Source organism: Tachypleus tridentatus, unplaced genomic scaffold, assembly GCF_004210375.1.
Source record: "Tachypleus tridentatus isolate NWPU-2018 unplaced genomic scaffold, ASM421037v1 Hic_cluster_2, whole genome shotgun sequence".
NCBI lineage: Eukaryota > Metazoa > Arthropoda > Merostomata > Xiphosura > Limulidae > Tachypleus > Tachypleus tridentatus.
In genome coordinates, this window is record NW_027467782.1 from 62,702,090 (window position 1) to 62,774,178 (window position 72,089).

Below are 72,089 nucleotides of genomic sequence, written 5' to 3' on the forward strand. Positions count from 1 at the left end.
CTCCATAAAATCTCCTTATGTTACGTAACGAAACACATTGGCTTTACATCACGTCCATCAAACCTCCTTATGTAACGTAACGAAACACGCTGGCTTTACAACACGCCCATCAAACCTCCTTATGTAACGTAACGAAACACGCTGGCTTTACAACACCCCCATCAAACCTCCTTATGTAACGTAACGAAACACACTGGCTTTACATCACCCCCATCAAACCTCCTTATGTAACGTAACGAAACACGCTGGCTTTACAACACCCCCATCAAACCTCCTTATGTAACGTAACGAAACACACTGGCTTTACAACACTCCCTATCAAACCTCCTTATGTAACGTAACGAAACACGCTGGCTTTACAACACCCCCATCAAACCTCCTTATGTAACGTAACGAAACACATTTGCTTTACGACACCCCCATCAAACCTCCTTATGTAACCTAACGAAACACACTGGTTTTTACATCACCCCTATCAAACCTCTCTTATGTAACGTAACGAAACACACTGGTTTTACAACACGCCCATCAAACCTCCTATGTAACGTAACGAAACACGCTGGTTTTATAACACCCCTATCAAACCTCCTTATGTAACGTAACGAAACACGCTGGTTTTACAACACCTCTATCAAACCTCCTTATGTAACGTAACGAAACACGCTGGCTTTTTACAACACTCCCTATCAAACCTCCTTATGTAACGTAACGAAACACGCTGGCTTTACAACACCCCCATCAAACCTCCTTATGTAACGTAACGAAACACATTTGCTTTACGACACCCCCATCAAACCTCCTTATGTAACCTAACGAAACACACTGGCTTTACAACACGCCCATCAAACCTCCTTATGTAACGTAAGGAAACACGCTGGCTTTACAACACCCCCATCAAACCTCCTTATGTAACGTAACGAAACACGCTGGTTTTACAACGCCCCTATCAAACCTCTATGTAACGTAACGAAACACGCTGGCTTTACAACACCCCCATCAAACCTCCTTATGTTACGTAACGAAACACACTGGCTTTACACCACGCCCATCAAACCTCCTTATGTAACGTAACAAAACACGCTGGCTTTACAACACCCCCATCAAACCTCCTTATGTAACGTAACGAAACACGCTGGCTTTACAACACCCCATCAAACCTCCTTATGTTACGTAACGAAACACACTGGCTTTACACCACGCCCATCAAACCTCCTTATGTAACGTAACGAAACACGCTGGCTTTACAACACCTCCATCAAACCTCCTTATGTAACGTAACGAAACACACACACACACATATAAAACCTTTATTACTTTATGCTTATTTAAGCTCTGGTCCTAGAGCGTTTATATTTTTGTCTTCAAGTAACATTTTGAATCTACGTATTTTTCTGAGACCATGTGACGGTTTGGTAACCAAGTGATATCACTACGAAACGTGTTTGAATAATCGAGCATTTAAACGTTTGTTCAATGATAAAATAATGATCGTTCCTTCTTCATATATTTACTGTTTGTTTGTTAATAACTATGAAAGATCGGAAGTACCATCTAACTATTAAAAAAATATGTGCGGTTTAGAATGTACTTCAAATAACCAAACAGCAAGAGTATGGATATTATGATGTTTGTGATGGGATGGAACATTCCAACATTCTTAAAACAACTTGTCAATAAACAGGCAAAAAAGAATCATCCAGTACCTAACACTTAGATAGAAATTAAATTTAAAAAATGTTTAAAAACATTCAATCGGTTATGTTCGCCTGTCTAAGATTTGATTTATAAACGTAGATAATAAACAGCTTGGTCATAAGGTCAAAGACTTTATTTCTGGAATACATCATTAAAACAACAACAAAACTTGGTAATGAATGAAAACATTAAAATAATTTATTGAAAATCACATTTTTAAAAAATATTTTCTTGTAGCCTATAATACAAACTATTATACTGAACATAAATATCACTGGTCTTAACTAAAAGTAAAATATGTATATGATTAGGATATATATGACTCAACTGTATATTTAGTAATTACGTAACGAGTTCTTAAAACCAGGTAGTTTTACTCTCGAATCAAGAAGTCTCACTGGGCTGCAAGGCGACGTCTAGTTAATGTTAAACACTTCATCAAAAACTGGAGGCTTCACATCTACGTTAAAGAAAATATAAACAAAAGAAAATATTAAATATATTGTAAGCTTCATTAAAACAGGCTTACACTGTTACAGCAGTTTCAAGTATAAAGGTTCTTAAAACGAATTATTTTAGTTTTACAAATCCTTTAGAAGTTCGAACGAGCTGTAGAAACATATCTTTAGCGTATTCGTAATACTGATAAACGTGGAAATAACAACCGTCCATTCAATGTATTCAATATATATGTATCTCTGTAAACATACACATACATTATTGTTATTACGTAAGCATACACATACATTATTGTTATTCATGTGCTGATTCGCACTACACTAATATATAATAATAAAACGATGTGTCTGTGTTTGTCAGCCACAAGTCAAAGAGGGAAGAACATAGAAAACTAAACAATACTAAGTAAACCCTGAGGGTATGCACCCGGACATTATTACTTATTTTGTAATTTTTTCCAGAAATATTTCCAAATTGCATTTAAAAAACACGAAGCACTCGTATAAAACTGTGGAAAATTTTTCTTCGTAAGTAAAATCAACAAAAATAAAGACTTTATAATATATTACGCAAACTGGGACATTCTTCTAAGAAAACCACGTTATTCTTTCTTATTCTAACGTATTAAAATACATAAAATCATTTAAAATGTAACTATATAATTGTAATAACAATGTCCAGAGGCTCGCGCGTTAAGCTTCTAGTTTATTCTACCTAAAAATATAAAATTACAGGTATAGACATAATCTCTAAATCACAATTGGCAATCACTAACACAAACTTCGAAAGTAAAAAATTATTGCATAGCCATGGATGTAACTATAATAAATAGCTTCAAAATTACAATTGAGGAATCTACTGTCCACCCAGTAGATTACTAGACACAAAACAGTTAAGTATTATAGTAAACTGTAACAACACCTACATTGTGATAGGGGATCTCAATTCTAAACACACAAATTTCAGATGTCGGAGGACAATAGCAAATGAATCTCGCTTACAATAATTCTTAAATAATAGAAACTCAGTACTTTAAAGTGACTTATCGCCAACTTACTGGTGCATAAATTTAGGGGAAATATTAGATGTATGTATCGCCTCTTCTGTTTTAAATTTGAAATGTTTAGAATTTCATGTTGGACAAGATATATTCCTGTCCATAACGACCATATTCCTGTCCATAACGACTATATTCCTGTCCATAACGACCATATTCCTGTTTGGAGTAACTTCCATCTCGTCCCCCACCAAAACCTCAAACACAATTTAACCACAATAAAGTAGACTGCGAACGATACGTAACAAAATTAGATGAATTATTACCAGCTTGAAAGATAACAAGTACCTCGTGTCCACAAGACATAGATAATTATTGTCAAGTAATAACTGGATTATTACCAGCTGGAGAGATAACAAGTACCTCGTGTCTACAAGACATAGATAATTATTGTCAAGTAATAACTGGATTATTACCAGCTTGAAAGATAACAAGTACCTCGTGTCTACAAGACATAGATAATTATTGTCAAGTAATAACTGGATTATTACCAGCTTGAAAGATAACAAGTACCTCGTGTCCACAAGACATAGATAATTATTGTCAAGTAATAACTGGATTATTACCAGCTTTAAAGATAACAAGTACCTCGTGTCTACAAGACATAGATAATTATTGTCAAGTAATAACTGGATTATTACCAGCTTGAAAGATAACAAGTACCTCGTGTCCACAAGACATAGATAATTATTGTCAAGTAATAACTGGATTATTACCAGCTTGAAAGATAACAAGTACCTCGTGTCCACAAGACATAGATAATTATTGTCAAGTAATAACTGGATTATTACCAGCTTGAAAGATAACAAGTACCTCGTGTCCACAAGACATAGATAATTATTGTCAAGTAATAACTGGATTATTACCAGCTTGAAAGATAACAAGTACCTCGTGTCCACAAGACATAGATAATTATTGTCAAGTAATAACTGGATTATTACCAGCTTTAAAGATAACAAGTACCTCGTGTCTACAAGACATAGATAATTATTGTCAAGTAATAACTGGATTATTACCAGCTTGAAAGATAACAAGTACCTCGTGTCCACAAGACATAGATAATTATTGTCAAGTAATAACTGGATTATTACCAGCTTTAAAGATAACAAGTACCTCGTGTCTACAAGACATAGATAATTATTGTCAAGTAATAACTGGATTATTACCAGCTTGAAAGATAACAAGTACCTCGTGTCCACAAGACATAGATAATTATTGTCAAGTAATAACTGGATTATTACCAGCTGGAAAGATAACAAGTACCTCGTGTCTACAAGACATAGATAATTATTGTCAAGTAATAACTGGATTATTACCAGCTTGAAAGATAACAAGTACCTCGTGTCTACAAGACATAGATAATTATTGTCAAGTAATAACTGGATTATTACCAGCTTGAAAGATAACAAGTACCTCGTGTCTACAAGACATAGATAATTATTGTCAAGTAATAACTGGATTATTACCAGCTGGAAAGATAACAAGTACCTCGTGTCTACAAGACATAGATAATTATTGTCAAGTAATAACTGGATTATTACCAGCTTGAAAGATAACAAGTACCTCGTGTCTACAAGACATAGATAATTATTGTCAAGTAATAACTGGATTATTACCAGCTGGAAAGATAACAAGTACCTCGTGTCTACAAGACATAGATAATTATTGTCAAGTAATAACTGGATTATTACCAGCTTGAAAGATAACAAGTACCTCGTGTCTACAAGACATAGATAATTATTGTCAAGTAATAACTGGATTATTACCAGCTTGAAAGATAACAAGTACCTCGTGTCTACAAGACATAGATAATTATTGTCAAGTAATAACTGGATTATTACCAGCTTGAAAGATAACAAGTACCTCGTGTCCACAAGACATAGATAATTATTGTCAAGTAATAACTGGATTATTACCAGCTTGAAAGATAACAAGTACCTCGTGTCTACAAGACATAGATAATTATTGTCAAGTAATAACTGGATTATTACCAGCTTGAAAGATAACAAGTACCTCGTGTCCACAAGACATAGATAATTATTGTCAAGTAATAACTGGATTATTACCAGCTTGAAAGATAACAAGTACCTCGTGTCCACAAGACATAGATAATTATTGTCAAGTAATAACTGGATTATTACCAGCTTGAAAGATAACAAGTACCTCGTGTCTACAAGACATAGATAATTATTGTCAAGTAATAACTGGATTATTACCAGCTTGAAAGATAACAAGTACCTCGTGTCCACAAGACATAGATAATTATTGTCAAGTAATAACTGGATTATTACCAGCTGGAAAGATAACAAGTACCTCGTGTCTACAAGACATAGATAACTATTGTCAAGTAATAACTGGATTATTACCAGCTTGAAAGATAACAAGTACCTCGTGTCTACAAGACATAGATAATTATTGTCAAGTAATAACTGGATTATTACCAGCTTGAAAGATAACAAGTACCTCGTGTCTACAAGACATAGATAATTATTGTCAAGTAATAACTGGATTATTACCAGCTGGAAAGATAACAAGTACCTCGTGTCGTGTACAAGACATAGATAATTATTGTCAAGTAATAACTGGATTATTACCAGCTTGAAAGATAACAAGTACCTCGTGTCTACAAGACATAGATAATTATTGTCAAGTAATAACTGGATTATTACCAGCTTGAAAGATAACAAGTACCTCGTGTCTACAAGACATAGATAATTATTGTCAAGTAATAACTGGATTATTACCAGCTTGAAAGATAACAAGTACCTCGTGTCTACAAGACATAGATAATTATTGTCAAGTAATAACTGGATTATTACCAGCTTGAAAGATAAAAGTACCTCGTGTCTACAAGACATAGATAATTATTGTCAAGTAATAACTGGATTATTACCAGCTTGAAAGATAACAAGTACCTCGTGTCTACAAGACATAGATAATTATTGTCAAGTAATAACTGGATTATTACCAGCTTGAAAGATAACAAGTACCTCGTGTCTACAAGACATAGATAATTATTGTCAAGTAATAACTGGATTATTACCAGCTTGAAAGATAACAAGTACCTCGTGTCCACAAGACATAGATAATTATTGTCAAGTAATAACTGGATTATTACCAGCTTGAAAGATAACAAGTACCTCGTGTCTACAAGACATAGATAATTATTGTCAAGTAATAACTGGATTATTACCAGCTTGAAAGATAACAAGTACCTCGTGTCTACAAGACATAGATAATTATTGTCAAGTAATAACTGGATTATTACCAGCTTGAAAGATAACAAGTACCTCGTGTCTACAAGACATAGATAATTATTGTCAAGTAATAACTGGATTATTACCAGCTTGAAAGATAACAAGTACCTCGTGTCCTACAAGACATAGATAATTATTGTCAAGTAATAACTGGATTATTACCAGCTGGAAAGATAACAAGTACCTCGTGTCTACAAGACATAGATAATTATTGTCAAGTAATAACTGGATTATTACCAGCTTGAAAGATAACAAGTACCTCGTGTCTACAAGACATAGATAATTATTGTCAAGTAATAACTGGATTATTACCAGCTTGAAAGATAACAAGTACCTCGTGTCCACAAGACATAGATAATTATTGTCAAGTAATAACTGGATTATTACCAGCTTGAAAGATAACAAGTACCTCGTGTCCACAAGACATAGATAATTATTGTCAAGTAATAACTGGATTATTACCAGCTTGAAAGATAACAAGTACCTCGTGTCTACAAGACATAGATAAATATTGTCAAGTAATAACTGGATTATTACCAGCTTGAAAGAAAACAAGTACCTCGTGTCCACAAGACATAGATAATTATTGTCAAGTAATAACTGGATTATTACCAGCTTGAAAGATAACAAGTACCTCGTGTCCACAAGACATAGATAATTATTGTCAAGTAATAACTGGATTATTACCAGCTTGAAAGATAACAAGTACCTCGTGTCCACAAGACATAGATAATTATTGTCAAGTAATAACTGGATTATTACCAGCTTGAAAGATAACAAGTACCTCGTGTCCACAAGACATAGATAATTATTGTCAAGTAATAACTGGATTATTACCAGCTTGAAAGATAACAAGTACCTCGTGTCCACAAGACATAGATAATTATTGTCAAGTAATAACTGGATTATTACCAGCTGGAAAGATAACAAGTACCTCGTGTCCACAAGACATAGATAATTATTGTCAAGTAATAACTGGATTATTACCAGCTTGAAAGATAACAAGTACCTCGTGTCCACAAGACATAGATAATTATTGTCAAGTAATAACTGGATTATTACCAGCTTGAAAGATAACAAGTACCTCGTGTCCACAAGACATAGATAATTATTGTCAAGTAATAACTGGATTATTACCAGCTTGAAAGATAACAAGTACCTCGTGTCTACAAGACATAGATAATTATTGTCAAGTAATAACTGGATTATTACCAGCTGGAAAGATAACAAGTACCTCGTGTCTACAAGACATAGATAATTATTGTCAAGTAATAACTGGATTATTACCAGCTTGAAAGATAACAAGTACCTCGTGTCCACAAGACATAGATAATTATTGTCAAGTAATAACTGGATTATTACCAGCTGGAAAGATAACAAGTACCTCGTGTCTACAAGACATAGATAATTATTGTCAAGTAATAACTGGATTATTACCAGCTTGAAAGATAACAAGTACCTCGTGTCTACAAGACATAGATAATTATTGTCAAGTAATAACTGGATTATTACCAGCTGGAAAGATAACAAGTACCTCGTGTCTACAAGACATAGATAATTATTGTCAAGTAATAACTGGATTATTACCAGCTGGAAAGATAACAAGTACCTCGTGTCTACAAGACATAGATAATTATTGTCAAGTAATAACTGGATTATTACCAGCTTGAAAGATAACAAGTACCTCGTGTCCACAAGACATAGATAATTATTGTCAAGTAATAACTGGATTATTACCAGCTTGAAAGATAACAAGTACCTCGTGTCTACAAGACATAGATAATTATTGTCAAGTAATAACTGGATTATTACCAGCTGGAAAGATAACAAGTACCTCGTGTCTACAAGACATAGATAATTGTTGTCAAGTAATAACTGGATTATTACCAGCTGGAAAGATAAGAAGTACCTCGTGTCTACAAGACATAGATAATTATTGTCAAGTAATAACTGGATTATTACCAGCTTGAAAGATAACAAGTACCTCGTGTCTACAAGACATAGATAATTATTGTCAAGTAATAACTGGATTATTACCAGCTTGAAAGATAACAAGTACCTCGTGTCTACAAGACATAGATAATTATTGTCAAGTAATAACTGGATTATTACCAGCTTGAAAGATAACAAGTACCTCGTGTCTACAAGACATAGATAATTATTGTCAAGTAATAACTGGATTATTACCAGCTTGAAAGATAACAAGTACCTCGTGTCTACAAGACATAGATAATTATTGTCAAGTAATAACTGAATTATTACCAGCTTGAAAGATAACAAGTACCTCGTGTCCACAAGACATAGATAATTATTGTCAAGTAATAACTGGATTATTACCAGCTTGAAAGATAACAAGTACCTCGTGTCCACAAGACATAGATAATCATTGTCAAGTAATAACTGAATGTGTCACTAAAGCAGCAGAAATACCTTTCTCAAAACAACAAAATACACATGGAAACCACAACAAACACAACAGATGTGATAAAAGAAAAAGGCAGATTAAAAACACTTTACTTACACACTGGAGATCTAACTTTAAACTAACAGATAAAGGTACTACGAATGATAATTATAAACGAAATAAAATCACTAAAAAAGAAACTGGGATACTTATTGTAATACCTTAAACGAAGAACATAACTCACAAAAATTCTGGAATCATTTAAAAAGATTCACAAAAAAAAACATAATCAAAAACTAGACCATGGTAACAAAACAACGTATAGTAACAAACCAAATAAAAACAAAACTGAGGTACTTAAAGAACGCCTACAGGGTATTTTTCAAACACAAAATGAACCAGATGTGAATAATTATTACGGAAACCAAGTGAACAACAAAACTCAACAAAACAAAGATATCTTTACAACACTCTTATCAGTTTCACAGCCACCAGAAACAACAATAGAACTCGTGTAAGAATACATGACAAGTGAAATAACAATAACACACATCTATATAACTGTAAAACACACTACAAATAAAGCACTAGGTACAAACAACTTACAAATAACATTACTCAAGAATGGAGATCAGTTATTGCTTGAACATCTCAAGGCACTTATTAACGTGTCCCTCAAAACAAGGTATGTCCCTGTCTCTTGGAAGCAGGCGGATGTTCTCATGTTTCTCAAGGAAGGGAAACCAGCAAACAAGTCACAAAGATACTGACCAATCAGCCTGACCAGTTGTGTAGGAAAAATTTTAGAAATAATAAAAAGTGAAAGATTAAATCTTTACTCAGAATAAATTTTTAAATCTCCGGAAGTACAAAACAGTTTCAGAGAATTTCGGCAAACAATAGATAGTTTAGTTAGACTGATGGTTAATTTTGACAAATTAACTCTCTTTTGACAAAAGAGAGTGTACGGTGATTTGTTTGCATGATTAAGATAAGGCTTTCGATAAAATCTGTCACTTAGGTATAAGGTTAGAGATGTCAGAAATGGAACTACCGCGAGGAGGTATTCGCTATTTAGCAAACTTTCTAAAAAATACAAAATGTTGAGGACACCTACTAGGAGTGTTTTACTCCTGCGGCAGGGGTACTTCAAGAAGGGGTAGTTAGCCCTATACTCTTAGTCATGTATGTAAGCGACAAGTCATTACACAATCAAAATTACTGTTTCACTTCACGATGCAGCTATTTGGTTTGTTTGTTTATTTTTTGAATTTCGCGCAAAGTTACTCGAGGGCTATCTGCGCTAGCCGTCCCTAGCTTAGCAGTGTAAGACTAGAGGGAAGGCAGCTAGTCATCACCACCCACCGCCACCTCTTGGGTGGTGATTCTTTTTACCAACGAATAGTGGGATTGACCGTAACATTATGACGCCCCCCACGGCTAAAAGGGTGAGCATGTTTGGTGCGACTGGGATTCGAACCCGCGACCCTCGGATTACGAGTCGAACGCCTTAGCAGCTATTTGGAAGAATTCTGAATCACCAACAACAGCGGTCAAGACTTTACAGCCTTCTGTTCTAAGAAACTAATAAAATTCATATACCAAAAACGTTATTCCTAGTTCTAGCAAAACTAATTAAAATGAACCCCAAACCCTGTATTAACAGAACACTTCTCCAAACTGTTATATTACCAAATTTTCATTGTTTTACCGATGACACAAAATTAACATGACAAAAATATATAAATGAAATCTCAAGCAACATCTGGCAAAGAATAAGTCGAACTAGAAGTTTCTCAGGAAATAATACAGAAACAACCTCAACTAACGTATTAACAATATACAACTAATCATAGAATACATTTGTCGAACCTGGATCTAGAAACTTAAAATAAAACCACAAAAATAACAAAATGCAATAATCGCGAGCTTCTACAAAGTTTCCCGCTCACAAATTCTATATTCCCACATACACAAACATACAACGACTCCATGACAGACTTCTGAGCAGATCATATACGTACTGTAAGTAAAACTTAACATAAAAAAAACGAAATGTTATGTGCATTAGATCTGATAATAAACTAAGTTGTTTGTCATAATATCTAGACACTCTAATAATAAACTAAGTTGTTTGTCATAAACTCTAGACCCTCTGATAATAAACTAAGTTGTTTGTCATAATCGCCAGACACTCTGATAATAAACTAAGTTGTTTGTCATAAACTCTAAACACCCTGATAATAAACTAAGTTGTTTGTCATAATATCTAAACACCCTGATAATAAACTAAGTTGTTTGTCATAAACTCTATACCCTCTGATAATAAACTAAATTGTTTGTCATAAACTCTAAACACCCTGATAATAAACTAAGTTGTTTGTCATAATATCTAAACACCCTGATAATAAACTAAGTTGTTTGTCATAAACTCTAGACCCTCTGATAATAAACTAAGTTGTCTGATAATAATTGTTGTGGAAAGTTAAAGTATTCAGTTAAAAGTGGTTAAGGATCGTTAATAAAATCATTAAAAGGAAGAAATTAACAAACATTCTTAGTCTGAACTTTGTGAACATTCACATTGTAATTTGTCATTGCATTTTTGGTGAGTGAACGTCTCTATGACTGGAGTTCTTTTTGAGACTCAGAACAGAGTAAGTTAAAGATGTTGACTAGGTTAGTTCTTTTCCCGTAATGTTCATTCCACATCCGTTTCACCACCAGAACTTCACGTGTCAACATCATTTGTCCCTGTTTCTCTGATAAATTGTTCCAGAAATTCTTTGTTATTTTTAATGTAACCTTCTAAACTTCGCTTTTCATACTTTAATTTCTACTCTAAATATTCGCTGTCTTCATGCAAGTGTCCTACCTGCAAGTCCGTGTGTTAAAATAGAGTCCAGTTGAACACTCAGAGTAGTTCCTACATTTGCACTCGCAGACGTCAGAGTCCCAGATTTGGTCCTTATGACAACTGCCAGACATGTGATGATTTTTACACACGCAACGACATTCATCTTCATTATAATTCTGTTGGTTGTTACAGTCTGTAGCTTTCACTCTACATTTAAACGAACATTTCTCGTGCTCTTCCATCTTAATTGTTTCCTGCTTCATGAAACTAAACTTTCCACTCGCTGCTTCAGAATATTTAGCCTTGACTACCTGTTGATGGAGTAAATCAGGGTGTGAAAGGTCATAGAAATAACGATCGTTCTAATTAGTTAAACATGAAAAGGTCAGAGGAAACGAATATTTAAAATCATTTGATTACATGAAAAACTGTTTCTCAAACAACACTCGTCGTTGCACATTAACAGTTGGTCCCTAAATCTATTGGTGGCTTTAACAGTTGATCCCTAAATCTATTGGTGGTTTTAACAGTTGGTCCCTAAATCTATTGGTGGTTTTAACAGTTGATCCCTAAATCTATTGGTAGTTTTAACAGTTGATCCCTAAATCTATTGGTGGTTTTAACAGTTGATCCCTAAATCTATTGGTGGTTTTAACAGTTGGTCCCTAAATCTATTGGTGGTTTTAACAGTTGATCCCTAAATCTATTGGTGGTTTTAACAGTTGGTCCCTAAATCTATTGGTGGTTTTAACAGTTGATCCCTAAATCTATTGGTGGTTTTAACAGTTGATCCCTAAATCTATTGGTGGTTTTAACAGTTGATCCCTAAATCTATTGGTGGTTTTAACAGTTGATCCCTAAATCTATTGGTGGTTTTAACAGTTGGTCCCTAAATCTATTGGTGGTTTTAACAGTTGATCCCTAAATCTATTGGTGGTTTTAACAGTTGATCCCTAAATCTATTGGTGGTTTTAACAGTTGATCCCTAAATCTATTGGTAGTTTTAACAGTTGATCCCTAAATCTATTGGTGGTTTTAACAGTTGATCCCTAAATCTATTGGTGGTTTTAACAGTTGGTCCCTAAATCTATTGGTGGTTTTAACAGTTGGTCCCTAAATCTATTGGTGGTTTTAACAGTTGATCCCTAAATCTATTGGTGGTTTTAACAGTTGATCCCTAAATCTATTGGTGGTTTTAACAGTTGATCCCTAAATCTATTGGTGGTTTTAACAGTTGATCCCTAAATCTATTGGTGGTTTTAACAGTTGATCCCTAAATCTATTGGTGGTTTTAACAGTTGATCCCTAAATCTATTGGTGGTTTTAACAGTTGGTCCCTAAATCTATTTGTGGTTTTAACAGTTGATCCCTAAATCTATTGGTGGTTTTAACAGTTGATCCCTAAATCTATTGGTGGTTTTAACAGTTGATCCCTAAATCTATTGGTGGTTTTAACAGTTGATCCCTAAATCTATTGGTGGTTTTAACAGTTGATCCCTAAATCTATTGGTGGTTTTAACAGTTGGTCCCTAAATCTATTGGTGGTTTAACAGTTGGTCCCTAAATCTATTGGTGGTTTTAACAGTTGATCCCTAAATCTATTGGTGGTTTTAACAGTTGATCCCTAAATCTATTGGTGGTTTTAACAGTTGGTCCCTAAATCTATTGGTGGTTTTAACAGTTGATCCCTAAATCTATTGGTGGTTTTAACAGTTGATCCCTAAATCTATTGGTGGTTTTAACAGTTGATCCCTAAATCTATTGGTGGTTTTAACAGTTGATCCCTAAATCTATTGGTGGTTTTAACAGTTGGTCCCTAAATCTATTGGTGGTTTTAACAGTTGATCCCTAAATCTATTGGTGGTTTTAACAGTTGATCCCTAAATCTATTGGTGATTTTAACAGTTGATCCCTATATCTATTGGTGGTTTTAACAGTTGATCCCTAAATCTATTGGTGGTTTTAACAGTTGATACCTAAATCTATTGGTGGTTTTAACAGTTGATCCCTAAATGTATTGGTGGTTTTAACAGTTGATCCCTAAATCTATTTGTGGTTTTAACAGTTGATCCCTAAATGTATTGGTGGTTTTAACAGTTGATCCCTAAATCTATTGGTGGTTTTAGCAATTGATCCCTAAATCTATTGGTGGTTTTAGCAATTGATCCCTAAATCTATTGGTGGTTTTAACAGTTGATCCCTAAATCTATTGGTGGTTTTAGCAATTGATCCCTAAATCTATTGGTGGTTTTAGCAATTGATCCCTAAATCTATTGGTGGTTTTAACAGTTGATCCCTAAATCTATTGGTGGTTTTATTGACACTCTCTGGGCGATGTAAACAAGAAATGAATTTTGTAACTTGATGCAACCTTTGTATAAAATGTGAGAGACACGTTTATTTCAACATCTGTAAAAACCACAAAGTCTTATAAGATATTTGACAAATCAACAAATATTCCATCTACTGGGTGACACAACTGGAAATGTTTCAGCAAGTAAACAACAGAACTGTGAAACACAACTGAAACAATATAAACACTAATCATTCAGAGCAGTTATAGAAAACGTAAACCGTGTAAAGGTCATTCATTCACTCCAGATCTATTTACTCTTACGTAAATCTTGTAAACGTCATTCAAATTTATGAGTCAGCGGAGGTAAAACAAACATTTAGAAAAAAGATAAACGACATTAAATGTTTTTTATTAATAAACAAATAATAAATCTTCCTTCTTCCAACAGCATAGTTGTTATACAAAATAACTGACACGATCCAAACAGCATAAGAACTTTAATTGGTATATATAATCACTAACCCTATCCCAACAACACATAAACTTTAACTGTTATATATATTCACTGACCCTATCCCAAAAACACATAAACTTTAATTGTTATATATAATAACTGACCCTATCCCAACAACACATAAACTTTATTTGTTATATATAATCTCTAACTTTATCCCAACAACACATAAACTTTAATTGTTATATATAATCACTGACCCTATCCCAAAAACACATAATCTTTAATTGTTATATATAATCACTGACCCTATCCCAAAAACACATAAACTTTAATTGTTATATATAATCACTAACCCTATCCCAAAAACACATAAACTTTAATTGTTATATATAATCTCTAACCCTATCCCAACAACACATAACCTTTAATTGTTATATATAGTCACTGACTCTATCCCAACAACACATAAACTTTGTTATATATGGTCACTGACTCTATCCCAACAACACATAAACTTTGTTATATATAATCACTGACCCTATCCCAACAACACAGAAACTTTAATTGTTACATATAATCACTGACCCTATTTTAACAACATATAAACTTTAATTGTTATATATAATCACTGGCCCTATCCCAACAACGCATAAACTTTAATTGTTACATATAATCACTGACCCTATTTTAACAACATATAAACTTTAATTGTTATATATAATCACTGACCCTATCCCAAAAACACATAAACTTTAATTGTTATATATAATCATTAACCCTATCCCAAAAACACATAAACTTTAATTGTTATATATAATCACTAACCCTATCCCAACAACACATAAACTTTAATTGTTATATATAATCACTGACCCTATTTTAACAACACATAAACTTTAATTGTTATATATAGTCACTGACCCTATCCCAAAAACACATAAACTTTAATTGTTATATATAATCACTGACCCTATCCCAACAACATGTAAACTTTAATTGTTATATATAATCACTGATTCTATCCCAACAACACATAAACTTTAATTGTTATATATAATCCTAACCCTATCCCAAAAACACATAAACTTTAATTGTTATATATAATCACTGACCCTTCCCCAACAACATGTAAACTTCAATTGTTATATATAATCACTGATCCTATTCCAAAAACACATAAACTTTAATTGTTATATATAATCACTAACCCTATCCCAACAACACATAAACTTTAATTGTTATATATGATCACTGACCCTATTTTAACAACACATAAACTTTAATTGTTATATATAGTCACTGACCCTATCCCAAAAACACATAAACTTTAATTGTTATATATAATCACTGACCCTATCCCAAAAACACATAAACTTTAATTGTTATATATAATCACTGACCCTATCCCAAAAACACAAACTTTAATTGTTATATATAATCACTGACCATTCCCCAACAACATGTAAACTTTAATTGTTATATATAATCTCTAACCCTATCCCAAAAACACATAAACTTTAATTGTTATATATAATCACTGACCCTTCCCCAACAACATGTAAACTTCAATTGTTATATATAATCACTGATCCTATTTCAAAAACACATAAACTTTAATTGTTATATATAATCACTAACCCTATCCCAAAAACACAAACTTTAATTGTTATATATAATCACTGACCCTTCCCCAACAACATGTAAACTTCAATTGTTATATATAATCACTGACTCTATCCCAACAACACATAAACTTTGTTATATATAATCACTGACCCTATTTTAACAACATATAAACTTTAATTGTTATATATAATCACTGACCCTATCCCAACAACGCATAAACTTTAATTGTTACATATAATCACTGACCCTATTTTAACAACATATAAACTTTAATTGTTATATATAATCACTGACCCTATCCCAACAACGCATAAACTTTTATTGTTGTATATAATCACTGAGCCTATCCCAAAAACACATAAACTTTAATTGTTATGTTTTTTCACTGTCTTATATCAATAGCATATGATCTCTAAATGTTATGTATAATCACTGAACCTATCACAAGAGCATATGAACGTTAATCGTTGCTATATCAGAGCAGAGAAGATACAAACCTTTAATGATACTGTTTTAGTCTTCGTAGGAACGCAAGTGAGTAAGGAGCTGGTAGCACAACCACTACATCTTTTAAGTCTCGTGCATGGAGGCCATGACACAAGCAACGGGTCAGAAGACTTAGGAAGCTCCACTATGTCAAGGTATGGTTCGCAAGTTGCCGGAGTAGCTAAATAATATAAATAAGTATGTTTATGACTTTATTAATCGTAAATAAAACGTTAAGACCATTATATATGTAGTACACAACTAAGCATAACAATTAAGTAATGTTACTACTATATTATGAAATACAGAACTACACACGACTATCCATTAACGTTACTACTCTACATATACAATACACAACTAGACGAAACTATTTAGTTTTTTTACTAGAGGATATATAGACTACAGAAATAAGTAGAAGCAGCTATCCACCTATTTACTGCTATATACCTAATACATATTAAGACACAAAAACGATCCATTAATGTTACCACTATACACATAAAATACACAACTAGACACGCCTATCCATTAATGTTATTACTATATACATAAAATACTCAACTGGACACGATTATCCATTAATGTTATTACTGTTTATATAAAATACACAACCAGACACTACTATCCATTGATGTTACTACAGAAGCAGCTATCAAATTATTTGCCATTATATATTTAATACAGATTTAAACACAAAAACTATACATTAATGTTACTACTATATACATAAAACACACAACCCGATTATCCATTAATGTTTTCACTGTATACACTGCTGGTCAAAATTTTAAAGCCAATGAACACAAAGAAAAAAATGTGCATTTTTCGTTGTTAGACTCAACTACTTATTTGAGTAGAGCTTCGAAAGATGAAAATAAGAAAAGGGAAAATAAAAATAATTTTTTTAGCATTTAATAGTGAAAATGTGAACACTATGAAATTAGCCTAAATACTAGCTGGTCAAATGTTTATGACCATACCAAAAAGAAGTCCTAAACAGAGTAAGAAATGCCCAACAAGAGGTCTCAGTAGTGAGTTGCCCAGCCGTCATTGTAAATAACTGCAAACATTCGCTTTATCATGGTCGATATAAGCGTTTGCAGAAGGCTGGCTGGAATGTTATTCCAAGTGGTGAAGATGGCTTCACAAAGATCATGCACTGTTTGGAATTGACGTCCATTTCTATAGACTTCCCTTGCCATCCACCCCAAAACATTTTCAATGGAGTTCTGTTCGGGCGAACACGCTGGGTGGCCCAAAAGAATCACGTTATTCGCTATGAAAAAGTCCTTTGTCCTGCGAGCATTGTGGAGTGCAACATTGTCCTGTTAAAAGATCCAGTCATTTCTACACAAGCGAGGGCCTTCAGTCAATGAAGACGCTCTCTTCAACATGCCAATGTAGCCAGCTGCTGTTTGACACCCCTGTATAACCTGAAGCTCCATTGTTCCATGGAAGGAGAAAGCACTCCAGATCATGATGGAACCTCCTCCACTGTGTCGTGTAAAAAATGTTTCCGGTGGGACATCCTTATCATGCCAGTAACGTTGGAAGCCATCTGGACCATCCCAATTAAATTTATCTCATCAGAAAACAAAACCTTCTTCCACTTTTCTACGTCCCATGTTTGGTGCTTCTCAGCAAAGTTTAACCGAGCTGTTTCGTGGTGTAGAAGGAGGCGTGGTCTTTGAAGACGTTTATGGTTTTTGAAGTCTTTCTCTCGTAGATGTCGTTACATTGTTCTTGAGCTGCATTTTGCGTCCGTAAGGGCCTTAACCTGGTTCGACGATCGGCTGGTGTCTTACCGGACAACCCGTCGAATTCTTCTGCTCAACGCCGGCGAAATTTTCTTGGGCCGACCACTTGAAATTCTCCTTCCGTATTCCTCAGAGTCTTTTAAGAAATTTGTAACAGTAGTTTTACTACACCCAATCTCACCAGTGATGTCACGTTGAGAGAGACCTTGCTTTTACAGCTCGACAATTCTGCCACGTTCAAACTCTGTCAACTTTTTAGCCTTTGCCATGTTTTTACCCAATGTAACACAGGAGATGTCAGTGGAAGATGTTGACAAGGCTAATGCTTGAACACAAATGACTCAATTTTGTTACGTGTTTAGCGATTAATGCTTCGTTTCAGTATAGTCTTAATCTTTTGACCAGCTAGTTTTTAGGATAATTTCATAGTGTTCACATTTTCCCTATTAAATGTTAAAAACGTTTTTTATTTTTATTTTCCCTTTTCTTATTTTCATCTTTCGAAGCTCTACTTAAATAAGTGGTTGAGTCTAGCAGCGCAAAATGCATATTTTTTTCTTTATGCTCATTGGCCTTAAGGTTTCGGCCAGCAGTGTATAGTAAATTCACAACAAGGCAGGACTATCCATTAATGTTACTACCGTATATCTCTAGTACACAACTATATACAACTATCCATTAATACTATTACTGTATATCTAATACACAACTACATACACAATACTATCTATTTATTTTACCATCATATCCAATACACATATAGACAGTAGTATCCATTCATATTAATATTATATCGAATATACCTCTATGCACAACTACTCATTAATTTTACCACTGCTGAAGTTACATTACTCTGTTACTATATCACTATAGAAAAGTTACAAAGTACTATTATATCACTGTTATAATGTTATATTATATAACTATATCTCTGGTCTAATATTATACTATGCTACTATGTAACTATTGTGTTATTATTGTCTGTTCTTATGTATGTATGTATGGGCTGGATTTTGTACGTTAGGTGTCTGTGACTTGCAGGCTATAAATATCAACAATAAACAAACAGCATGCAGTCCACTTGTTTTAAAGTAATATAATAAAACAAATCGAACGTATGTATGAATGCCCGTTACACTATTGGTTATCTCAGTTGTATCCAAACTTTAAGTAATTGTCTTCATCTTCGTCAAGGGCCCCACAAATTGGTTCGGTTGTTTTAGAACACATTGAAAAAGACAACCTATTTTCCCTCTTCTCTGTTATAAAGATACAATCAGTAACTACTTCATTTTAGAAATCGTCACTGTATGCTCTGTGAGGTTAAACTCACCATAACGCAGTCTAACTTTTCTAACTTAAGTTGATCTACACATTATAAACGTAGTTATATCCTGATCGGGGCTTAGAACTTTATATAAACTAATTTTACGCGAAATAATGATCAGTTAAAGAAACTGCAACAAATAGAAGGTTCTGTTAACATGGCGCAATAATACAAACGCCAATTTACAATAATTGAGCTAAACAGTGTATCATTCTTACACAGTTACGTAAACAAACATGCGATAAACTATCGAATTGTAAAATAGGTTTAAATCTTGTACTATAATAAAATTTTCTAAATCATAGCACTTACATTATACGTGAATATTCATGTATGTGTACCAATTATATTATATTACTGTATCGCTATGAAACCAATAAGTTGTATTAATATATCACTTGAATTACTACACCGTATTATTATATCACTATTATAATATTAAGCTATACTTCTGATCACTTTGGAAATATCACCATATTCTACTATACTCCTACACTGTACTCCTATATATCTTTACGTTAATAACTCATCAAGTCACCATATGATAGCGTGAAAGGTGATGTAAATACAGAGGGAATAGAGAGCTAGACCACAATAATTTAATATTACTTTGTTTGTTTTAAATATGTTCAAATTCTCAAATTAAATATAAAAACCAATGATCCAGAATCTCATTCGACAAAAAAACTGTACACACACATTTTCGTGTCTATTTCTCCTTTTATGATGTCCGTTTAATCCCATGTTTTAGATTTGTTAGTCTATATGTCCGAAAGTTGCGTATTGCGTCAATAATGACACCATTGTAATATAGCGATAGAGTACACGAGAGAAAAGTAATTTAATGGATAACTTACCCGGCACGCTTACGTCCTTACGTCTTTCTGGAAAATTGAAAAAAAAAAAAATGTAAATACATTCTGTTTTAACATCAGAGACACTTTCTTTAAACAACACTAAACACCAAATTTTGTTGTGAAAAACATTAGAACGTATTATTTGCAGTTCTATTATGATTTAAATGACACTAGAGGTGTGTAGAATATAGGAAATTATGATTTAAATGACACTAGAGGTGTGTAGAATATAGGGAATTATGAGTTAAATGACACTAGAGGTGTGTAGAATATAGGGAATTATGATTTAAATGAAAATTTAGGGAAAGTACTAAAATATTTCAACGTATTTAGGATAAAAAATAACAGTTTATCGGAGCCAGAGTCCGATAACTTAGTGTTTAGAAGACATTACGTCAATACTACAACTCTTTTTCCAGTCGCACCAAATATACTCGCCCTTTCAACCGTGAGGGCGTTATAATATGCTGGTCAATCCCACTATTCCTTGGTAAAAGAGTAGCCCAACAGTTGGCGGTAGGTGGTGATCACTAGCTGCTTTCTCTCTAGTCTCATACTGCTAAATTAGGGACGGCTAGCGCAGATAACCCTTGTGTAACTTTGCTCGAAATTAAAAAAAAACAAAACGTACAACTCTTTAGTTGGGCTAGTTGATGAGACACAAAAAGTACTTTAAACATGGTAAGTTACATTCCATAAATTGGAGGATCATTATAAGCCAATATATCTTTGATTCTGAATTCCGAGAAGAATAAATTAGATGGAATCATCTGCAATTGTTGTTATTTTTGTAACAAATGTCAGACCGTTTTGCTTGTCATGTTCCGCTATCTTTCGACGTTCAAATTATCCATTTTACAAAAAATATCGTTTGCCAACAAAGTGTTTACATAAATAATTTAAATTCATCACATCTTTGGAGTTTCTTTGGAAACGACTTGGTGAAGAAACTCAGAGAGTGAACATCAAACTCTCGTTGATGTGAGATGATGAAAAATATGGAAATAAACAACAGGAAAAAGTGAATTATACACTGCGTCTTTCCTGACATATTATTATATTTTACGATAAAACCAAGACTATAAAAATTATTCTGAAATATAAGCTTTACTCCAGTGTTGTAGATAAACCATCGACATTGTTAATGGTTAATAATTCCGTGTTTTCTAGGATTAGCTTTAGACCAAGAGAGAAAATTGCACCTACCAAAGATGTAAGGAACGTCTATCAAAAATTCATTCACGAACTGAGTAAAGTTCTTCGCAGTGCTCATCTTGATGAGTAACGATTCTGGAATCTGAAACACGAGAGTGCTGTGATCAATGTGTCACTTCACAATGAGATTCAAGTGCTGTAATCAATGTGTCGCTTCACAGTGAGATTCAAGTGCGGTAATCAATATGTCGCTTCACAGTGAGATTCAAGTGCTGTAATCAATGTGTCACTTCACAGTGAGATTCAAGTGCTGTAATCAATGTGTCACTTCACAGTGAGATTCCAGTGCTGGAAGCAATGTGTCACTTCACAGTGAGATTCAAGTGCTGTAATCAATGTGTCACTTCACAGTGAGATTCAAGTGTTGTGATCAATGTGTCACTTCACAGTGAGATTGAAGTGCTGTGATCAATGTGTCACTTCACAGTGAGATTCAAGTGCTGTGATCAATGTGTCACTTCACAGTGAGATTCAAGTGTTGTGATCAATGTGTCACTTCACAGTGAGATTCAAGTGCTGTGATCAATGTGTCACTTCACAGTGAGATTCAAGTGCTGTGATCAATGTGTCACTTCACAGTGAGATTCAAGTGCTCTAATCAATGTGTCACTTCACAGTGAGATTCAAGTGCTCTAATCAATGTGTCACTTCACAGTGAGATTCAAGTGCTGTGATCAATGTGTCACTTCACAGTGAGATTCAAGTGCTGTAATCAATGTGTCACTTCACAGTGAGATTCAAGTGCTGTAATTAATGTGTCACTTCACAGTGAGATTCAAGTGCTGTGATCAATGTGTCACGTCACACAGTGTCCTGGATTAAATAGTGCTAATCAACAAAATAAGGTTTAACTTAGCTGAAGAGAATATTGCAGGTATTTTAATTAACAAAATAAAGCTAGGTTTGGTTAATGTACAGTTTGCAGCTGTTTTAATTAACAGGATAAATCTAGGCTTAGCCAAGGTAAAATTTGCGGCTATTTTAACTAAAAGAATGTGGTTAGGCTTGATTAATGTGCAATTTGTAGTTATTTTAATCAACAGAATATGACTGGGTTTAGATAATGTACAACTTACAGCTGTTTTACTCAATAGAATAAGACTAGTCTTAGCTAACATGTGACTTACAGATATTTTAATCATGCTGTTGGCCACACACGATTCCCAGACACTTTCGTTATAATTAGCTTTTGCGTATGGCCGCGACGTCTGTCTATACATTACGTCTTGAAAAAGTTTTATAACTAAAAGTAATTTAAATGAATTTGATTCATTTCCGCCCTCTGTCTGTGTCTCACTGATCGCTCTCTTTCGTTAGCAGTTCTAAATCATGCTTTCATTATTTGTTATTTAACATAAAGCCACACAATGAGCTATCTGTGCTTTGGAACCAGATATTTTATTGTCACAAAATTCCATATGTACTGCTGATTCACCACAAGTCTACACCATGGATTATGTTTGTTTGTTTGGAATCGGGTGTCAAAACCTGGTTTCTAGCGGTTTAACTCCGCAGACATACAGCTTTGCCACTGGTGGGGGGGGGGAGAGGTACCCCATGGATACTACACGAAGATTTCTTCTGAATGTAAATCGTTAATTATTTGCAAGATTAAATTTAACGTTTTGTTAACAGTGTATTTATCAAAGTTCAATATTCAGTTGAAGTTAATGGATCCGTCCTACAACTGTTCATTAATTTAACTACATAACATCTGTTTTATTAGTCAAGGAGGTCTAATGGTTAGTATAATTATTCAACTTTTCTGAGGATTGCTGTGAAAATATGTTTCCCACGTTGGGAGTTTTGTTCATGTCCAACTATTCTTTTAGTTGAATACGAGTTGCCTGTGTATACTCTTAATCAGTCATCCCTCTCTCGTGTGTCAATTCCTAACTTGTGACAGATAAATGTAATTAACTATTTGCGCAAAACTTTTAATAAAAAAGAAACAAACAACAAACGTATTTTATTTGCTGACAGTGTAAATATAAGTTACTTCACATAAACACAGTTGTTTAGCAGGTTTCATAACACACCCAACAAATAACACAAACCACCATGAAGAGTGACGTCAGTACCACTAATTCTTACTGATGGAGATACCTGTGTATTGTGTGTTAAAAATGAATAACCTTACCCGATTTTTGTTTGGACATTAAGTGTTGTAACAAGGAAAAAACACAGCAGCCGTTAGTGAAGATAATACAAAGTTGTAAAGGAAGATAAAAACTGGAACTAAAAAAAGTGACGAGAGGTTAAATGATTTATGTCTTACGATAGTACGTTTTGCTAGGGGAGCTAATTTCTCTTTTATTAATGGTAAGTTACTTACTTTGTGTAAGCACGTTGCAGGTTTAAAAGTAGGAAGCTTCATAATTAACTTCAGTAATCTCTTCTGTTGCATTTGACAATCTCTATAGGATTTATCAAGCATGTTGTATGTAATTTGACAGCTGTAAATTCTTAAGGCTTGTTCCATTCGTATTATTCGTGTTTACCTGTAGTGAGTTATATATTGTTAACAAGTAACACTACCCGTCCCCAGTGAAGGGAAAGGCTTAAGTTAATCTATCAATTTAAATTATTTCACGTACTTTAAAGTGGTTAATTACGTCACAGTCTTGGTTTCACTCATAGTTAGGGCTACTTGTATTGTCCACTGTGAAAAGTAATTTCAATCATGTCAGGAACCACTAGACAATAACATACGACACATTTTTATCAAGTTACGTCACACTTTGAAATGTGAATGATAATGTGATTATTTCCTAACAATTTATGTGGCTTATGAAACTAAATTTGACATCAACATTGTTCATGCCTGTTCTTCTCTTATGCCAAAAGTGAATGTTGAGCTTTGTCGAAGTGCACGGCTTTTCAAACTGGAGATAGACACCACGGTTCACAATAAATATAAGATTCGTTTGTTGATAGATGAGTGGGTGTTACTGATATGTCCTACTCATATGAGTATTCTATTAAATGTGACATCAAGAAACTTGACAAAGGCTCAGAGATACATTTCTGAGGAAAACAAAACAGTATTAGTTATATTATCAAAGTCACGTGACAGACGCAAATGCTGTACTGCGCAGGTTAAGTTCGAGTTAAACCGGAAATTGGTCGGTTTTTATTTCCGGTTCCCATTTTTCTGTTACAAGTCTCACATTAAAAACAAGACACATCTGTTACTTGTAGTTCACCATTAAGTTTGTTATTTATATACTGCTAGAAACGTTTTGTTCTCGTACGAAAACAGTATGTATGTATTTCTGGTTCATTTTTACATACCATTTGTTCAACACGGAGGTACAAATAAGTTCCGAATAGAGGGTGTGAATTAGAGGGCGAGAAACTTGCACATTTGAATATTAAACTTACTAAGGAATTTACAATACAGTTGTTAGGATTGCGTGCTTTTTGTTACTATACAGATACACGATATTACCTCCCAATAACAGCTGACGTCATGACATACAGGGACCTTGTTGTGCCGAAAAGGAACAGGTTTCTTTTGTTATTTTCCATTTCTCCAATTTTTCTTCCGTTTGGCAGCGTATTCTCGAGGTGTATCGTTTGTAGATCACACTTCCTGTGTTTCATCATTCTTCGTAACTTATACCAGAGAAAACGAACACTTGTTGTTAAATGAAAGTGTTTCGAGGCGCATAATCCAAATAGAATGAAATATTATCCTACAGATCGTGTTGAAACTGTAAGGGCCCCGTTTGAGAAACTGGTTGGTTTATGAGCAAAAATCCTAAAGACTATAAGTGTAAGTTTGAAGATTAATTGTTGTTCAGTATCTGATAGAGAAGATATAGATTGCATACGAGTGGTATCATATCTGTTACAGGAGATATTGATTACATATGAGTGGTATCGTATGTGATACAGGAAATATAGATTATATACGAGTGGTATCATATCTGTTACAGGAGATATAGCTTACAAACGAGTGGTATCGTATCTGTTGCAGGAGATATAGATTATATATGAGTGGTATCGTATGTGATACAGGAGATATAGATTACATACGAGTGGTATAGTATCTGGTACAGGAGATATAGATTGATATACATTACATACGAGTGGTATGGTATTTTAGAAAACGCAGTTTCAGAAGGTTGGTACTGTGTCTGTTACAGGAAAAAATTACATAGACTAGTATGTACGTAGTATGGAACCAATATCTATATGAACGGTATTATTCTTAACATATTCCCAGATACCGCCTCAACTATCGTGACTTTGAGATACCAGGTCTGGACTACACTGACATATAGATATTAAGTTTGAACTACTTTGATACCTAGATAACTGGACTGAGCTATCCTTATATTTATTAATATCTGCGTAATGTGTCAAAGCATCATTAAAATTCACTCCCTCTTTAGAAATAAACTGTCGCCAGGAAGGTGGTGGGAAAGTCACTGTCTGTTACAGTTTTCACACTTTCCAAGGAAGGTGGTGGGAGAGTCACTGTCCATTACAGTTTTCACACTTTCCAACATACAACCATAAATAGATATAAAACTATACCATGAAGCTGCTTACCTTTAAACCGTTAAATGTTGATGGATTTCCGGATATGTCAACTGAATCTGGAAACAAAATGGCGTCGTCGTCGCATGCGCAAGCGTTGATGAAGGTGGTGATAAACAAAGTTATGAGATACATGGATGTTCTGCAGCAGACTAGGTGTGTATGGGTCTCCGTTTATCAGAAATCGCGATTTTGCTGTATAAACGCGTCCTTTTTAATACTTAAACAGATAGCGTCAGGGGCTGGAGGTTGTATCTATTCAGCTTCTAATCCTCGAATGGGTGTCTTGTCTTTCCCGAAAACGACTAACCGAAGGCTGTCTCATTTATATACATATATAATATGCACCTGTTCTACTGGTCCACGTGCTCCTTGAATCGTTCTAGAAGTGAATTACGTCACTTTTAGCACGAAAATTGTGCCTTTAAAAGTGTCGCGCTTGCCATATAACTTGTAGAATGAAAAATATAGTTCTTCGAACGTTTCAAAGATGAAAAGCATGGTGTAAACCGCGTGGGAAGAGGAAATACATGATTAATTATTTTGCAACTTTTTCCCATCTGGATGTATTTACACGTAATTAATAATACTATTGGCTTACTATGTTGTAGAGTCTGTCGTATGTTCTCCTAACTTCAGTCAATAAAACTGAGATTGGTATGATATGTCGCCTAACTTGTTGTTCATGTTCCCAATTTGACCCTACAAGATCGGTGTTAGTTTTCTAACACATCTGATAGGTCGACCTGTTTTGGTATAATATGTTATACAACCTGTGATTTTCTAATTAAAATGTAATTAAAAGGTAATTCACGTAATTCTATTATTCTATTGTCGCTTGAGAACCTTCCTTCATACTTCAAGGTCTTTATTATAAATTATTTTCGCTCTTCAATTCTTTCTCTTTTACGATACCAAAAATAGTTTTGCTCAAGTACCTACTTTCATGAGAGGTAGGACAGGTTGGACATGACGTGATTCTATTTAGATAAGTTTGAATATATTTTTAGTACCCGTTACTTATTGTTGACCATTGTTCCTAGGTGTTACGAGTAGCTATTTTAATTTTTAATGAATCTAAACTAAGAATGTGAGAATGCAAACGTGTTGTTTTTATTCTTTTATAAATTAGAATGTGTGATACGTACAACAATGTATGTTTTACAGAATCCATAATAACAGAGCCAACAACACAGACTCACAACAACAGATACAAAATCCAGCTGCTAAAACTTGCAAAAAAGTGTAAGTTAAAGTCTGAAAGTGTTAAGAAAAGGTGTTCTCAAAAATTTGACCTAGAAATAAAAAAGACGACATATTGTGCATTTTGTACGTTATGTTTCGTAAATGTAAACGTTAACATAAAGAGAGAAACCACAACGAAAAATAGTAAAAATACATGTTACAATCTAGTTAAATAAGAGATTTCAGCGCTATTTGTTTATTGTAAGGCGTAAAGCTACACAATGGACTATCTGTCTTGCGCCCACCAGAGATATCGAAAATGAATTTATTTTCTTATAGCATCGAGTGAGCCCAGTTTGTGCCAGAAATGGCTGTCTTTGTTCAAGGACAATTTCAAAGGAAACAAAACCACAGTAGATATATTTAAACGGAGCCACATCCGTCAAATTTTCCTATCAAGGACACTTCCAGGATGTGACTAAAACAATTTTAAAACTGTTATCATTTTAAATTCTAATTATTAAATTTCATTTCGAACCCAAAGTTATGATGTTTCACTTGAATCTTCAACAGAAGGAAGTGCGAATTTATAATGGGTGGTGGTGATGCTTCTAATCACTTCGTCATCTTTACAGTGTTGTCCGTCCGTACGTCACAAGGTGACTCAACCAGTTTGAATAATATCGCATGACGAAACTCGGGACAACCCGAGAATAGACTCGAAATGGATAACGAATAAAACGAACGGTTCGAAATAGTGGAAGAGAACCTACACCCCATTCATGGTATGAATTATATTATGACCGGCATTAGCAGATTTCTATACTGGTACATATGTGTAATAGAGGTTGTCTTGAGTGTGAAAATATAAAAATTTATATTTTTATAATGTTGTAAAACACTGGACTTACTTGGAAGTACAAACTATGACGTACTACTATATTATCGAGAATAATATAATATAATGGTTTTGAACAACATAGAACCCACTGGTCCACCTTGGCTGTCCCAACCTATAAACTATAACTATTTTTGAATTAATTTTAAAGGCATTGGCATAGTTATCTTGACTTCTCTTAAACTCATTTAAATTAACTGCTTCCAAAATATCCAAAGGTAATTCATTCCAATAGTCAACCAACCTACTAGAAAAATAAAACTGTTTCAGCTAAAATGACTCCTACCCTGCCAAAACTTATGTTTGTGTTCCTTCTTCTACTATTGTCACTGTTAAGTATGAAAATTCAATAATGGATCATGTTTATCAATTCCTTTTAAAATCTTACATACCTTAATCATATTTCCTCTAACTTTCCTTTTTCAGGAGAAAATGATTTGAGAGATTTCAACTCATTGTGAGGCAACCTCTCAGTCCCAGAAAACATTCTAGTAACCCTTACCAATAATTCAATGTCCTTCCTAAGGTATGGAGCCCAAGACTAAACACAACATGCCAAATGTTGCTTAATCAGTGACATATGTAAAGAAATTATAACCTCTTTAGACTTGTATTCAATATTTCTGTAGACACAACATAAAATCCTATTTGTCCTGCCACTAGCAACAGCACACTGCTTGGATGACTTTAGAGACTGATCAACCATTACACCAATGACCTTTTCTTTCATAACAAACTTAAGGTTATTACTATACAAATTATACTAATAATTCAAATTATGATAATTTAGATGCACTACCATGCAGTTATTATAGTTAAAACCCATTTGCCATTTATTTTTCCAACTCACTAAATGATCTAAATCATTTTGTAAATCAGCAGCATCCTCTTCACAGCTAGCAACACCCAAGACCTTAATTCCATCAGTAAATTTAAATATTATTTAACATTCTTTCGTGTATGCCACTGATATAAGTAAAAGGACAAAGGTCCCAAGATTGAGTTTTGAGGTACTCCGGTTGTTGCATTAGTCGAGTTTGACTGAACTCTATTTGTAACAACCCTCTGCTTTCTTCCATCCAGCCACTCTTCTACATAAATTGTTAATGTTTTATATTTTAAATGTTTATATTTTAAGCCATACTTTCACACACATCTTTATGATGTATTAATTTCCTGTTTCACCAACTTTGTTGATGTTCTATAATCTTCTAAATCTCTCATTCTAGTAGCCAATTTAAATTTCTTACATATCTGGTACGTTTCTTTAATTTTATCTTTTAAACTATTTGCGAGCCAACTTGTTATTTTTTACTTTCAAGTGTTTTTTATAAGGGATATGTTTAGCCTGAATATTTAAAAAAATTGCAAATCTAATCACTTTCTCCAAATATCTCAGCTGCTGCTCAGTTTACAACAGGTAATTCTTGTCGTATCCATTCAAAATTTACTTTGTTTAATTTGTAACCAAGGTATTATTCCTTATCTTCGTATGCAGCAAGATATTGAAACTGATTGAGCAGACGTTCTTCAATTTTCACCCAATCATTTCTATATTTAAAGTTAACAATAAATCCAAAATAGAGTTGTTTGTAGAAGGTTCCTTGACAAATCAGTTAACAAAGCCATCTTGAATAGTTTTCAGAAACCTTTTTCCGTCACAGTTTGACTCTAGCATTTCATAATCTATCTGCCTGAAAGTAAAATCACCCATAATTATGATTTTATTGACAGCTGGAATCTTAATATTATTGTAAGTTTTATCCCTAATTTTATCAACGTCATTTTGTGGTCTGTAACAAATTACTACTTAAAGCTTTTTTCCCTTTATATTCACTAATAGAAACTCAAGCAGATTCATCTCCCTGTTGTTACCTCAGATATCCTCAACTTCAACAGGATGTAACTCACATTTCACATTTCTCCTCTCTTTAGTAAGCTATCCTTATTAAACAGTCTGTAATAATGTATTTCAAAGAAATTTCGTCAAAATCATTTATATTTAAGTTTGTTTCAGTGATTCCCATCATATCAAAATCCTCCATTCCCAGCACTATAGCAGTAACAATTAAGCCTACCCTTATGACTACAGAAATACTCATTTCCCAAGCTAAACTTTTTATGACTGTTATTATTATTTTATTAAGTTTATTCTCGTCCTGACCATTATCTACTCCAAGTTTAAAACTTCTCTTACAGCTGAATTAATAGTCCTAGCAAACAAGCCAACCTCTATATTATTTAAATCAAACCATCAATTCTAGAAAGTTCCTTTCTTTCATTGCACTAATCTTACATGTCCAACCAGTAATCTGCTCATCGTTAAATACTAACCTAAGCCTAGCGTTTAGTTCCAGTAAGGTACTAATAGCTGCTTTTCAACAGTTTTTCTGAGCAGTATCCCTGTCACAGTTAAATTATGGTATCATGTCGTCCAGAAATAAACGTCGGAATTATTAAGATGACATTTAGAAACTGATTAATGAGTTGGTTTAATCCAGCCTTTGTCGCTTGCAAGATGTCTTAATTGTCTGCTGTTTCAACTCTACTCAGAGTAAGTTTCGTAATCCCCAAGACAGCATGGACAAGAAGGACTTTCGTCTGATATTTCACTACTACTTCAAACTTGGACGAAAAGTTACCGAAACCACAAGGAACATCAGCCAGGCATTCGGCCATGGATCTATTACTGAGCATACAGTTAAACATTAGTTCCAAAGGATTTAACACAGAGAAGTATGGAAGGAAGCCATACTTAGATGAAACCACATTAAGGGAAGCAGTTGAGACAGACCCTCGTACAACAGTATGTGAGCTTGCAGAAAAATTAGGCATAAGCAAATCATGCATTGCCAACCACCTGAGTGCGATTGGAAAGATGAAGAAGTTGGATAAGTTGGTTCCACGTGAGTTGACTGAAGATCAACAAAATCGGCGTTATGAGACCTGTCAATGATGACGCTCCAAAAATTGAATGAATTGGGAATCAAGGTTCTGCCTCATCCATCTTATGTTCCAGACCTTTTCCCAATATATTTTTATTTTTTCAAGCACTTTGACGACTTTTTTGAATAATAAACGCTTTCAATACCAGGCAGCTGTAGAAGAAGCTTTCAGAGAGCTCACTGACCATAGAAACTCTGATTTCTACAGCAACGGCATAAACAGCATCATTACATGTTGGGAAAAGTGTTTTAAAGTAAATGATACTTACTTTGATTAAATCATGTTTTACAACACTTGTTTATACTTTTCTAAACTTCGCAGTTCAAAAATTACATTTATTTTTAGACAACCTAAGACTTTTCTTCAAATGCCTTTACCAACCCTTTGCACTTATTAATTAGCTCCTATGACTACCATTACATATAACATTAGTCCTTACATGCACCACAAAAGCTGCATCTCTATTAGTCTCGTTTATTATATCTCGTACTCTGTCAGTTATATCCTCTACTTGTGCCCCTAGGTGGCATAATCTAATTCTTGTCTCCCTATTCACTCAGAGACTATCCTATCCCCATGCGTTATAAAATAATCACCTATAACTACAACCTCTTTAAATTTATCATTCACGTCTTTCCCTTTGTTTTCCTTCGCTCCGATAATTCCTCGTCTCCAGCAACGAAAGGCTGATATATTTGTTCAATAGAACATGTTCCTTACAATTAAATCCACTACCTTTAGTTTTAACACTAGTCTTCCTAACGTCATTGTTACCTTATGTATCCCTACCTTTAGTTTTAACACTACTCTTCCTAACGTCATTGTTACTTTATGTATCACTACCTTTAGTTTTAACACTAGTCTACCTAACGTCATTGTTACCTTATGTATCACTACTTTTAGTTTTAACACTAGTCTTCCTAACGTCATTGTTACCTTATGTATCACTACTTTAGTTTTAACACTACTCTTCCTAACGTCATTGTTACCTTCATGAATGTAAAAGTTTAAACTCCTGTTTAATTCCTTCTGCCTATTCCAACAGACTACACTTTATCTGTTGCAGCTACTTTAATTATGACTTCAACTTTTCTTCCAACCTATACATACAAATTACCCGTCTTTAATACTAGCTTTCTTAAAAGATCACGCCAGTCCCGAGTTCCCAAATAAAAGCCACTTATTGCACCCATCACACCTAAAAAACTGTGAACACCTATTTCATACACTAGTTTTAAAGATTGTATTTACGCTTGTTGCCTGGAAATAAATATTCAGTTATACCAAACAAATACCAATAGTCTATTGTTAACACTTACTTATAAGCCCAACGTTTAAACATCAATTATTTTACTTTTTATCACTAGCTTGTCGTAACACTATAATAATAAACTTTATCTTTAATTATATAAAACTTTGAAACATAACGTCATTAGAAGTGACAATAACTAGTCTTTGGTGTATACTTGATTTATATTATATTCCACCTATAACAATATTCAAACTAGTGGGTCTGAGTTCAAATAAACACATTAATCTTCAAAACACAATAAATAAGTCTTTATATTGTATTTATATTGAAAAAATGTATTAAACCTGATTTAAGATTTGCCAGTAATTTGAATTATAGCTAAATTGGAAGTACCCTTGCACTTACTAAGCCTACTTTTACACTGTAATTCTTATTTTTATCGAACACAAATTACTTTGAATTATACTATTAATATTAAATAATTTTCAAAAATATACAAGAACTTAATCTTTCAACATCTTATCTTTTCTAAAATTTCTAGAAAGCTAGGTATATATATATAAAAAAAGGTTGAACTAACATGTACTTGAAGACTCTACCAGTGCCAAACTTGATTTGGTTAATTGGAGATCTTCAGTTCTAGTAAGGAAAGGCTTATAAGCACCCTCTATAAACATTTTATTGCATATCGTACAAATAAATCAGTGATCTAGGTTCTTTCCACACCATCTTTGACAGTGCACACCATCTTTGACAGAGTAAGCGTTTGTAGTGTAAGTGATGGATTTGGAATAAAACGTTTCTCAAAGATTTCTCCAGTTTTGACTAAATGAGCTGGAATTGTTTGAAAGTATGTTTCAGATCTGTTACTGATATACGGAATAATAAATGTCGTCTTTTTGTGAGGTTTAGGCCTAAACATTTGTGAACTGCTCATATTAGCCAATCTGAAAAACAAACGTCGGTGACATTTAGTGTCGAAATTGGAGGATGTTTGTTTTTACTGAAAGGATATCTCATATTCTCGTAATGTCCCTCTTATGATAAAGTTCGGATGGGGAGGTGAAAACTAAAAATAAGGGCTTTTTGCAAGGTTATTATAAGTTTAACTTTAAACTTTTGTAGTTAGTGTTTCTTTTCCCTAGTATTCAATACGAGTTTAACATCCAAAATGTATTTAGCCTCGCAACACTTCTTGTAAACACCAGTAATGCCATCTATACACCACATTTGTGAAAGTAGATTTTTTTAAATTTGCTGATATCTTTTTCCTATTGGAATCCTTCACATTTGTCATGTATGTAGCGAAAATAACAGTTACCCTAGTGTATATAACTGTAACCCTAGAGCATATAACTGTTACCCAAGTGTATATAACTGTAACCCTAGTGTATGTAACTGTTACCCTAGTGTATATAACTGTAACCCTAAAGTATATAACTATTACCCTAGCATATATAACTGTAACCCTAGAGTATATAAATGTTGTCATAGTATACATAACTGTAAATAACTCTTACCCTGGTGTATATAATTGTAACCATTGTGTGTATAACTGTAATCCTAGTGTATAACTGTAATCCTAGAGTATAACTGTAATCCTAGTGTATATAACTGTAATCCTAGAGTATAACTGTAATCCTAGTGTATATAACTGTAATCCTAGAGTATAAACCTTTGACCAGATCAGTCGAAACATCAACCATAAGATCAGACCAGAGCAGGCTACACGTCAACCATGATATTAGACCAGAGCAGTCTATACATCAACCATCAGACCAGACTAAAGCACGCTATACGTTAAACCAGACCAGAGCAGGCTATAACAGTAAAACAGATATTTTGAATATGAAACTTGTAGATCTTATTGTAATGATCGACAGATAAAATATACACTGATGGTCAAATTCTTAAGGCCAGTGAACACAAAGAAAAAATATGCATTTTGCGTTGTTAGACTCAACTACTTATTTGAGTAGAGCTCGAAAGATGAAAATAAGAAAAGGGAAAATAAAAATAATTTTTTTTAGCATTTAATAGGAAAATGTGAACACTATGAAATTAGCCTAATTAGTAAGTGTAGTGTACACTGTTACAAGAAGAGTAATCTTGTGGAGTAATTGTAGTGTACACTGTTATATGAAGATTAATCTTGTGGAGTAAAATGTAGTGTACACTGTTACAAGAAGAGTAATCTTGTGGAGTAATTGTAGTGTACACTGTTATATGAAGATTAATCTTGTGGAGTAAATGTAATGTACACTGCTACATGAAGATTAATCTTGTGGAGTAAGTTTAGTGTACACTGTTATATGAAGATTAATCTTGTGGAGTAAATGTAGTGTACACTGTTACATGAATATTAATCTTGTGGAGTAAATGTAGTGTACACTGTTACATGAATATTAATCTTGTGGAGTAAATGTAGTGTACACTGTTATATGAAGATTAATCTTGTGGAGTAAATGTAGTGTACACTGTTATATGAAGATTAATCTTGTGAAGTAAATGTAGTGTACACTGTTATATGAAGATTAATCTTGTGGAGTAAATGTAGTGTACACTGTTACATGAATATTAATCTTGTGGAGTAAATGTAGTGTACACTGTTACATGAATATTAATCTTGTGGAGTAAATGTAGTGTACACTGTTACAAGAAGAGTAATCTTGTGGAGTAATTGTAGTGTACACTGTTATATGAAGATTAATCTTGTGGAGTAAATGTAGTGTACACTGTTACAAGAAGAGTAATCTTGTGGAGTAATTGTAGTGTACACTGCTACATGAAGATTAATCTTGTGGAGTAAGTTTAGTGTACACTGTTACAAGAAGATTAATCTTGTGGAGTAAATGTAGTGTACACTGTTATATGAAGATTAATATTGTGGAGTAAATGTAGTGTACACTGTTATATGAAGATTAATATCGTGGAGTAAAATGTAGTGTACACTGTTATATGAAGATTAATATTGTGGAGTAAGTGTAGTGTACACTGCTACATGAATATTTGTCTTATGAAGTAAGTTTAGTGTACACTGAAACATGAGGATATATCTTAAGGAGTAACAAATCGTGTGGAGTAAGTATGGTCTAAATCGCACTAAATATGAACATTAGAGTTTATCAGTAACACAGTTAAACTATAGTACTGTGTTCATACAGTGAAACTGCAGTTCTGTGTTCATACAGTTAAACTGCAGTACTGTGTTAATACAGTTAAAATATTGTGTTAAAGTTCAGCAAACAGCTAATATTTTGTGTGTCCCCATTTTACTTTAATAACTGTAGACAGTTTTTAATGCATTGTCTCAATATATTTAATCAAATTGTTCTGTGGAATTGTTGTTTCATTGTAGACAGTTTTAATGCATCGTCTCCATGTATTTAATCAAATTGTTCTGTGGAATTGTTGTCTCATTGTTTTTTTGAAAGTAAATTTTGATTTATCAAGTCTCGATATATGAAATCACAGATCTATTGAACTGGGCTAAGATCGGGTCACTACGGGGTCATTGCATTATTTGAATGTCTCCAGAAGCTTCTTTCTTAGCAAAGTAATTTTGTGTAGGTTGAATGATTGTCTGTGGTGATTATATTTTGGTAGTAGAATCCTTTATCAAATCACTGGGTATACCGTGACGGACCAGTATCTGATGTAACTTGTACAGGTTCATTATTCCATCTGTTTTACAAGTATTTCCTTTAAAGTTTAAACCATCATCACACTGTCTCCCCCATACTTCATGGTAGGTGTTATTCATCGAGGTAAGTATCTTTCACCTTTCTTTCGCCGAACGTATAACCTACGCTTTGAACCAATTATTTGAATATTTATCTGTCCATAACACCCTCTTACAATAATCAACAGTCCAGTTGTTGTACGTTTTAGCAACTTCCAGTTTCTTAACAATATTTGGAGATCGAAGTAAAGGCTTGTTTAACTGTTACACGACTAAATATTCCATTCTAGGTGAGACTTAGTGACACAGTGTATATTGGCAATTTTTTGTCATTTGTTACATGATTGTTTATCTCATGCTTGAGATCAGTAGCAGTTTTCCTTCTGTCCTCAAGGCTGCAAAAAAACAAAGATGCTTAACATTAGTATCATTGAGTTTAGGTGTTCTGTTTTTTCCTTTCTTATTTTCTAATCTATCTCATGTTCTAGGCTGTGCTTGTCAGTGTTTAGGAGCATTTCAAGTCTGCAACGATTTGTCGGAGAGTTCAACCAGCATCACGTAAACCTTTCATACAAACTCTCTGCTCCACTGACAATTTTCTATACCTTTTGACTTCGACATGACAATAAAACTTAATATATAATGTTAAACACTTTTGTTTAACAAGGTTTATTCATGGAGTACTAGTAACTTGATTTCTTCTTGTATATACTGGTACCATACGCCATCTTTATGCTACCTTCTTTCTACATAGTTAACACAATGCATGGGGTAACATGACCTAAATTTGATCACTATGTTCATTCAACCAGAACTCTTATGACATATCCTTGGTACAAGTATATGGAAATCTCAAAGAATGACAACTAATTTCACCTTGACTCATTAAGCTGTCAACAATGTTCAATGAAGTATTGTTACAGTGTTGAAATTTACATTCTCTAATGGCATGGAACAATTAGCCTCGTCAAATGGAAAGAATAACAAAATATACTCTTGTCCTAAGACTTCTGCACGGTAAAGTAGTTCCATTTAAGTCAGGCCTTTGAAAGCTTATGCATTAAGAGTTTTTGTTTTGTTTTTATACGTTGACTTCTTTCCTAATTTCCATCGGACAAGATCTTAAACGTTGGTGAATCCCCATGATAACTTGAATATCATAGTCTTTCATACCAGATTTGTTTTAAAGTTAAACACGTTTCTTTCAGCCATCTAGTGACAGGTTTAATATACGTAGAGCTGAACTAGTACATTTAAGGACTTTTGACGTCTCAGCCTGAAACCTCATAACGCTAAAAATCGGTTTTCAACATCATTGGTAAGGAATATGTAGACAGTCCATTGTGGAGCGTTGCGCTTAACAACAAACAAAAGACATTTAAATTCATAAACAAGTTTCAGTAATGTTAGGGACAGTATTCTTTTATTGAATCACAATAAGTTTTATCAGTTTAAAATATGATATAAAATCACTCATGTTCTATTTATGAATAAGTTCAAGGAAAATAACTGCGTCGTTGTTTCTTTATTAACATCACGTGTTTTTCCATGTGTGGTGATGCAATTGACGTTGGCAAAAGACAACACGTGGTTCGCCGCCTCCAGCTTCCTCTGAGCTGTCTGGTATGATGTTATTAATAAATTTTATTAGAAAAAAACATTTTTTTCCTAAGAAAATGTTTACGTTATTCAGTTGTTCGTGATTTCTTTATCACCAATTCTTTACTTGGACAGTAGTGGAATAAGTAAAACATAAAATAAAACTATTGAAGTGAACATTTTCTTTACATGTTTGTTTTTTGAATTTCGCGCAAAGCTACACGAGAGCTATCTGCGCTACCCGTCCCTAATTTAGCAGTGTAAGACCAGGGGAAAGGCAGCTAGTTATAACCACCCATAGCCAATTCGTGGGCCACTCTTTTACCAACGAATAGTGGGATTGACTGTGAAATTATAATGCTCCCCACGGCTGAAAGGCGGAGCATTTCTGGTGTGACGGGATTCGAACCCGCGACCCTCGGATTACGAGTCGTTCGTCTTAACCACCTAGTCATGCAGGGACGTCAAATAAAGTAACTGAAAGTTAAAATACATGGAAATTTATATAAAAAAGTACTGTATATGGAAGGTTACAGGTACAAGTAATGTGTATGGAAAGTTATATATAGAAGTATTGTATATGGAAGGTTATATGTATAAGTAATGTGTATGGAAACCTATATATAGAAGCACCTGTATATGGAAGGTCATATGTATAAGTAATGTGTATGGAAACCTTATATATAGAAGCATTGTATATGGAAGGTTATATGTATAAGTAATGTGTATGGAAACCCATACATAGAAGCACAGCATATGGAAGGTTACATGTATAAGTAACGTGTAGAGAACCTATATAGAAGCACTGTATATGGAAGGTTACAAGCATAAGTAATGTGTATAGAAACCTATATATATAGAAGCAACTGTATAATCGAAGGTCACATGTATAAGTAATGTGTATAGAAACCTATATATAGAAGCACTGTATATGGAAGGTTATATGTATAAGCAATGTATAGAAACCATATATAGAAGCAACCGTATATGGAAGGTAATATATGCATAAGCAATGCATAGAAACCTATATATAGAAGCAACTGCATACGGAAGGTCACATGTATAAGTAATGTGTATGGAAACCCATATACAGAAGCACCTGTATATGGAAGGTCACAAGCATAAGTAATGTGTATAGAACCTATATAGATAGAAGCACTGTATATCGAATGTCACATGTATAAGCAATGTGCATAGAAACCATATATAGAAGCAACTGCATATGGAAGGTTATATGTATAAGTAATGCATAGAGAACCTATATATAGAAGCAACTGTATATGGAAGGTTTATATGTATAAGCAATGTGTATAGAAACCTATATATAGAAGCACTGCATATGGAAGGTTACATGTATAAGTAATGTGTATGGAACCCATATATAGAAGCAATGTATATCGAAGGTTATATGTATAAGCAATGTGTATGGAAACCTTATATATAGAAGCACGTATATCGAAGGTCACACGTATAAGTAATGTGTATGGAACCTTATATATAGAAGTATCAGTATATGGAATGTCATTACGTATAAGCAATGTGTATGGAAACCCATATACAGAAGTAATGTATATCGAAGAATTATATGTATAAGTAATGTGTATGGAAACTTATATATAGAAGCACTTTATATGGAAGGTTATATGCATAAACATGTGTATGGAAACCTATATATAGAAGCACTGTATATGGAAGGTTATATGTATAAGTAATGTGTATGGAAACCCATATATAGAAGTAACGTATATCGAAGGTCACACGTATAAGTAATGCGTATAGAAACCATATATAGAAGCACTGTATATGGAAGGTCACATGCATAAGCAATCCAGGCTGGAAACCCATATAGAAGCAATGTATAATCGAAGTTACATGTATAAGTAATGTATAGAAACCCATATATAGAAGCACTGTATATGGAAGGTTATATGTATAAGCAATGTGTATAGAAACCCATATATAGAAGCAACTGTATATGGAAGGTTATATGTATAAGCAACGTGCATAGAAACCATATATAGAAGCACTGTATATGGAAGGTTACATGTATAAGCAATGTGTATGGAAACCCATATATAGAAGCACCGTATATGGAAGGTTACAAGCATAAGTAACGTGTATAGAAACTTTATATATAGAAGCACTGTATAATCGAAGGTCACATGTATAAGTAATGTGTATAGAAACCTATATATATAGAAGCACTGTATATGGAAGGTTATATGTATAAGCAATGTGTATAGAACCTTATATACAGAAGCACTGTATATGGAAGGTTATATGTATAAGTAATGTGTATAGAAACCTTATATATAGAAGCAACTGTATATGGAAGGTCATACATGCATAAGTAATGTGTATGGAAACCCATATATAGAAGTAATGTATTATCGAAGGTTATATGTATAAGTAATGTGTATGGAAACTTATATATAGAAGCACTGTATATCGAAGGTCACATGTATAAGTAATGTGTATGGAAACTTATATATAGAAGTTATTGTATATGGAAGGTTACATGCATAAGTAATGTGTATGGAAACCCATATAGAAGTAATGTATATCGAAGGTTATATGTATAAGTAATGTGTATGGAAACTTATATATAGAAGTACTTTATATGGAAGGTTATATGTATAAATAATGTGTATGGAAACTTATATATAGAAGTACTGTATATGGAAGGTTATATGTATAAGTAATGTGTATGGAAACCTATATATAGAAGTAATGTATATCGAAGGTTACATGTATAAGTAATGTGTATAGAAACTTATATATAGAAGTACTGTATATGGAAGGTTACATGTATAAGTAATCTGTATGGAAACCTATATATAGAAGTAATGTATATCGAAGTTATATGTATAAGTAATGTGTATGGAAACTTATATATAGAAGTACTGTATATGGAAGGTTATATGTATTAGTAATGTATATAGAAACTTATATATAGAAGTACTTTCCTAGCGGTGACGTAGAGATGTTAATTTTGCAAAATATTATGTAAATTATTGATCACAAGAGATGTAATTTTGTGACCTTAGCAGTGAATAAATACCCGACTGTAATCGTCTTAAATTGAGCCACAAGATAGTCGGTGAATTATTGTTTCTTGTCACTGGATATTGTTAGTAATATAGGAAAGTGATTTGTCACTGGATATTGTTAGTAATATAGGAAAGTGATTTGTCACTGGATATTGTTAGTAATATAGGAAAGTGATTTGTCACTGGATATTGTCCGTAATATAGGAAAGTGATTTGTCACTGGATATTGTCCGTAATATAGGAAAGTGATTTGTCACTGGGTATTGTCCGTAATATAGGAAAATGATTTGTCACTGGATATTGTTAGTAATATAGGAAAGTGATTTGTCACTGGATATTGTTAGTAATATAGGAAAGTGATTTGTCACTGGATATTGTTAGTAATATAGGAAAGTGATTTGTCACTGGATATTGTTAGTAATATAGGAAAGTGATTTGTCACTGGATATTGTTAGTAATATAGGAAAGTGATTTGTCACTGGATATTGTTAGGAAAGTGTTTAGTCATTGAACATTGTCAGGAAAGTGTTTTGTCACTGGATATTGTTAGGAAAGTGATTTATCACTGAATATTATTATGAAAGTGATTTGTCACTGGATATTGTTAGGAAAGTGATTTGTCACTAAATATTGTTACGAAAATTATTTTTCACTGAATATTGTTAGGAAAGTGTTGTGTCACTGGATATTGTTAGGAAAGTGATTTGTCACTGGATATTGTTACGAAAGTGTTTTGTCACTAAATATTGTTACGAAAGTTATTTGTCACTGAATATTGTTAGGAAAGTGTTGTGTCACTGGATATTGTTACGAAAGTGATTTATCACTGGTTATTGTTAGGAAAGTGTTGTGTCACTGGATATTGTTACGAAAGTGTTGTGTCACTGGATATTGTTATGAAAGTGTTGTGTCACTGGATATTGTTATGAAAGTGATTTATCACTGGATATTGTTACGAAAGTGTTTTGTCACTAAATATTATTACGAAAGTTATTTGTCACTGAATATTGTTAGGAAAGAGTTGTGTCACTGGATATTGTTACGAAAGTGTTGTGTCACTGGATATTGTTATGAAAGTGATTTGTCACTGGATATTGTTACGAAAGTGTTTTGTCACTAAATATTGTTACGAAAGTTATTTGTCACTGAATATTGTTAGGAAAGTGTTTTGTCACTGGATATTGTGAGGAAAGTGTTTTGTCACTGGATATTGTTAGGGAAGTGTTTTGTCACTGGGTATTATTAGGAAAGTGTATTGTCAATGGATATTGTTACGAAAGTGTTTTGTCACTGGATATTGTTACGAAAGTGATTTGTCACTGGATATTGTTAGGATAGTGATTTGTCACCGGATATTGTTAAGAAAGTGATTTGTCACTGGATATTGTTAGGATAGTGATTTGTCAATGGATATTGTGAGGAAAGTGTTTTGTCACTGGATATTTTTAGTATAGTGATTTGTCACTGGATGTTGTTAGGATAGTGATTTGTCACCGGATATTGTTAGGAAAGTGATTTGTCACTGGATATTGTTAGGATAGTGTTTTGTCACTGGATATTGTGAGGAAAGTGTTTTGTCACTGGATATTGTTAGGGAAGTGTTTTGTCACTGGGTATTATTAGGAAAGTGTATTGTCAATGGATATTGTTACGAAAGTGTTTTGTCACTGGATATTGTTACGAAAGTGATTTGTCACTGGATATTGTTAGGAAAGTGTTTTGTCACTGGATATTGTTAGGAAAGTGTTTTGTCACTGTATATTGTTATGAAAGTGATTTGTCACTGGATATTGTTAGGAAAGTGTTTTGTCACTGGATATTGTTACGAAAGTTATTTATCACTGGATATTGTTAGGAAAGTGTATTGTCAATGGATATTGTTGCGAAAGTATTTTGTTACTGGATATTGTTTGGAAAGTGATTTCTCACTGGATATTGTTAGGATAGTGATTTGTCACTGGATATTGTTAGGAAAGTGATTTGTCACTGGATATTGTTAGGATTGTGATTTGTCACCGGATATTGTTAGGAAAGAGCTTTGTCTCTGGATATTGTTAGGATAGTGATTTGTCACCGGATATTGTTAGGAAAGTGCTTTGTCACTGGATATTGTTAGGATAGTGATTTGTCACCGGATATTGTTAAGAAAGTGATTTGTCACTGGATATTGTTAGGATAGTGATTTGTCAATGGATATTGTGAGGAAAGTGTTTTGTCACTGGATATTGTTAGTATAGTGATTTGTCACTGGATGTTGTTAGGATAGTGATTTGTCACCGGATATTGTTAAGAAAGTGATTTGTCACCGGATATTGTTAGGAAAGTGATTTGTCACTGGATATTATTAGGATAGTGTTTTGTGACTGGATATTGTGAGGAAAGTGTTTTGTCACTGGATATTGTTATGGAAGTGTTTTGTCACTGGGTATTATTAGGAAAGTGTATTGTCAATGGATATTGTTACGAAAGTGTTTTGTCACTGGATATTGTTACGAAAGTGATTTGTCACTGGATATTGTTAGGAAAGTGTTTTGTCACTGGATATTGTTAGGAAAGTGTTTTGTCACTGTATATTGTTATGAAAGTGATTTGTCACTGGATATTGTTAGGAAAGTGTTTTGTCACTGGATATTGTTACGAAAGTTATTTATCACTGGATATTGTTACGAAAGTGTATTGTCAATGGATATTCTTAAGAAAGTGTTTTGTCACTGGGTATTGTTAGGAAAGTGTATTGTCAATGGATATTGTTACGAAAGTGTTTTGTCACTGGATTTTGTTACGAAAGTGTTTTGTCACTGAATATTGTCAGGAAAGTGATTTGTCACTGGATATTGTTAGGAAAGTGATGTGCCACTGGATATTGTTAGGAAAGTGATTCGTCACTGGATATTGTTAGGAAAGTGTTTTGTTACTGGATATTGTTTGGAAAGTGATTTCTCACTGGATATTGTTAGGATAGTGATTTGTCACTGGATATTGTTAGGAAAGTGATTTGTCACTGGATATTGTTAGGATTGTGATTTGTCACCGGATATTGTTAGGAAAGAGCTTTGTCACTGGATATTGTTAGGATAGTGATTTGTCACCGGATATTGTTAGGAAAGTGCTTTGTCACTGGATATTGTTAGGATAGTGATTTGTCACCGGATATTGTTAAGAAAGTGATTTGTCACTGGATATTGTTAGGATAGTGATTTGTCAATGGATATTGTGAGGAAAGTGTTTTGTCACTGGATATTGTTAGTATAGTGATTTGTCACTGGATGTTGTTAGGATAGTGATTTGTCACCGGATATTGTTAAGAAAGTGATTTGTCACCGGATATTGTTAGGAAAGTGATTTGTCACTGGATATTGTTAGGATAGTGATTTGTCACCGGATATTGTTAGGAAAGTGATTTGTCACTGGATATTGTTACGAATGTGATTTGTTTAATTAGGTTTTCCTTTTCGTTCTTCTTGCTCTTCTGATTCCATTATTTGAAATAATTAACATCAATATTTAAGTGTTATTGTTCAATAAAATTTGTTATCTTGTCCTGGCCAGTGTTTATTAAATGTATTTTGGTAGTTGCTAATTTTGTTCCAAGTGTTGTTACAGTTTAATAAATTTTGTTGTTGTTAAGCGCTGGTTGTAGAAGCGTGCTATTTTAGACTACTGGGGTAAAAGTAATCTGGATGGAACATTATGTATAAAATTAATGTGTATCTGAATGTTATATGTAGAAGTAATGTCTGTTTGAAGGTTATATGTAGAGGTAATATGTATCTGAATTTTATCTTTAGAAGTAGTGTGTATCTAAAGGTTATATGTAGAAGTAATAAATTTGTTGACCAGGACTGTAATTAAATCCACTACTGACGTATGTATGTAGTTACTGTTGATTTACGTACTTAATACAAGTATTTGTTTTGTACAGCTATACACTCAGCTATTTCCGCCGCCTTTGACACGTAGAATCAAATACCGGATTTTAAACCTAAGCCTCACATCAATGTTTGTATATGGGTAATTTCCTGGTTCCCTTCGATTATTCATTTGTTTCCAATGACACTAGGTACAAGAGATATCTTCACCTTGGTAAGTCTAGATAAATAATCTCACAGCATTTCTAGGAAATAAGTGGATGAATATTATTTAATAAAAGGTTATTAAACACGGTTTGTAAATCTGTGTCAAAATAGATACACATGTGATAGAAACATGTCATATATATATATTTCTTTCAGACGAAGCATTGTGATATACGATTAACAAAACAAACCTCAACCATTGCCCAATGTTCAGGCCATCAGTTGAAATTGTGGGTGATGCTGTTTATAGTCTATTCTAATACAGCACTCACGACCGAACCCAACGACAAATGAACGACATAACATGGCACCGAGCATCACGTGTCATTGCTTGCACCTTCTGTTATTGTGCTGGTTCCAAGTCCATGTACCTTGATCTATCTTTTCCAATGCCTCTTTTAAGCATCGTCCCACTATTCAGACACCTCAAGAAATACCCTGTAGAGTGGTTTACAGAATCTTCGATGTCGTATTTCCACTGGAAATACCTCACAACTCCAGCTTTTAACATAATACTCCCAAGAAGGTATCCATACCTGAGTGACTTGCTCTAACACAGTAAGTTTAAGTGTTAACACCATATTTCATTCTTAGCTCTATTTCACTATATGCACTCATTGCCCTATTATCATAGTCATAGGACGAAACGCTAATTGTGATGTTAAAACATAGTAGCTCCCTTTAACACCAGACAACTTCATAACTCGATAACTTTAATCTTTCTCAGAATCGTTCCTTCTTTCAGACTCGATACTTCCATATTCTCTATCAATTACATATTTCTCTGTGTCCTCACAAGCCATAAAAGTGTACTGTTTTATAACATTAAATACTTCATTATACCTCCATATGTACCTGTCTCTGCCTACATCTTCCAGAGCTCCCGTAGAAGAATATTCTGGACACTTCTCAACCATTCTTACTTTTCACCTCACTAAATTAATTGGACTAGCAAATTCGTCATACACTGCTCTCAGCACAAAGATAGGTCTAAATGACTCCATACTCCAACTGACATTGACTTTGCTAAACCTAAGATACTGCCTGTTACTTCTTCGGCCTTTCTAATTTCTTCTTTTACCATTTTTGTACGTTCTTCCACGTTACTTTACAAAAATAACACCTGACTTTTCTAACCTAAACCCCTCCTATCCTTTTGTGCTGCTTCTAGAATATCCTTCATTGCTGACATACTTTCCATATGTGTAACCCATGTATCTACATCCCACTTCCTGTCCGTATTGTATCTACATCCCACTTCCTGTCCACGTTGTATCTACATCCAAGTGTCCTGTCCGCGTTGTATCTACATCCTACTTCCTGTCCGTGTTGTATCTACATCCCACATCCTGTCCGTGTTGTATCTACATCTCACATCATGTCCATGTTGTATCTACATCCCACATCCTGTCCGTGTTGTATCTACATCCCACATCATGTCCATGTTGTATCTACATCCTACTTCCTGTCGTGTTGTATCTGCATCCCACTTCCTCCGCGTTGTATCTATATCCCACTTCCTATTCACGTTGTATCTACATCCAACTTTCTGTCCACGTTGTATCTACATCCCACTTTCTGTCCGTCTTGTCTCTACATCCCACTTCCTGTTCACTTTGTATCTACATCCAACTTTCTGTCCACGTTGTATCTACATCCCACTTTCTGTCCGTCTTGTCTCTACATCCCACTTTCTGTCTATGTCGAAGTTATGCCAATATTTGTTGATAACGTTATCCTTTGTTTTTCCAACATGATAAAAAGCTTAGCTTTAACAACTTTTTTATTCTTCCATTAATGATATATGTGAAATTACAAACTTAAAAGTATCTTCATAGTTCACCCTGAAGCTCCTGGGAACCCTGAGCAATTTCTGTCTTTCTATAGCCTCAACCAGGGATATAGGTATATCATAGACCTGTAGAGGCCAAAAAGCCCTTGGTAAGAGACCAAACTAAAGACACCAAACCTTACATAGACTTTTCAGGTAGAATAGGTTTTCAATAGTCTCAAATCATTCACATAGATTCTGAACTGTTTTCCCTCTAGATCTATTTGAAAGGAACAAAGAGTGCCCAAACTCCTAACATATTGTCCAAACGCAGTTGAAATTCTTTCACCATAAATGAAGAAATTACATGGAATGACCGTGTTTTTTCCTGATGGCCAAACTCTTACTTTTCTTAGTTTTAAGTTTCATGTGACATCATCTTATCGCCTCATGAAGTTTTGTAAAAACTACGTTAACCCTAGTGTTACATGGAGATATGACAGTGATATCATACATGAATGCCCTCAGGGATGGTAGTCCCTGATTTGCTCCAGTTAGAATCCCAGAAATCTATTGGTCTTTTTTTTATCACTATTTCCATATCCAAAACAAAAGATTAGTAATGAAATTGCATATCCCATAAGCATATGTAGTTTCAATGGTTGTCAAGTGGTGGTGAATCGTCTAGTCAAAACATTTATCAAGAATTTGTGTTAACACTGAATCACAATTTTTTGAAGTTCACAAATTACGCAAAAATGTTCCCAAACCAAATCAGTCACTTTAAGGTATAATGAAGAATAAACATTTGTTAGCACTAAATATCCAACAGTTAAAGTATCCTTTGTTAGCACTAAATATCCAACAGTTAAAGTATCCTTTGTTAGCACTAAATATCCAACAGTTAAAGTATCCTTTGTTAGCACTAAATATCCAACAGTTAAATTATCCTTTGTTAGCACTAAATATCCAACAGTTAAATTATCCTTTGTTAGCACTAAATATCCAACAGTTAAATTATCCTTTGTTAGCACTAAATATCCAACAGTTAAAGTATCCTTTGTTAGCACTAAATATCCAACTGTTAAATTATTCTTTGTTAGATCTAAATATTCAACGATTTAAATCATCTTTTTTGTTTCTTGAATTGCTGCCAAATCATGCTGAAGACACCCTGAAGATCCCAATATTTCTGCCTTTTGTACTGATATTTTATGTAGCCATGCAAACAGGAATCTGGCCAGCCTGTTGGCACATACACTGAAATAAATTTACTGTCCACATTAAGCAGTGGCATCAGTTGGAAGTGTTCCAAGGTTTTAGTTTTTCTTCTCTTCGCTATAAACCATTCATCAGTTACACAACCCATTTTTCATATCTTATCAAGCAACTTTGCCAATATTGTTGGGACGTGTGGGTATTTCCTGTAAATCTCATAGTTGGTTAAATTAGTTCCAAGGACAGTTCTACTTCTCTCTTAGGCGTTTTTCACAACCCGATCGATCTTTTCAAAGCTGATGTTACCTACATTACACTCATGTCCTTGTCTGGTTGGTCATCCGAGCTGATGTAACCTACATTACACTCATGTCCTAGTCTGGTTGGTCATCCGATTCGAGATCAACAGTTCTATTCACATCACCGTATATTATCCACAAATGCACTTTAACCTCTCCTTTACTAGCCCTCAGTTCTAGCTAGGCCTGGCATGACCAGGTGGTTAAGGCACTGGACTCGTAATCGGTTGCGGCTTCGAATCCTCGTCACATCAAACACCCTTTCAGCCGTGGGAGCAATATAAGGTGACGGTCAATCTCACTATTCATTGGTAAAATAGTAGCCCAAATGTTGGCGGTGAGTGATGATGACTAGCTGCCGTTTTTTTAGTCTTACACTACTAAATTAGAGATGGCTAGCGCAGGTAGCCCTCGTGTAGCTTTGCACGAAATTCTAAACAAACCAAACCAGTTCTAGCTCAAAGAGTCTCTTCGAAAAACTACGTGAATGATTAAAAAATATTTCAGTTTCCTACATATTTTCCCCACTTTCTAGGACTGCTTCATCGATTCTTTTGATTTTAACTCTCAACTCATGTAGTTAAGCGAGGTTTTTCCCTTCTTTTTACCAACCACACAATTACGTAGCTACTTTTTAAACGTTCTTCGCTGTTTTCTTAATTTCTCATTTAAAACTTGTCACCTATTCACCAGCTTACAGCATGGTTATCGCTTTCCTTTGCTCAATATTTATCTCTGATAATGACATAAGTAACCTTGGGTAAGAGTTTCTTTTCTTTCTCGTTTGAACCCTGCTCTAAGAACTTCAGTAGTATAGTAAATTAGATTGTCCCATTCTTTTGACATCAGAGGCCACTTTATCCTATTTCTATGCTCCTCGTGGTGCTTATTAAGAACATGTGTTGACCACTGTGGTTCACTACAGAGATACTTACCCTAGCTGTATCACATGGTTCATGTTTCTAGATTACCACTGTGGTTCACTACAGAGATACTTACACTAGCTGTATCACATGGTTCATGTTTCCAGATTACCACTGTGGTTCACTACAGAGATACTTACACTAGCTGTATCACATGGTTCATGTTTCCAGATTACCACTTCTTTGTACGAAGGATCTTAATGACTTTCTGACGTAAACTGCCGTTGCATTTCAAAGACGCACTGCTCTACACGATAGAAACGTGATAGATAATGTTACATTTCAAGATGATACACGATACAAACATGTGATACACATATATATATTTACCTTTCAAAACGTACTGCATTACACGATACAAACATGTGATACATACATATATATTTACCTTTCAACACGTACTGCATTACACGATACAAACATGTGATACATACATATATATTTACCTTTCAACACGTACTGCATTACACGATACAAACATGTGATACACATATATATATTTACCTTTCAACACGTACTGCATTACACGATACAAACATGTGATACACATATATATATTTACCTTTCAACACGTACTGCATTACACGATACAAACATGTGATACATATATATATATATATTTACCTTTTAACACGTACTGCATTACACGATACAAACATGTGATACATATATATATATTTACCTTTCAACACGTACTGCATTACACGATACAAACATGTGATACATATATATATATTTACCTTTCAACACGTACTGCATTACACGATACAAACATGTGATACATATATATATATATATATTTACCTTTCAACACGTACTGCATTACACGATACAAACATGTGATACATATATATATATATTTACCTTTCAACACGTACTGCATTACACGATACAAACATGTGATATCAATCCCAACTTTGAAGAACGTACTTCGATGCATCATAGAAACACGTGATATATACATATTACCATTAGGATGTTTTTGCATTACGTCAAGCTTCAATTTACTGTATTCGATTTTATTACATACGTATTAAGTTTTAGTACAAAGAGCTATAACTGTATTCAGTTTATAATAGCAATCGGTGAGTATTATACACTTTTAACTCAGAAATTCCCAAACTAAGCGCCGCGGGATATTTCAAATTTTCGAGTAAAACAGCGATATTGACATCTGTCGGACACCGCTCGAACTACTAGCTCGAGGTAGTTCACAGTTTCAACCTTAGACGCGCTACATTTCTTTCGATGACATTCTCGAATGTTAGATACGTTTTTGTTTAATTGTACTTTCGGCTGCTTCAGTAACTTATCGAACTTTCCAGTTTCTTAAAGTTTTTATATAAATACCTGTTGACTCTTCGGGTCCATCAGTGATCGAAATAACTGAAGGGTGTTGTGATCATGTGTCTGCAAAGTGCAGTGAATTATTTTGTTGATTTTTAGTCCCTGTGCATAAAAACTGAAAGATTTTTGAACATTAATAAGAAGTGTGGGAGTGAAGAAAGGGATGGTGAACCACAGACCAGTATCAAAGTTGTGAAGAAACGGAAATATTGGAAATATGAGGACAGTTATCTAGGTTTTGGTTTTACTTCAGTAGATGTCAATCATGAAGAATGTCCACAGTGTGTATTATGTCTGAAAGTTTTGGGTGCATGTTTTCATGTAAATTAAAACACCACTTAGAGACCAGTCATCCTAACATGGTATAGTAAATTGGTAGTAAATACTGTGATTATTTTACCACAAAGTTAAAATAATTGAAAAAAACAAAAAGGTACATTTTTGAAACAAGCATCAATACTAAGCAATGTTTTGCTAGCATCCTACATGGTGGCATATGGAGTCGGGAAATGTAAACAGTCTCACACCAACACAGAAGAACTGATTTTACCGGCTGCAGGTAAATTATCACTTCAGGGACAACGGCTCAACATTTCTTTGAAATCGTTGACACTTTTATGTGTGAAAACAACTTAGACTGCACTAAATGGCGTGTGTACCGATGGTGGTCGCTCTATGTCGGGCTGTTACGGAGGATAGCAGGCACTCATAGGGAGCAAAGCTATTGATGCACTGTGGACCCACTACGTAATCCACAGGGAAACCCTTGTATCAAACCACCTGAGCTCTCCACTGAAGCTAGTCCTGGAAAGTGTGTTGAAAGTGGTGAACATTATAAAAACTGGTAACAGAAAGCGAGTTTTGTTTTAAAAAACGGTGTGAAGATATGGGTTCTGAGAACATATCTTTGTTGTACCACTGTAGCTCGCAATGGCTCTCCCGTGGGAATGCACGGTCCCGTGTGTTTGAATTATGACAGGAACTTTACTCTTATCTCGAAGAAGAATAATACATATGTGCTAAACATTTCTTGGATACTGATTTTTGTTAAAACCTGTGTGATCTCTTCAAAACACTGAATGTGTCTGTACAGGGAAGCGACACGTACATTGTGAAACTCGCAGAGAAAGTTTCAGAAAAAAGCTACTACTATGGAGAAAAATAAATAAACATGGTGTCAAAGACTGTATCTTCCTATTGTAGCAGTTTGTTATATCCAATGAAGTTGATTTGACCCACGAACTAATCCCCTGTTTTCTCCTGTTTGTTACATCCAATGAAGTTGATTTGACCCACGAACTAATCCTCTGTTGTAGCAGTTTGTTACATCCAATGAAGTTGATTTGACCCACGAACTAATCCCCTGTTGTAGTAGTTTGTTACATCCAATGAAGTTGATTTGACCCACAAACTAATCCCCTGTTGCAGCAGTTTGTTACATCCAATGAAGTTGATTTGACCCACGAACTAATCCCCTGTTTTCTCCTGTTTGTTACATCCAATGAAGTTGATTTGACCCACAAACTAATCCCCTGTTGCAGCAGTTTGTTACATCCAATGAAGTTGATTTGACCCACAAACTAATCCCCTGTTACAGCAGTTTGTTACATCCAATGAAGTTGATTTGACCCACGAACTAATCCCCTGTTGTAGCAGTTTGTTACATCCAATGAAGTTGATTTGACCCACAAACTAATTTCCTGTTGCAGTAGTTTGTTACATCCAATGAAGTTGATTTGACCCACGAACTAATCCCCTGTTGTAGCAGTTTGTTACATCCAATGAAGTGATTTGACCCACAAACTAATCCCCTGTTTTCTCCTGTTTGTTACATCCAATGAAGTTGATTTGACCCACGAACTAATCCCCTGTTGTAGCAGTTTGTTACATCCAATGAAGTGATTTGACCCACAAACTAATCCCCTGTTTTCTCCTGTTTGTTACATCCAATGAAGTTGATTTGACCCACGAACTAATCCCCTGTTGTAGCAGTTTGTTACATCCAATGATATTGATTTGACCCACAAACTAATCCTCTGTTGCAGCAGTTTGTTACATCCAATGAAGTTGATTTGACCCACAAACTAATTCCCTGTTGCAGTAGTTTGTTACATCCAATGAAGTTGATTTGACCCACAAACTAATTCCCTGTTGCAGTAGTTTGTTACATCCAATGAAGTTGATTTGACCCACAAACTAATTCCCTGTTGCAGTAGTTTGTTACATCCAATGAAGTTGATTTGACCCACAAACTAATCCCCTGTTTTCTCCTGTTTGTTACATCCAATGAAGTTGATTTGACCCACAAACTAATCCCCTGTTTTCTCCTGTTTGTTACATCCAATGAAGTTGATTTGACCCACAAACTAATTCCCTGTTGCAGTAGTTTGTTACATCCAATGAAGTTGATTTGACCCACAAACTAATCCCCTGTTTTCTCCTGTTTGTTACATCCAATGAAGTTGATTTGACTCACAAGCTAATCCCCTGTTTTCTCCTGTTTGTTACATCCAATGAAGTTGATTTGACCCACGAACTAATCCCCTGTTGTAGCAGTTTGTTGCATCCAATGAAGTTGATTTGACCCACAAACTAATTCCCTGTTGCAGTAGTTTGTTACATCCAATGAAGTTGATTTGACCCACAAACTAATCCCCTGTTTTCTCCTGTTTGTTACATCCAATGAAGTTGATTTGACCCACAAACTAATTCCCTGTTGCAGTAGTTTGTTACATCCAATGAAGTTGATTTGACCCACGAACTAATCCCTGTTGTAGCAGTTTGTTACATCCAATGAAGTGATTTGACCCACAAACTAATCCCCTGTTTTCTCCTGTTTGTTACATCCAATGAAGTTGATTTGACCCACAAACTAATTCCCTGTTGCAGTAGTTTGTTACATCCAATGAAGTTGATTTGACCCACGAACTAATCCCCTGTTGTAGCAGTTTGTTACATCCAATGAAGTGATTTGACCCACAAACTAATCCCCTGTTTTCTCCTGTTTGTTACATCCAATGAAGTTGATTTGACCCACGAACTAATCCCCTGTTGTAGCAGTTTGTTACATCCAATGAAGTTGATTTGACCCACGAACTAATCCCCTGTTGTAGCAGTTTGTTACATCCAATGAAGTGATTTGACCCACAAACTAATCCCCTGTTTTCTCCTGTTTGTTACATCCAATGAAGTTGATTTGACCCACAAACTAATCCCCTGTTGCAGTAGTTTGTTTCATCCAATGAAGTTGATTTGACCCACAAACTAAAATCTGGTTTTGAGGAGCACCTGACACAGCTCAGTGACTGGTTTGAAAATTACTTTCCAGAAGATATGGAGAAGTTTGCATGGATCCAAGACCCATTCAAGGCTAAGACCTCATCGGAATTTACCCTCTGTAGAAGAAGAAAATCTTATTGAGCTGTTTTGTGACAAGACTTTAAAAACAAAACGTGTCAGCATAGAACGAGTTCAGGATTTCAATAAAAGATGAATACCCGTTGCTAAGTGGTAAAGCTCAGCGAATCCTAAATCCACTTCTGATGTCACATGTCTACAAATCTGGGTTTGTGGCGGTTACTGTGGTAAAAAGTAAGTGCCGAGCGAAAATCAGTGTGGAACAGGAAATTAGTGTGGCGGTGTCCAATCTGATTCCAAGGCTTGAGAAGCCGTGCAATGCTCAATAGGTGCACACAATCCGTCAGTAATTGTGATTATTTAAGAATGAAATAAAAATATTGTTCTTACTTTCAATTTACATGTATTATTCTTTCAAACGGCTACTAAGTTGTTAAGACATAAATACTTATTAAGTATTAAGTTGTTTGGATCTAACTATTTAACAAACAGAATGGTTAGGTTTTCATTTTTGTCTAGGGTCATCGTGACAAGAATTACTGAAATACTAAGGGCGCTGTTAATCGAGAAAATTTGGAATACGGTGCCTTAACTGTGGCCCAGCATGACCAGGTGGATAAGATACTCGACTCGTAATCTGAATGTCACTGGTTCGAATCCCCGTCACATCAAACATGCTCGCCCTTTCAGGGCGTTATAAAGTGATGGTCAATCCCACTATTTGTTAGTAAAAGAATAGCCTAAGAGTTGGTGGTCGTGGGTGGTGATGACTAGCTGCTTTTCCTCTAGTCTTACACTGCAAAATTAAGGATGGTTAGCGCAGATAGTTCTCGTGTAGCTTTCAACGAAACTAAAAAAAACAAACATAAAACAACCAAGCCTTAACTGTGCATTATATATCATGGAGTGAATATTATGGTTGCGCCATCTGTTATTTTGTAAATAAACTATATAGATTTTTGTTTCAGTTGTCTTTTACTTAATATGTCTATACCTGTATATTTTGTGTAAAAGAAGGAATAAAGAATTAAACATATATTCCGTGCATTTAATGCTTAAGTTACACACTAAATCACAAAATAGTTATTTGGGTTGGGATAAAGCTAAATTAAAAAAAAAAAAACTTGCCCACGGTTGAAAAAAAAATTCTTCCATTTAAAATTATAGTCCTAATCATTTGTACCAAAGGTCTTTCAAGAAACTTTCTAACGATCTATTTAATTGTTTACTCTAAAGCTTATAATAATACGTTTAGTTGTTTACTCTCGTTTAATAAAGAAATGTTAAATCTCAATTTCAAGAGTCGTTGGAAGAAACTCATTTCTTAATAAAGTGATGCGTTGTTTTGTACGAGCAAATCGCCAAGGCAACAAACTGATATTGAACAGGAGACAGTTTTCATTAAATGATTATTTTAACACAAGATCTCTTTATCTTACGCAGAAACAAAGAGGCGATTATAGATGGCATGACAAGAAACAAATATTTTAATAACATTTTCTTGAGGGTTGAGGGGGTTCCTTTGGAAAGTCTGGAATATGCTGTAACCCAAACATGCTTTTCATATGATGGTTAAAGCATTTCAATGGTTAAACACACGAACAACGATTATTCTTATCTTTGATTCTCAAATCCCATTATGCGACCTTTTCTCATTATAAGTGTAAGATGGTGTATCTTCTTTTTCTCGCGGAAGGTTATTACTACCATCATTACTGTCCTTGTTATGTGCGAATCTATTTTGTCGAGTACCTCCGCAACAACTTTGAACTTGATTTATGGTTTCAGCTCAACAAGGACTGGGGAGACTGCACAGTTTCCAATATTGCATGTGTAGGTAATCTAGGGATTAATAGTGAATGATGACATACCGAGGTGCAGTAAAGTTCCAGTCACGGCCAGTGGACCTTGATAGTTTGAAGGTAACGTAGCTAGAAGTGCTGTCAGTAAATGTGGGGCTACTGATGACGCTGTGGACCCTCGTAACTCTGTCAGTCTTTGTCCGATTTGGAAACTGTAGGTTTTAATCATTAGATGTCGCTGCATGCTACACCAAATATGGTGTTAAATCATGGGTATTTCATACCTGATTTCTGCTACCGAGAAACCTCTGTTTCAGTTTGGTTTGGTTTGAATTTCGCACAAAGCTACTCGAGGGCTATCTGTGCTAGCCGTCCCTAATTTATCAGTGTAAGACTAGAGGGAAGGCAGCTAGTCATCACCACCCACCGCCACCTCTTGGGCTACTCTTTTACCAACGAATAGTGGGATTGACCGTAACATTATAACGCCCCGACGGCTGAAAGGGCAAGCATGTTTGGTGTAACGGGGATTCGAACCCGCGTCCCTCGGATTACGAGTCGAACGCCTTAACCACCTGGCCATGCCGGGCCTCTTTTCAGAGAGAGACCTCCTGTTAAATTACACGTTCTTGCATTTTCCAGACTATCAGACCCAGTGGTTAGGGCACAATATGCAGGTCATGGATCTGAATCCCTTCACCAAATATGATCGCCCTTTTCAGCCGTGGGAGCATTATAATGTTTCGATCACTCCCACTATTCGCAGGTAAAATATATATGTAAAACGGTTGGTTTGGGTTGAGAAAAATTTTTATGCAGAGGAGCGAACAACGTTTCGAACTTCTTCGGTCATCGTCAGTTTCACAAAGAAAGAAAGAGGTAACTGACCGATAGGTGACCACATGTTTGAAGGGGGTTGTGTAACTGAGTGTAGGAATGTAGAGGGCGTGCTTAGATGTTTGATTATATTTATTAATATAGATATAAAGGTGTTCCTTTGTATTGGTTTATTTTGGGCTTGAGTTGTTGTATAAGTAAGGCTTCTTTAATTTTGCGTTTGTTTATGTTTGTTTCTTTATTTAGTATTTGAGTGTTTTCTATGGTTATGTTGTGTTTATTTGATTCGCAGTGTTCGAAACGTGTGAAGGTGACTTTTTATGTTCTTTGAATCTGGTTTCCATTTTTCTACTTGAATATAGAAGTCGTGGCAGTTATCACATTGTATTTTATAAATATTGTTGGTGTGGTGTTTGTCAGTGTAGTTTTTACATAGTGTAGACCTTAGTTTTGTGCCTGGTTTTTGAATAAATTTGGTATTAACTGGAATGTCATATTTTGTTACTAGTTTTTACCGAATGTTGGTTATTTTTCTGCTGATGTGGGGAATATATGGTGTGTAGCAGTATATGGTCAACATAATTTGATAAAACAGAAAGATAAAAAACAATCTTACAAAAAGAGACATTAATTCCATTAAAAACCTAAAACAAGACAAAAACATAAATATTCTAAAAGCAGATAAAGGAAACACTATAGTCATAACGAACATGAATGAATACATCCAAAAATTGAAGAGCATCCTATCAGACAAATTTAAACCAATACACACAAACCCAAATAAAATACAATGTGATAACTGCCACGACTTCTATATTCAAGTAGAAAACTGGAAACCAGATTCAAAGAACACAAAAAGTCACCTTCACACGTTTTCGAACACTGCAAGTCAAATAAACACAACATAACCATAGAAAACACTGAAATACTAAATAAAGAAACAAACATAAACAAACGCAAAATTAAAGAAGCCTTACTTATACAACAACTCAAGCCCAAAATAAACCAATACAAAGGAACACCTTTATACCTATATTAATAAATATAATCAAACACCCAAGCACGCGCTCTACATTCCTACACCGAGTTACACAATCCCCTTCAATGTGATTAGCTATCGGTCAGTTACCTCTTTCATTCTTTAGAACCGGCCTGGCATGGCCAAGCGCGTAAGGCATGCGACTCGTAATCCGAGGGTCGCGGTTTCGCGCCCGAGTCGCCCTAAACGTGCGCGCCCTCCCAGCCGTGGGGGCGTATAGTGTGACGGTCAATCCCACTATTCGTTGGTAAAAGAGTAGCCCAAGAGTTGGCGGTGGGTGGTGATGACTAGCTGCCTTCCCTCTAGTCTTACACTGCTAAATTAGGGACGGCTAGCACAGATAGCCTTCGAGTAACTTTGTGCGAAATTCCAAAAACAAAACATCTTTGTGAACCTGACGGTGATCGAAGAAGGTTGAAACGTTGTTCACTCCTCTGCATAAAAATTTTTCTCGACCCAAATCAGCCATTTTTACATATATATTTTTCTCTTCAAGTGGGTTTTTCTCGTCATTACTGATTATTATTTCATCTTGTCGGTAAAAGAGTGGCCCAAGTGTTGGCGGTGGGTGGTGCTGACTAGCAACCTTCCCTCTAGCCTATCGCTGCTAAATTATGAATTTCGAACATAGATAACCTTCAAATAGTTTCGTCCCCCACTAATACAGCGGTATGTCTACGCATTTACAACACTAAAATCAGGGGTTCGATTCCCCTTCGTCGGTTCCGAAGATAGCCCGATGTGGCTTTGTTGTACGAAAAACAGTGGAATAGTTTTGCGCGAAATTCAAAATAAACCAGTCAAGATTTTCAAATTAGTTGCAGCATGTATCAGACAGTGACCAGTGTCTGAGATGAATTAACTTATAATATAAAGAATTAATTATCTAATTTTAGATTAAAATTTGGTATCAGCTGGTCAGTGACGATACTAACTTTTATATACTATTATTGTCATTCCTTTTGACGTATAATTTATTTCCTGCACTTTCAAATAATTACACGTTCTAATGACGATAAATAACACCATGATTACTCTATTACCGATCAACAATAGCTGTGACCTTTTCACAATAAAAACTATGGCTCCGTATTGGCTTCTGATAACGATGTACAATGAACAGTGATTAGACGCAACATAAAGGTTTTGAAGGATGTCAGTTTCCAACTGTTTTATGGTTTCATGTTTTACCCTGAAAGAAATGGAACTAGTGTTGGAGACAGTTTTACCCCTTAATTTTGTTTTACGATGATGAGCAATCTCAGCTTGAAAACTGTTTAGCTGTTATCTAATAAGGACCGGAGCATTGTACGTGAGGTATGTGGAGCGAGTATCACAGAGTTCAGGCAATACATAATTTTTTCACTTACGTGCCATGAGAAGTAGCTCTCATATTCAGTGAAACGTTACTAAAGTCTGAGCCGTCAGTGAAGCGTTGCACTGTCTAGAGGCCACCTGTCGGCAGATACTGCTCTCTGATCAATAGCGTATATTAGAGGTGGGGTATTAAGTTGAAAACTTTCAGTTCCATAAAACAATTTGTTTTAACAGGTAGCCGAGCAAACAGAAAACTGGTTATGAACGTCACTAATAAGCTACAATAACTTTGAAAATATGGGAGGTTCCATGTCTGAGATGGAAGTCAAGTGTTCATACATCAATTATATTTTGGTCCATACACAAAGCTGGTTCGTATGGGCCAGTGACAAGAAAGAAGCTATTACAAAACTGGTCCGGCATGGCCAGGTGGGTTAAAGCGTTCGACTCGTAATCTGAGGGTCGCGGGTTCGCATTCCCGTGGCGCCAAACATGCTCGCCCTTTCAGCCGTTGGGGCGTTATAATGTGCAGTCAATCGCACTATTCGTTGTTAAAAGAGTAGCTCAAGAGTTGGCGGTGGGTGGTGATGACTAGCTGCCTTCCCTCTAGTCTTACACTGCTAAATTAGGGACGGCTAGCGCAGATAGCCCTCGAGTAGCTTTGCGCGAAATTCAAAACAAACAAACAAGCTATTACTATAAAGAATCATCTTAAATATTTTATGCAGTTTGTAATAGAACATGTAGATGGTGCTGCAGATACGAGACAGAAGGTTTTGTGGTCAGACAAGACACAAATTGAGCTTTTTTGGTCTAAACTCAAAGCGTTACATCTCGTGTAATTTCAGCTCAGCAGATCATCCAGTTACCGCCATCCAAACTGTCAAGCATGGTGATAGCAGCATCATGTTAGTGAAATGTCTGGATTTAGAGGAAGATGGATGATTTAAAGTACAGGCGAACTATGGAGAATAACCTGCTTGAGTGGCATAGAACATAAACCTCGGTCGCAGGACAATGAATCGGAGTACAAGGCCAAATCTACTTTGGAATGATTTTAAAAGAAGAAAGTGAACGTCTTGAAGTGGTCCAATCAAAATCCTGACTTGAAGAAAGTGAGCGTCTTGAAGTGGTCCAATCAAAATCCTGACTTGAAGAAAGTGAACGTCTTGAAGTGGTCCAATCAGTATCCTGACTTGAAGAAAGTGAACGTCTTGAAGTGGTCCAATCAAAATCCTGACTTGAAGAAAGTGAACGTCTTGAAGTGGTCCAATCAGTATCCTGACTTGAAGAAAGTGAACGTCTTGAAGTGGTCCAATCAGTATCCTGACTTGAAGAAAGTGAACGTCTTGAAGTGGTCCAATCAAAATCCTGACTTGAAGAAAGTGAACGTCTTGAAGTGGTCCAATCAGTATCCTGACTTGAAGAAAGTGAACGTCTTGAAGTGGTCCAATCAAAATCCTGACTTGAATCTATTGGGAAATTAATGGCGAGACTTGAAAATTGCAGTCCATCAACAATTCCCAACGACCTTGTTAGAATTGGAGCAATTTCGACAAGAAGAATGGACAAAACTTATGCCATTCCATTGTGCAAAGCTAGTAGAGACCTATCCTAAAATACTTACAGCAGTGACTGCTGCTAAAGATGATTCTGACAGTTACAGACTTAGGGACAAATATTAATTTATATATTTTCTTTGCAGGGTTGTTGACATTCACCCTTCTTCACACATAACAGTGTTAAGTTTTATCGTTAAAATTTTGTATAAAAACATGTTTATTAAAACAATTGTTTACATTATTTGTAATTTTTTCATCAAAATGTGACATTGTTGGTATATGTGAAAACGTTTGAAAGGCACTTTATAGAGCAGGAAGCTAATCTTGAAAACAAATATATTCCAACTAATAATTAACAATGGAAGTTAGCGTTGCAGTTACACTGAAGAAAAGTAAACACGGTCTTGTTATCAACGTGTCCAAAATTTATTATTTAAAGTAACGATTTATATCGACAGATGGCAATGCAGTTCTTAGCTTCACTTAATAGTCACGACAGTGATCTTTAAAACATCTCGAATAATTTAAAACACATTAATAAAAAAGATGAAATGAGGGAGGTTCTTTGGAACGTCATTAAGCAATCAGATATTATCATAAATATAATATTTTTTCAGGCACATTGTGCTACCATATGTAGAGTAGAAAACACAAAAATCGATATTAAATGTTTTCGATATGCTCTCTTCGGAAGAAAGCATCTCATCATATGAACGATAAAAGGGCCCATACAGTACCTTTAAGCGGAAACAGTGTGTATTCATACATATGTATATACATAGATTAAAATAAGAATCCTTATAATCAGATCTTTTGGTGAGAATCGGATTAAAGTTTTTTATTTTTATCTTCATATTTTGAACCTACGTGTTTTTCTACCATCATGTTTATCTACCTATCTGTATACTAACATGTAATCCATAAACGCAAAAAGATAAGAGACTTCAGAAACATATATGATAGTAAATATGTAATTAGAAAATTATACAGTCGTGTGTAAGTGGACGAAAATTGTCATGAAACACAAACAAGTGAAATATCTTAACCTGAAGATGACCAAGGAAGGTCGAAACGTTGTTCTCTCCTTATCAATAAAAGTGTTTATACCCATACCAGACGTTCTGAGATACAAAGTGTGCGTTTGTACACTATTTGTCAAGAGGTGAAATAAATGTAACACCGCTTCTACACGTTCTGAGATAAAAAGTGTGCGTTTGTACACTGTTTGTCAAGAGGTGAAATAAATGTAACACCACTTCTACACGTTCTGAAATACAAAGTGTGCGTTTGTACATTGTTTGTCAAGAAGTGAAATAAATGTAACACCACTTTTACACGTTCTGAGATACAAAGTGTACGTTTGTACATTGTTTGTCAAGAAGTGAAATAAATGTAACACCACTTCTACACGTTGAGATACAAAGTGTGCGTTTGTACATTGTTTGTCAAGAGGTGAAATAAATGTAACACCACTTCTACAGATGGAATAACTAACGAACCTGGGAGATAAAGATGGTGTAAACTAGACAACGGTAACCAATTTCTTTGAAATATAGATTATTATTTCAGTGTATACCTAGGTATGTACATTATATAACCTCCTATAATACTTTCTGTTGCTCGTGATGACTAGAAACCCACTTGAAGTTTGTTCATTTGTTTTTCGAATTTCTCACAAAGCTACTCGAGGACTATCTGCGCTAGCCGTCCCTAATTTAGCAGTGTAAGACTAGAGGGAAGGCAGCTAGTCATCACCACCCACCGCCAACTCTTGGGCTACTCTTTACCAACGAATAGTGGGATTGACCGTTACATTATAACGCCCCACGGCTGAAAGGGCGAGCATGTTTGGCGCGACGGGGATGCGAACCCGCGACCCTCAGATTACGAGTCGCTTCCCCCCTCCCACTTGAAGTAAAAATGTATTTATTAAATGGCTGGTATAGGTGTTAACACTTTTAAGTAAAATAAAATTATGTTCTTTATTTTAATTAAAGTTTCAAACAAATACCAGCCGACTTATGAATATTTTATATTGTTCGTTGCTGTTAGACCCAGGATGTAGTTCCTTACAGAAACTCTTAACACGCGCAGTTTCTGTTTACAATTTTAGTTGCAAGAACGTATGATAGTCATACCTGAATAAATTTATACTTCAAAAACAGGAAACTACTATGTCTTCTTTGGGATTGTCTAACCGAGCTTGAAGGGTGATTTGGTGAGAGTTCAAAAATGGAAATGAAGCTAAAGTGATAACAAGACTTGGGCGAAATGCCTGGAAAACTGGAGTCACGTGATAACTACAGCTGATTAGAGGATTTCCGCTCTGTCGGTGCAGCTGTACTGACGACACGTGTCGTTCATAGCTCGTGAAGTGTTTCATTTATTTATCTATCTCGTAAACAACTGCACTTCTTTAATGCCCTATACATTGTTCAAACGTTGCAGAGCAAAATTACAATTCATTGTTTATACAATGAAATGAAATAGGGCGTTTCGAAAATCAAGAATTGAAACATTTATTAATTACATAATTTAACAAATAAATGACTTATTTGTAATATATTTAAAGGCCGATTTTAAATACTTTACACTATAATCGACGACAATGTTGTTATTAACCACATAGCTATATATGAGGTTATTTGACTCACGTGTATCGAACTCCGATGTTTAGTATTATAAGCCCTCGAACTTATCGCTCAGCCACCGAAGGCAAATAAAAAGATATGTAGCGAAATATGTAATTACGACAAACTGCACACCAACAACTTTGTATTAATCTAGAATATTCCACCTTTAATTACCAGTTCAGGTTGAGCGATGGTGGTTGTAAAACCAGAGTCTTGTAAGTGTTCTCAACCCTGAATCTGTTAATTGTAGGTGGACTAGTTTCTTTACGTCTGTCACTCCCTCCAGTAGCTCAGTGGAATACCTGAGAGCTTACACCTCTAAAAACCTGGTTTTGGTATTTGTGGTGGTTAGAAGCAGATTGCTCGGTATGTAGCTTTGCGCTTACCAACAAACAGTGTATTCAAATAATGTACTAATGTCAGTTGGGATTCAAACCCGTGACCCTTGGATTAAGAGGCAAATGCCTTAATCACCTAACCATGCCGTAAATACAAAGTATAAACAAAAATGATACTGTTTACTTATACTAATGATGATATTTGTAATTTTATTGTTGTAATCCTTTTGATTTTTTTGTTGATTTACTGTCGTTTCCGCCATCTTATCTATTAGATAAAAGTTGTTCATTATTCTTCTATAAATCTTGTTTTTTATTCTTCTAATTCCTATTCTACATTTTTGCTTTTTTTGTCTACTTTTAATTGTTTTTAACTTTATTTTATTTTTGTTTCTTTTTTTTCTTTTCATCTTCCATCAAATGTCGTCGAATCTGTGGGATACCATAAAGTACTACGCTCACTCTATGCTGTGGACGTTTCAAAATTGAAACGGTATTGACCTGAGCATAGGTTGCAGCTGATTGAGAGCTTCATTAGTTCAAAATCAGAGTTGGTTTGTCATAAATACATATACGTTGAATAAATTCTGTTTAAATTCCTCTGTTTCTTGAGTTGCCCTTTCAGCCGTGGGGCCGTAATAATGTGACGGTCAATCCCACTATTCTTTGGTAAAAGAGTAGCTCAACAGTTTGCGGTGAGTGATGATGACTAGCTGCCTTCCCTCTAGTCTTATACTTCTAAATTATGGACGGCTAGCGCAGATAGCCTTTCAAAGGCTTTGCGCGAAATTCTAAAAACAAACAAACAAAACTTTTAATAATAATAAATGTCATGTTTCTTTAATAATAATAAATGGCACATTACGTTTAATCATAGTTAGTGGCACGTTACTTTTAACCATATTAAATGCAAATGAATGAATGTAGATTATATCAATAATTTTGATGAGAATGACCTCAAAGTGTTGTACAAGAACAAGGTCTTGGTGTAGTGGTTGATCAGTTTCTCAAGTCAATTGAGCAATGTGCTGATGCTGATGGTAGAATTTTTGGTTGTTTGTACAGGTATACCGAACACAAGTTTGTAAAGGGGGTTATAATGTCATTGTACAGGCCATCAGTTAGGCAACATCTGAAGTGCTGTGCCCAGTCTTGGGTTTCGTACCTAAGAAAGAACATTGAGATTTTTTTAAAGATTCAGAGAATGACTACTGAGATAAAATCTGGAGCGGATTGGCTAAGATCTTGTTTTGTCTTGAGAAAAAACTTGAAACCTGTTTGAGGTTGTTTCAGGCACTGATTTTGTTGATAAGCCATAAATTTTTTTCCCATATTTCATGGTGAGAATAGTAAGACTGTGAGACACAATTACGCCATCTTCAGTTTTACGCCATCTTCAGTTTTATGTTTTTAGCAGAGTGACTGGCCTCTGGAACAGGTTGACTTTGGATTTGGTGAATGCAGTTAATTGAAAGGGATTTAAGGGAAAACTTGATACGTACTTGAATGATAAGAGATAAACCTGAGATTTATTACGGAATATCTACCTTTATGGGAAACTTTCTCACTGTTCCATCAGTTAGCACACACAAATGTACCTTGTATGTCATCTGATTATTAAATACTAGACTGGTTCTCACTGCTTCAATACTGCACCCAGTGTCTCTTAGAACTTTCATTTTCTTGTTCTCAACATAGCTTTCACCCACTGCCAAGTTGTGAGTTTTTGGCACCTATCAATATATGTAACATGCTCCAATAACTGCTGTTGATCCATTTGCTAACTTGATCTGACAATTAGTCATGCACTGATCAATCATGGACGTCACTTTCTTCTTGTGCTACATCTGAAGTGGTTTATTAATTCTGTATCTCAGAAAGCTGGTATGGGTATTAACACTTTTATTTATAAGCAGAAAACAACATTTCGACCTTTCTAGGTCGACCAACCTGCAGATGATCTAGGAAGGTCGAAACGTTGTTCTCTGCTTTATTAGTAAAAGTGTTAATACCATACCAGCCGTCCTGAGATACGTTTTTAATTCAAGTGGGTTTCACGTCATCAAGAATTGTTTTATTGTTTGTTTTGACTGCAGCACCCATAATGCCAGTTACAATTTTCTTGTTGTTTGTCAGCACCATATTTATAATTAGCTCTACCTGTTTTATGTTTAGATTTCTGTGTTTGCTTGTTCGTGATGGTCTTGCACTCTTTTGCAATGTGTCCTGTTTTATAACGAACATAGCATCTGTTTTTTAATCTTCTGTCATCTTTGGTAGACTTCTGTTCCTATTAAGCCACCATTGGTTTCGATTTTAACTTCGTGTTCTTGGAGTTGCCCACTATACCCCTTCATGAACTTTCATAAACCGTTCTGCTAGTTTGATCATCTCATCCGTGTTTCTTGGTGTTCTCTCCTTTAGGAATAGTGGAATGTCAGTTGAGCATCTGATAAAGAACTGTCCCTCAAAACTACTGTCACATTTAGCCATGTCAGTCTATATCGTGATAGAAGTGACACAAACTGAAATATATTTTATCCAATGTCACATCTCTGAACTTCCAATAAAAACTTTATTCCAGAAGTTCATATCGTTTTAGCAAGACCACTTTTAATTTGTCATAGTCTATAAAATTTTCTGAAGTCATGCCTGCACATACTTGTAGACCTTCTTTGTAAGAAGTGAATTGACACAGTCTGCTCAGTTGCTTTGTCCCAGTTCCGACTTTCGGTGAATATCTTTCATATCTCTCCAAGAAACCATCCACGTCATTCTGTGTTCATCAGATTTGGACAATTTGGGTCCTTCATCTTTCTGTTGGGTGAGCATGACGATTCTAAATTGTACTCTTATCCTCTCTATTTCCAGATTAGGATTCTTTTAGTGTAAGTGTTTGTGAGTTACTGGTGATAAATTTGAACAATAAACAGAAAGCACGCAAGTCACTTGTTTTAAACAATATATTCGAAACAAGTCAAAGGTATATGCAAAAATTCTTCACACTATAGGAAAACACAAGATTATCTGAAACTCTACAAAATTTCACTTTCTTGTCAAATGTCCACGCAGGCCGATTTAATTATTTTATAATCGAATTTGCAAGATTAACTGATTTTTTCTACTTTGCTTCATACTATACAATGTGCGATACATTCACTTACGTTACCTTGTTGGTTAACAAAATTGTACCTCAAACAATAATAGTATTCTTTTCGTCAAAGTACACACAGGCGAATTCAATTACTTTAGAACCTTTGACAAGAGAAATTATTCTCATTCACTCTATAAAACTGTGAAATTCGCTTTAACATACCGCCCATTATGACTAATCACTCACACATCAGCTAACTTAACGTTTCCCAACTTTTATTTGTGACTACTTGATCCCTTGGTCACCTGTATTCATACACTGTTCACTGAGGCCTCGAACCTTTATAAACTACATGACGATGTAATGGTAAAGAGAAAAACATCGAAGATTCGAGTAACTTGGCGTCAACGATACTGCAACGATTGAACCACACACACACACACACAGACAACATACGACTCCTATCGAACTACGACCAAACTTGCCACAGCTATCACCTTTAAAATAATTATTTTTAACTTTCTTGTTATGAAAAGAAATACCATTTAATATTAGATCACTAAATAACACCTTCTACACTAAACAGATTTATATATCTGATAGTGTCTTCATCTAGTTTAACTAATATTAGATTACTAAATAACACCTTCTTTACAAAACAGATTTATATATCTGATAGTGTCTTCATCTAGTTTAAATAATATTAGATCACTAAATAACACCTTCTACACTAAACAGATTTATATATCTGATAGTGTCTTCATCTAGTTTAACTAATATTAGATTACTAAATAACACCTTCTTTACAAAACAGATTTATATATCTGATAGTGTCTTCATCTAGTTTAAATAATATTAGATCACTAAATAACACCTTCTACAGTAAACAGATTTATATATCTGATAGTGTCTTCATCTAGTTAAAAGGGATGAGGAACATTATTTTTCAACTACAAAAAAAATAAACTGCTAATGATTTGTAAAAATGGAAAAGGAACAACATGGAAACTTTCCGTGGCTGTAGTTTTGAAGATTGGTGTTTGTACTTAAAGTGGTTAGGGGGATAGACTTGCAAAGTGTGGGTCGTGGGTTCAAATCTCCGTAATACCCAAACATGCTCGCCCTTTCAGCCATGGGGGCTTTATAAAGATGCGATCAATTCCACTATTTGTTAAGAAAAGAGTAGCCCAAGAGATGGCGGCGAGTGGTGAGAACTGTTTCCTTCTAGTCTCATATTGCTAAATTAGAGACGGCTAGCACAGATAGCCCTCCTATGGTTGTGTAGCTTTGCGCGAAATTCCTAAAAATCAAACTACTTTTATATACCACTAAAATGTGTATATCAGATCACGTGACAGCCATCTGCCACATTCTTTTCACAAAAGTGAGCTCACAGTTACAATTCACATAATAATAGTAGTTGTGCCTTAAGATAGCTGGGAATATACTTTCGGTAAGCTTGTATTGATTCTCAATCAGTAATAACATACCTTGCTCGTTAAGTTTTGTCGAAGCATAAACTGACCAATGAGTTCAGAGCCTTAAGCTGCCATTTTTTTCTTCCTTCTGAAGTGTCAGTTGACTAATGACTTTAGAGTCTTAAGTTGGTACCTTCCTCTTCTTTCTGAAGCGTCAGTTGACCAGTGAGTTTAGAGTTTAGGCTGGTACCTTTGTGCTTAGAGCCCAAGTTGGACTAATTGTAACGATAACAAATAATTAATTGTGAAGATATGTGACATGTTATCCAAATATTTTAGGTCACTTGTGTAAAGGACTATGAAACAAAGAATAACAAATTATGATTAATTTTAGTTTATCGACGTTACCACACGGGGGCGTATAGTTATTGATATCATTTAAAGTTTTAAAGTTGTTTTTTAACGTATACCACGCTGTTTTAAGGCCTAAATCTTAGACCTTGAAACACGACTTTGCATCTAAATCAGGCAGACATATTAATCCTGTCTTAAAGACAGGAAAGAGATACAATACATTAGCAACTGCTACTATACTCTCAAACAACAAACAAACAATAAAAAGAAAACACCCGATAAAGTCATTTATAAAATAAAAACATAAGAGCGTGCATCACAAGGCGATGTGTTCTACTTTTCGAGTATAAAAATTAAATCCATCTTGCACTCGTCATGGCGTTCTTACAGCCAAGATAACTTATCATCAGTAAATCCACTTGCATTTTCTGTTCTCTTGTATTATATAAACAAAAACATCGGTGTATTGATATTTCAACAAGAACGTCACTTTACACACAGATATAAAAAACTGACGACGCAGAGATCCTTAAGGTTCAGCTTTAGCAATCCTTAGATTTGAATTACTGTCCAGGTGTAATTCAGCCATTCAGCAACCACAATAATTTTACCAGCTTCAAACCGAATGAAGGGATTAATTGTTATTTTATAGCTCTCAGTTCGCTGCCCGGCACTTTAACCATTAGGCCACTCCAGGGTCCAAGATGATATAACTCTTCAAGATATGAACTTCTCCCAAATATAATCAAACAGAAATTACATTTAATCCACTAAATTAACAAACAACAGCCACAGCATTAAATTGTACACAAAAGCGTTAACTCTGTGTACAAATATAAAACTATCAGGTCAAAATTCTTGAATATAATTCAGTAATGATAAAACAAGGAAAACAAACATTTTAATGCAAAAGAGAAAAAAATTTTAATCATTTAAACGTATTACTCTTTGTCAAAATACGGTTTAGAGTAAATGTATTAGAAATGTGACTTTCGTGATAATTCAGGTATACTGGTTTACTGATAACTTCACTAAATGTTCACATACGGTTTCGCCAAGTTACTAAGAACGCTTCAGAAACATCTATTGATGGGGTTTTTCTTTTTTGAAGTTTGCGCAAAGCTACACGAGGGCTATCTGCGCTAGCCATCCCTAATTTAGCAGTGTAAGACTAAAGGGAAAGCAGCTAATTATCACCACCCACCGCCAACTCTTGGGCTACTCTTTTACCAATGAATAGTGGGATTGACCCTCACATTATAATCCCCCATGGCTGAAAGGGCTAGCATGTTTGATGTGACGGGGATTCGAACCCTCGATTTTCGTGTTACAAGTCGAGTGTCTTAACCCACCTGGCCATGTCGGGCCTTTGACGGTGTTTTTACCCACCTGGCCGTGTCGGGCATTCTCGTGTTACGAGTCGAGTGTCTTAACCCACGTGGCCATGTCGGGCCTTTGACGGTGTATTAACCCATGTGGCCGTGTCGGGCATTCTCGTGTTACGAGTCGAGTGTCTTAACCCACCTGGTCGTGTCGGGCATTCTCGTGTTACGAGTCGAGTGTCTTAGCAGTGTAAGACTAGAGGGAAAGCAGTTAGTCATCACCACTCAGCGCCACCTCTTAGGCTACTCTTTTACCATCGAATTGGGGGGGATTAATCGTCACATTTTAACGCCCTCATCGCTGAAAGGACGAGCATGTTTGGTATAACGGGAATTCGAACCTGCGACCCTCATATTAAGAGTTAAGCGCCTTAGCCACCTGGCCATGCTGGGTGTACACTACACTACAGTAAACATGAAATAAACATCCGCTCCTAGCAAATACTGAACTAGAAACTACAATATAAACGTTATTATTATCTAGATAAATTAATTCCTCTGTATATTAACGTTAAAATTGCTATCCCTTCTCCAAACTATTAACTTTGGACAGTATGTTAAAAATTGCTTTTCTTTGTTTGAACCATTGAATTTGAACAATAAAATTTGACATTAGTTCTTGAATTATCACTTGGCATAATAGCTTTAAAGATGGAATTATTTACATAAACTACTTACTTTGGGCAGGAAGTTTAAAGTTAACATTAATTGTAAAACCCATTACAATGAAGGTACTAAACTGATAAAGAAAACAAATATGAGGCCCGGATAACTCAGTCGGTAGATCGTGAGGCTTTTAACCTAACCATCCAGGTTTCGAGACTATGTTTTATTTACAACGCTGAAATCAGGGGTTCGATTCCCTCGGTGGGTTCAGCAGTTATCACGATGTGGCTTTGATATAAGAAAACACAACACATTCACGTTCAATAGTAATATTCTAAGCTTGGTTTACACAGTGTGTTGTGGCCTTATTTACGTTTTGAAAAATTTTATACCAGAAATAATACGTAAACTCTTTCGACGTATTATAAAATTATTATAATTTCGGTTATATACTAAAATTATATATATTTTAACTCTTGTAATAATTTCAAGATTCTATGCTTTCAAAAGCGAATTAATTTTGAAGAATTTAACTTGAAATAAATCATTTTCGTGTTTCTTTTGTTTGTTTTTTCAATTCTAAAACTAAGATCCAACGACATATCTTTCCAGACGAAAACCTACGCGTATTTCTACGTGTGTGATTGGATGCTACCGGTTAAACAGGAAGTTTTACTAGTAAGAATATGGAAATAGTATTTAAACTTATGTTAATGTGTAACCAAAAAACAGGAAAAAGAATAAGTAAATTTTTAATATTTTTACATTTAATTAAATTTTATAATTAAATATTATTAACAAGTTGGTATTTGTTATAAAATATTGTGAATTCTGAGTCTGTTACTTGCTAAATTACTTAAATTCTCCTAACCTTTACCATGGACAGCTGGCGCGTGTAAACCTACGCTATGACTGTCACCGCTCCAGCTGATTCTTTATGTTGTTTTAACAAACATCCGCAATAGCAAAGAGAGCAGAAAGAAACAAGCTTTATTTCAAAATTGTTTAACTGCTTTCATCATTTTTAGTAATATTAATAAATATATGAGAATTATAAAATTCTGCTTCATAAAATATAGTTCAACTAGCTCTATTAAATTCATCTTGAGGCAAAGCATACCACTGTAGCTCTCGCCACCACTGCGTTTCCCGCCAAACGCAGCCTCTTGATGAATTAAGTCAGTTGTTGTAAACAGAGTCAGTTGTTACACCATACTCGGCTGTGGATTAGAGACGTTGTAGTTGTGATTTCACGTTCTCTAACGTAAATTCAAAGGATGGCTTTATACCAGCAAAATAGTGTCAGAAAAAGAACACTCCAAGAACTAAAATGCAGGAAGAGGAAGGCATTGGTAGTCTGTGCAGGTAACAACAAAATACTGAATTACTGTTGATGAAGATAAACATCTCATTTATTTTGGTATTTTTCGTTTTCGCTAACTTGACATTGAAATTACTAGTCTAATCACACCGATGAACGGGCCAATAGCCTTACGGTATTAACTGAAGACGGAAACGATTAGCTGTTGAATAATACTTCGTAATTATTATTACATTACTGGTATTATTAACTATGGAGTTTGATTTATGATGTGTTAACCAATGAGTTATAAAACTAATAAGTAAATCCCAAAATTATTATTGTTATAATATTTGTAATTGGTTGATTTAGGCACTCGGTGTGTAATGACATTTGAATAAGTTATTTGTTTACATTAACTTGTATTTTGTACGTTGTAAGTATATTGGTATAATTGTGGTTGGCATTCTCTTTACATCAGTGTCTTTAGCCTAAGAATTTAA

The 72,089-nt window shown here is 34.7% G+C and overlaps 2 protein-coding genes and 1 long non-coding RNA gene across 3 annotated transcripts in view; 2 read left to right on the forward strand and 1 right to left on the reverse strand.

The window, feature by feature from the left end:
• Positions 1 to 1,810: 1,810 nt before the first annotated feature.
• On the reverse strand, positions 1,811 to 26,777 carry LOC143242379 (uncharacterized). The gene is made up of 6 exons (XM_076485734.1): positions 26,314 to 26,777; positions 21,745 to 21,835; positions 20,539 to 20,565; positions 16,606 to 16,775; positions 11,748 to 12,040; positions 1,811 to 2,155 (listed from the first exon to the last, which is right to left on the reverse strand). The coding sequence occupies exons 1-6, from the start codon at positions 26,434 to 26,436 to the stop codon at positions 2,134 to 2,136; spliced, it is 726 nt and encodes a 241-aa protein (XP_076341849.1). The 5' UTR covers positions 26,437 to 26,777; the 3' UTR covers positions 1,811 to 2,133.
• Positions 26,778 to 28,018: 1,241 nt separating this feature from the next.
• LOC143242381 (uncharacterized) lies at positions 28,019 to 54,576 on the forward strand. The gene is made up of 3 exons (XR_013022588.1): positions 28,019 to 28,271; positions 44,836 to 44,996; positions 54,424 to 54,576. It is a non-coding gene; the product is annotated as an uncharacterized LOC143242381 (long non-coding RNA).
• Positions 54,577 to 71,252: 16,676 nt separating this feature from the next.
• The window catches only part of LOC143242380 (transcription factor AP-4-like), a 15,631-nt gene continuing 14,794 nt past the window's right edge, over positions 71,253 to 72,089 (forward strand). The window contains exon 1 of the mRNA XM_076485736.1: positions 71,253 to 71,651. Coding sequence (XP_076341851.1) covers positions 71,617 to 71,651 — 35 coding nt within the window. The 5' untranslated portion in view covers positions 71,253 to 71,616. The remainder of the gene's footprint in view (positions 71,652 to 72,089) is intronic.

Bases quoted from the DNA above. Each gene is read 5' to 3' on its own strand.
- LOC143242379 (XM_076485734.1), bottom strand. From the start codon at position 26,436: ATGTATCTCATAACTTTGTTTATCACCACCTTCATCAACGCTTGCGCA. The intron at 20,566-21,744 runs GTAGGTGCAATT...TCAATTTTCCAG, and splicing joins AGACGTTCCTTACATCTTTG to AAAGACGTAAGGACGTAAGC. The intron at 2,156-11,747 runs GTAGGACACTTG...TCTTTAACGTAG, and splicing joins TTTAACACACGGACTTGCAG to ATGTGAAGCCTCCAGTTTTT.